General features: G+C 36.6%; 3 pseudogenes; 1 reads left to right on the top strand and 2 right to left on the bottom strand.

Moving 5' to 3' along the window:
• The first annotated feature begins 8,697 nt into the window (after positions 1 to 8,697).
• LOC120128187 lies at positions 8,698 to 9,437 on the top strand (annotated as a pseudogene).
• Positions 9,438 to 12,769: 3,332 nt separating this feature from the next.
• Positions 12,770 to 36,020, bottom strand: LOC120128189 (annotated as a pseudogene).
• A 2,131-nt stretch (positions 36,021 to 38,151) lies between these two features.
• On the bottom strand, positions 38,152 to 39,731 carry LOC120128188 (annotated as a pseudogene).
• Positions 39,732 to 62,157: the final 22,426 nt, after the last annotated feature.

Genomic DNA, 62,157 nt, shown 5'->3' with positions numbered 1-62,157 from the left:
TCCGAACAAACATTGTACTATGTACGCATTAGATCTTTCCTTTGGTCATTCCAAAACAGTTAAATGTAATCAAGGTAGGGTGTATCTCCAATCACCTTATTAGTTACCGAGTATAAAATAATAAAGAAAGAACACTAACAACCCACAAAACAGTAGCAAGCTTAGAGCTTCAGCAAGATCAGTTAGCAAAGACAAATTGTTGTGTACCACGGTCCATATTTTGAAAAACAGCCTGACAAACTGTAACAAAGAATCTCTATTTGGAGGAAAATAATTACTTGGCAACAAAACCACAAAAATCAATAATAGAATGAGTGTCGTGAAAATATCACAATGCACAAAGAAGAAGACTCAACTCTAAGCCTAGAACTAAAAATAATATCAAAAAATCAAAGATTAATTAACTTATAAAAGTTTATGGTTGCACGTGTCCATTATGTACTTCCTATGGGAGCTGTTTTTGCTTTATTTACAGGATTCACTATGGGGTGGGTGAATCTTTGGTTAGAGAATGGAAATCACTAGTTATTTTGCTTTTCCTCGGATAACATTCATCAAAATGAAAAAAAAAAATGATAATGCATCAAAGACATTTCCTTCTCAGTTTTCCAGTAATAATGCAGCCAAAATAATGCTCAAGATGTGGAAACACAAATTTAAATTAGATGTAAATATCACAAAAAGAATAAAAGAATGAAACGAACCTGAAATTAACAGGTTATCTCTTACGCATCAGAAAACAAATAATTTGACTAAGCAAGATCTATAAGATATATCAGTTTAAAGTCAAAACCTCAGCCCGGATTAATTGGACATCCTTCACCAAATTCAGCAGCAGTGTTATGCTCTCTTCAAGGACAGAACATCATTGGCCAGAACCTCCTCAAAGTTTAGGCCACCAAGGCTGTTAAATCGATATCCCCATCAGGAAGATAGGTCTTCAAGGGCACAGACCCAAATGGAAATACCTGTAATAAATACAAGATAAATGATTAATTCCATCCAGCTGATCAAAAATAAAATGAATGCTTTTACGCACGTTATCACAATTGATAGCTATAAAAATTATATAATATGGCACCACAGATATTACTGAAATAAAACATACATTACACCGTCATTAACTGCCAGCTCTACCATATCTTTTGTTTCATTTCCTCTGGAACAATCAAATAAGTTTTTATCATGGGCGTTCTACCAGAAATTCGATGTGTATTCCGAATAGTCTCATTTTTCAATTATTCTAGCATTTCTTTTACGAAGTTCAACGTTAGCCAGATAAGTCAACATTTATAAGTTTCAAGAAAAAAACAACAATATGTTATTTGGAACAAGAAGTTGTTGGTCGTTGATTCGCCATAGTACTCATGAAATGGATTGGATTGCTATTAGTCTGTATACAAGAAAATTATTTTTATCAGGTCTAATGTACTTATTTGATCTAATATATCTTGTATCAGAATTCAGAAATTCTGTAGCTCAAATCTTAAGTATTCTCTTCTTATTACCCGTGTTTACCATTTAGGTAGAATACTGTCACCCATTCTCGATATGTCACTACTAACTACTGAATAAAACGTATATTACACGTCATGAACATCCAGGTTTGTTTCAGCTGCAACATTAAATGACAAATTTCCAAACTGATTTAACTGCTAGGGTAAATGTGTTGAAGTGCTTTGCTAATTGAAGCTTTAGACATCCATCGATCACCTAAGGCAAACGATTGGAGTTTGATCAATCACAAATGTCGAATACACAAAGGAAGCCATGAATAGCGCCAATATCATATCTAATTACCAACAGATGAGACATTAACTACACATGGCATTCTACAAATATAATATTGATTATATTGACATGGCGAAGCCTCATCCGTATGATAGAGAGTTTGCAATTTACACTCGGGTCGATTCTACAACAATTAGTAGTCGTTGTCAACAGCTTTCTCTTAGGAATGACAGAGGTTTAACAATAACAAACACCACACCTTCTACGTGCTAAAGTAATGATACCATTGAGCTTCAGTGTGCCAAACCACACTTTAAACTGAATTAGGCATTCTTGAAGGAAGAAAATCAACATCAAACCACCATCATTCTTAACCTTAATTTTATCAACAAAAACTAATCATTTTTCTCTTAGGTAACTCCAAACTACACAATAATTAAGTTTAAGCTATACTCCATTCTAAAAATCGTGTACTAATAATATATCAAATACAGTAGTAATCTCCGCCTAGATTACTGATTTTTCAATGTTAGCATTCTATTGACAGAAAAAAAAAAATGATGAAATATTAGCATAATATTAAACTAATTAAAAGCTTAATTAGTGTTCAATACCTGACCTCGCAACCAAGATAATTTCTAATTAATCTCTGAACGTAATCAATAACCGCTTTCTTCTCTCTTCTGAACAACAGTGGGCTGGACACGGGCTATGATCCCCTGCGTCGTTTCCTCGGCCTTTCTCCAATACTCCGTGGTAATCCCCGTTGGATTTAACGATGAAGACCTGTCTCGTGATGAGACGCCGTTTGGTTCAGGCGACCAATCTCGGAGATCGCCCGTCAAAAACATCGAAAGGAACCGTCCGATCACGCTATTCGAGTCGCCGCCGCCTAACCAACGGCCCCTTCTGATCTAAAAACACGTGTTTATTTTACTACTATTAATTATTTTGGCACGATCAGGGTTTTCGGGAGGAATAAAACAACAGGGGAGATGATGACAAAACGACGGTGAAAACTGCGGATTCTATTTTTTGAAGGGGAAATTTTGATGGTTAAAATGGTAGAATATCATGGGTTGTTTTAAATTATTTTGAAATTTTAATATGAATTTATTTATTATATTGGTGTAAGTTTTTCTCTTAATTTGTTATTCGGTGTTTTAAATATTTGAAATAAAAATATTATTAGTTTTTTTATAGTAAATAAATTAATTTTCTCTTAAATTTATTATAACGATGTAAAATAATACATCAAAAATAAGAAAAACGAACAAATATTAATTCTATAAATAAAATTATGGGAAAAAATCATCAATGAAGTAAGAAAATAACTTAAATCTATTAAAAAAAAAACACATGGATCCCTTAATGAAAGATGGAAAAAATAGATTTAAAATGAAGTTTACTATTATTAAGTTAAAAAACTTAGTTAAAACCATTAATCTTCGTAAAACAGACTAAAAATGAAGGAAAAACTATTTTCAAAATCTAATACTGACATGATCAAGGACAGGTCGAAGGGTACCCTTGCAAATTATTTTTAAAAATATTTTATTTGTATTTTCAATTGATAATATAATTCGTCTTCCTAAAATTTCATAAGTCATCATTTCTTAAAATTGTAGAAGTTCATCACTCTAACATAAAATTATACCTCCGTCACTCAATAAAACCACTATTGAAAGTTGTTGATCGAGAAAGATTAATAATTTAGGACATTAATGAGGATAAGAACATAAAAAGATGATGATGGTGAGATAAGATAATACGAGAGTTGAAAGAAAAGATAAAATAATTTGTTGAAAAACAATTAGGTGTGTTATTTTACGAAATAAATTATGAAAATAAATCTTTTCCATGCGATTTTGATTGTCAAGAGAATAAATGAATATCATGATGAAAACCACCACAGGTTCTTTGATTCTGAACACGAATGGTTCAGTTAAAGTTCCTTCAAGTATGATAATTGTCGGCCATCTTCTACGTATTGCAACAGAGCATGTATAAGGATTTTATGTTGAAGATTGAGAGAACATACAATTTAAGAATCAAATTGTGTGATATCTTACATTATTTATGGTTACCAAAGACAAAGATGAACTGATTTTGATTTATCAAATAGGAATTAAAAAAGTTTAATGAGTTTGATAAGAAAACTGTTAATGGAGTAAAATAACAGTCATGATTGAGCAAGCATCAGAATTATAATTATATAAATCATTTTTCAATCAAATCAATATTGTTTTTAATTATTTGTTAAAAGATCACTTGTTCTGCCCAATATTTATAGGGATATCAAGAACTCCCAGGAGCCTATTGGCTGTCATAGTCTGGGGTTTGTAATTTTCATGAGGTAAAATAATGTTGTGGTTTTCTGGGTTTTTTCTTATTTCCCCCCCCCCCCTGAAATTTAAAGTTTTGGGTTTAGCTCAAATTTAAAGTTTGGGATTTCTTACAAGGTTGTAGTCCGTAAGAATTGATGTTTTTTCATTAGTGTTGATTGTTAGCCTGAAGTAGTTCAAATGATTTCTTTCATGTTATGTCCTAGGAAGTATACAAGTAAATTGTGGTGTTGATTCCAATGATTTGATTTGTCTCGACTCTTGATTTCTTTCAAATTGATTTGTACTGATTTTAGCAATTTCTAATTTACCTTTTCTTAACTACCAACTGCAGATGGTGGAGTATTTTAATAACAAAGCTAATGTGTCTGGTAGTTTTCCACTTGGTAGTTTCAACTCTGCATTTAGCTTTACCGGTTCGACGAATATCAATGTCGCGGCCACGAAGATGCTCTCTGTGGATGGATTTTACATCCACTTGCCAAGTTGAACTTACATGTCCCAGTTGTTGCAGGAAAAGGTTAAACAGGCCGTCCCAACATCTTGGGATCCATTATCCTTGGCAAGGTATGCACTATTTGTTGATCAATGTAAAATTCTTACAATATAGGTTCAAGTCCTAATTTTGCTCAATTTTACAGTTTCATCTAAACTTTCGGGACACACGTCATTACTTCTGTAACTATTGGTGGTAAAGATGAGAAATACGTCAAACAACATCACTCTTCAACTTTATCTACCATGGAGATTAAAAACTATGTGCAGGATATTGGAAACCAGAGATTCTCTGACAATGAAATTCATAGAAGTTCAGGTCAAATCAAAAAAGGATAAGGCTAGTTCCACACTGTTGCTGTCATATTTTGTCACCCTTCATTGTCCGTTGCTGATTTGATATAATTTCTAGCCTTTACAGGGTGTTGATCCTGTATTATTCAACAGTCAAGGATATACCCTCAACCTTCCAACGCGCCACATCTTAACGGGAAAGAGGTATTTAGATGGCTTGTCGGTTTTATTAGTGAAAACTGGAAATCAACCTGCTTATGAATATTCGATATATTTGGGGTGCTACTCTGTTACAGTTTATTGTTGGATCAGATTAATGCAGCACACCATGCAGTGGAATTAAGCTTTGTTCTGTTTGGCGGTTGTTCTTGTCATTCTTCCTACTGTTCTCTTAGTTTTTTTTCCTGTATGGCAGAGGCTAAAATGCATAGTTTATTGCTTTTAGTTTCCAAAAGATATTCAACATGTCTTGCTTTAGGATTAGGTTTGTTGGTTCAATTTTGTATGGTTTGAAAGTGGATATGGCAGCTTGCCTCTGGTTGCCAACAGGCGTTATTTACATGATTTACCTGGAACTCGTTCTCTTAGTGTTATTTTTTGTATATCATTTACTCTTAGTCAATCCCAGATGTGTGACTAGATTTGTTGCAGGATGTTACGATCATTTTCCGGAGGAGGGGAGGATGATCTGGAACAAACCACTCTCAATGGGTAAAAAACTGTCCGTTCCTCTCCTGATGTCATTGGAATGACTTTCTATCCTATTGCTGCTCTGCTTGACGGTGTAGCTGGAAAGGAGCATCTGGCTCGTGCATGAGTCTTTATCTTGAATGTAATACAACCATTCTTTGTGGTTTATCAGATGCAACTTGTTCGTTCACATCGTTATGTTGCCAGTGATTCTTTTTGTACTAACCTAAATATTCGGCCTGATTCTCTGCAGACAAGCCTCCGATTGAAGAACTGAGATGTTTTTTGGAGTTCCAGATTCCTAGGATATGGGCTCCCGTAAAGGACAAGATTCCCGGCTTCACCACTTGCACGGTTGGACCTTGTTAACAAGCTCCTCTCCCACAACTCCAAGTACTACAGAGTGAAAGCCATGGATTGCCTGGTGGAGGTTGACGACGGTTTTCCATCTGGTTTACAATGATGCTAGTATTGTGTTCAAATCCCACATTTTTCGCGGGGTTCAAAACAGGACATCTTGCTGACCTCTCACCTACACAATTCAGGTTATAAACCACCTCTTACATGCATGCAAACCGATGGTTATTATATACCATCATCTTCTTCGAGTCATGACTCATGCACACACTCACATATATATAAATATGTGATGATGATGTGTTATAGGGTTGGCTGAAATCATATAATTGGAAACTTTAAACTCTTACATAATTTAGATATTTATTATATTTTGATTGATTATTTATTTTGTATTTTTTTTAATTACGTAACTTCTAAATTTTAAATAAATATTGTATATGAATTAAAATCATGCATCGTCCGTGATTTTGATGGCCGAGACCCCGACTACACTTGGACAAAAGCACACCAAGGGAAATGAATGGGATTTCCTACTTCGCCCAACAGCTTCTCACGCTTCATTAATCATTACCTAACTAATGCAAACCGTGCTTTTTATTAATCTATTATTTATATACTTTCGTTAGATTATGTATTGAAAAAAATATTAATCCTTCAATTATTATTTTGTTCTTAAAAAACCAATAATTTATTTTAATCTCTTTAATAGAATACTTTATGGATAAGTATTAGGTAAAATTATCTACAATCATCTTTCTTATACAAATTACTGCTAGTATGCAAATCTATACAACAATGAAAGAAAAATGGGAAAATTACACCTTTAATCACCGATTTATTATTTTACCTCCTTCATCGTCCGTCTTTTAATATAAATCATCGTTCTTTTAATATATAATAGAGAATTTGATGTATTAAGTAAAAATATCTTAAGACGATATGGGATAAGATATGTGCCCACAAATTTAATGGGACGTAAAAATATCTAGACATCCTTTTTACCCTATGAAGATAAGAAAGAGGTGATTGATTTTGACAAATTCTCCAGTGCGCACCCAACCCACATTCTAATCATAACAATACCACCCAAATTCATATGTCTCACTCCTTATATTAATATACAAGGTCTGTCAAAGACATTGCCAAATAAATATTATAAAAAAAATATTTTAATAAGCGATTATAATTGGAATAAGAAGAGATTTGAATATATCTATTCATGAACTGTTTTAACCTTTAATTTTTTAGAGATTATATAAAAAATTTCATGATTCGTTGCATCTACCTTTACAAGCAAAGATACTCGCGTGAGATTTTTCTGTTGTTGTTAAAGAAATCGTCTCGAAATGAGATAGTTTCGTACGTTCAACGAAGTTGCCTAGAATGAGTTGTAAAACATAACTAAATCGGAAGAAATAAACCATAACACGGAAATAACGAAACAAAATTCCAACATACCATAACAAGTAAAGCCGTAACACGTCACTTTATAACGCTCTAGAGTGACAAATGTTATATCGTTTTGCACATTTTCGGAAAGTCCAAAATCACACCCGAATGCCCAAAAATACATAAATAATAAACAGGGCTTCACCGCTTATCAACGGTGTAAAAAATAAAATATGATATATTAAATCTCGAACCCCAACCTAAGGACTCATCCTATGATAGTTACAAGTTGTAAGAGAAAGAGGGTATAAATGAACATATAGATTCATCTCTCTTTTCAACTCTTAATTTCTATCCACCTTAGAAAGAGTAACTGCAAGTGTAAATCTTTAATCTATAAACATTATATTTATTACAATAACTACTACACTACTCGTTATATATCAATAAATATATATTATGATATCTGATAAAATAATTCCTACTCAATTAGCAGAGTGGTGGAACAAATTAGGCCAAGTTGGAATATATTACATATTTAATGTTTTTGGATATTTCGGGGTGTAGTATAGTGTCCAAGTTGCAGATTGTTTTGATGAAATTTCGCCTACATTAACGAAAAGGATAAATATCAGTTCACTTGATTATTAATTATTATAAAGTTTAAAAGGGCAGGAGATATATATATTACACAAGGGGGTGAATGTGCGAATGATAATAGTTATGTTGTTATGATGATGTCAAAAGTGAGATGTAGAACGGAATGAAAACATGCCAGCCAAGGTTCCACTACCTGCAGCAATACAAACAGCTGTTTTGCTCCCAAGATTCTCTTTAAGGTTTTCCCACTGCATGATTTGGTAGGCAAACTAAACCATCACTCTTGATCTTACCTTTTTCAAGATTTTTAATATCTGATATTGGAATTAATTAAGGTGAAACCCTAGAAGCAGTTTCATATAAATAAAGCTTTCCATGTCCCTTCTTTCCTGCATTTCACAACTAGGGTTTAGGCTTTAGAAGTATGAGTAGGAGAATTTCGAGAGACTCGGGTAAGATTTCCAACATCTTTGTTTTAAAATCTAGATAACTCTTTCGCTTTAATTCTTGGTATTCGGACACGTTGCTGTGAATATTGGGGAATCCAAACGGTCCCCGGTTCGGATACTAGGCCACCACCTGTAGGCTATAGGCTATAGGCTATAGGCTATAGGCTATAGGCCATAGTCCATAGGCCATAGGCCATAGGCAGTTCTGTGTTTTTGCCTTATCCTAGAGACAAAGGAGATGCTTTTTCTATGTCCCTGTCTAGTTGGAATCTTCTACCCAAACTCCTTTGTGTTACAAAACATGAACACCAAACCATTCCTTTAGGGCTTTGACAACACTTTTGTTTTGATTTTTTGTCTCAAAGTTTCAAGTGGTACGCTTCAGCTATGTCTATGTTACCATCAACTGTGAATATGAATTACCGGCGGATGCTTGAGACACAAGTTAGCTCGGCAGTGGCACCAGCAAGTGGGAACAAAACTCACGATGATTCTCACATTCGCGACATGAATCTCGACAAAAACCAGGTGGTTATAATGGCAGCTCTTTTATGTGTCGTGATGTGTACCTTAGGGTTGAACACGATGGTCCGATGCCTGCTACGTTGCAGTCGCGGGGAGAGTCCGGAACAAGCGGCGGCTCGGCTGGCGACGACTGGACTCAAAAAAGGCGATTTGCAAGGAATCCAGTGGCTGTTTACGGAACAGACGGAAGCTTTACGTCCACTGAATGCCCCATTTGCCTTGAAGAGTTCGTTGATGGGGAAAAGGTACGAGTACTGCCAAAATGTAACCATCGGTTCCATGTGAGGTGCATAGACAAATGGCTGCTGTCACACTCGTCGTGCCCCAATTGTCGCCATTCGTTACTCCAACATAAGACACCAAATAAGGATGTCACTCCCCGGCCACCACCAACGGACATTGGCAACGTTGTTGTACTTGTTCAAGAGGTATGCTGATGTATACAATGGGGATTTGGGGTGCTTGTTGTTAGACTTTGAGAGCTTTAGGGACCAAATTGCAAATGCTGGATGTTCTCTTTTTTTTTTCTTTCTTCCTTTGTAAGTTTCACAAGTTTGAACTTATTACATGAAAGTAAAAGTGTTCAAGCAATTGCAATTTTCAACTATTTTAATACTTGGTGTAATCTCCTAGTAAAAGTGTGGTCCATTTGCAACTTGCAATCTTTCAAGTCTTGGTTTAATAATTAATTTCTTTATGTATGGCTATTGTTGGGAACTTAGAATGCGTAATTAGCGGCGATGGGAAAAAGTATACCCTATGCTGCTCATATTTTTAATATTATATTATATTATGTTCGGTTTAATTATTAATATGGATCTAACTGATTAATTCATATTGAATATTATAAATATTATTACGAAGATGACATTTTCAATCATTCTACTTTCATTCACAACTTTAAAATTCGAACCTAATTTTATTTTAAAAGTATAATACCTCTTCTTATCGGATTTTACTCCATTCATCATAACTTTCGTCATCGAAACTGATTCTTTCCCTATGATCATCCAAAAAGTGATGGAGAAAATCGGCTTCATACATTTCATGGATCCTTTCTATTGCCACATACAATCAATTTTGAGGTAAAATTATACTAATTTCATCATTCTACTTGACTATATTCTTAATTTTAGTCATTCAACTTTAATATTTTTAATTTAGTCATTTAACTTTCGAATTATTATTTTTCATCCAGTGTTAAATCATAAACAACATGGTGATGTGTTCTACTGTTTTTTGCTTACATGAAATTCATGTGTTTTTTACCTCGTTTTTCTTTTCATAATCTTCCAACAATTTTAAACTCTTTGATTTTATTTCCATGTCACACTACTGTTGAAAACGTCGTTCTTTAACATCATCTTCGATCACTCTAGACATCGTAAATTTGTCTCGTTATTTTTTACCATTCTATCAATTTAGATTTTAACAAAATCTCTTTAAAATTTGCAAACTTTAAATCAAAATTTGAAGGAAAATAACTCCAATCTACAATCTCACCATCTTATCATCATAAAATTATGATATATTTTTCATCTCTTCCTTCTCTACTTTCTCATTATTGAAATTTGAAAGAATATCCTTCAACGTAAAAAAATCAAAGAGAATCCAAAATGATAAGTTAAAAAATTTATGAAGAAAAATTTTAGGAATATTTTTCACAAGTTTAAAATAAAATTTTAAGAACTTTTCATAATTTTAAAAGATATATGTCATGTTATTACGATGTTAAATAATGAACGGTGAACAAAAACCGGAGCAATGACAAAATTGAGTGACCAAAGTGATAATATTTAATTTAGTGACCAAAAAGAAATATAATCAAAGATGAGTGATTAAATATATACTTGACCAAAAATGAAAACAAAGAACAGATCTTGATTCCCCAAAATACACGAAGGCTATTTTGTGATGATAGCTGGTTCAAAAAGCACATACTACCAACAGCTCTGAGTTTTCTTTCACTGAGATGGATACATTCTGGAACTAAAATGCAACATTCCTGGAAATTAAACATTCAAGCCAGAACCAAGATCTTCAATTTCAAGGTCAAAGCAACCAAAATCTTAACCACCGGTTCTCCCTCCTCCTCAGGCTCCACAACTTCATCCTCAAACTCCAGCTCAAGTCAGGCTCAACAGTTTCAATTTCCACTCATCAAAAGAGGACCTTCAAATCCACATTATTCAGCCTCCTCGACAAACTCCGACTTCGCCGTGCAAACAAAACGTTTACAATCCAAAACCCAGATCTTAAATCTCTTCTGAATCCCTTCGCCAACAAGGTCTTGGTAATTTTCGCTTCATCCTTTTTTTTTAGTTGAAACAGCTTTGATCTTCGTTTTTTGTTGTTGTTGTAGGAATCAAACAGTGGCGGCTCTTGGTGGCTGCCATTATCGCTTTGCTGCTGCAATCAACCTTCAAGGAAGATCGTCAGGGAATTATAACTCTTATTTCCCTGATTTTGTTGTACTGGATGCTGTATTTCGAGAAACATTTAAGGGGGAAAACAAGAAGCTTTTGGATGGTTTTGATTGCTGGAACAGCTGGTTCTTGGGTTGCTTTCAATTTAGGCAAAGATTACGTTTCGAACTATGCTTGGAATTGGATTGAGTGGAGCTATGGATATACTGTTTTTTCTGGGTTTTGGTATGTAGCTTGGAAGGTGATCTTCGCTATCGTCAAAACCATCTTCTATTTTCCAAAGCTCAGACGAAAATATTGGCTTAGATTTGTAGATTTTTTTATATAAATATTGAACTTGATTGATGTAACTCAACATTATTGTGTTCATTTAAAAGTATCCAAATTTATGGAGGTTCAACAATTAATTATATATTTTAGAGAGTAAAGATTATTTAAAAATATTGATTTTAGATTTGTAGACTTCTTTTTATATATTAACTTGAAATTCGATTTGATTTGGAACAAATTAAATAAAATTTGAATCTTAAAATAGAATCCATAAATTTATCTAACTTAATTATTTGGATTTAATTAACGTTATTCCAATAAATCCAGCGTATAAAGAAATAACAAGTTGCAATTATCCCAGGCATATAGTAGGCAAGGATGGACACAGTCCATTGTTCATAAGGAGCATAACCCGACAGCATTGCCTGAGCCCCGAGTTCAGGCACTGCAAGGCAGGCAGCGACAGGACTTGTACATTAGCCAAATTTCGATGCTGCATCCTTTATGTTGTTGCAATTACTACTAACTGGCCGGAAAAACCTTAACAAGCGTCCCAGGGAAGAGAGGAACCTAGTGAAGTGGAGCGATTATTCCTAGCCGGTGATTGTAGATTATTGCTCATCATGGATCCCAAATCCTAATCTCAAAGGTCGCTTTCCCATGAAAGATGCTCGTTCTGTTGCCGACATCACACAAAGATGTCTCCATCCGAAAGGCCGCCATGAGAACCATAGTCGAGAATCTTAAAATCATCCAGGACATGAAATATTCGTGCCTGCTTCCTATACAAGAACCAGCGGCGGTTTCTGGAAAACAGATATTAAGATCGCCTAATAACCGGATGGTTACTTCAGCACACAGGTTAAGTTTCGACCGTCACTGCCACCAAGAAACCAGCTATCAGTTTCCGATGAGACCACCTGCTTTGGCATTGACTCTTCCACCCCAAGCTTGTTCCTCTACCCTCTCATTACACCAACTTTAAATGAAATATGCTCGGAAATCATCATCGGCAAGCCTTAGAAGGACTAGTCAGGAAGGATTTGATTGTTTATAAAAAGTATTCGTTTATTCATCTGTATATAAAGAGTGCAAATCTGATCTGAAAATGGATTATTATTTTCTTCTAATCCATATTGCTTATAGTAAATAATAGATATTTGGTTCCGGATTTGGGTTTTATGAATAGAAAAACAATGTTTGGAGAAATAATAACACATATAATTATCGAACACCGACTAAAGTTTCATTGGTTTGATTTAGTCTAAAGAGGAACTGGAATGTCATTAAGGATCATTCTCATTTTCACCGTTTTCTTCATCCCCGGTGTCATGTTCTTTTGTGGCAGAAGGGGAAGATCTATCGTCTTGTGGCTCACCTGCAATAAGATCTGTGGTGGAACATGTGATGTTGAGATTGCTTACCGATCAGATACCAAGCTTGTAAGGCCATTCTCCTTGAGGTAAGTTTCCAACCGGAGGCCTGCAACTCGAAGAAGATTCGCCATGCTCTTGCGGGTGGAATCTAATTGCCAATTGTCATCACGACCGTTCAAGTCTATCTGTCCGGTGTTGGCTTCAACCAATTTGGGGACTAGGTTGTTGCTCTGGCTCTTGGATTCTAACTCACTAACTGACATTGCTTCATTCTCAGAAGGATGGCGGAATGGCGATACATGTTTAGAGCTGCTGCCGACTCAGCTTCTTCTCTGGGATCACATGCTTGTTGATTCCTTAGAGCAATCTCGCTTCACGCTCCGACTGCCGCTTCTTCTTGCGCATCATGAGGGTTTTAAAACGACGTTTTTACCGTCATGCACACAGTACATGTGCATGTTGGCTTGTGTTTTCCTTCCCACTTGGAGGCTGGATGCACACAATGCAAGAGCAACCAGGACGATGCCTCGGGTGTTTAGTTGTGGTCGCCACCGACGTAGTGCCGGAATCAGCTACATTATCTCCAAGGATTGCAGCATGGCTGAAGTGTTCAGACCAAGTGATGACTCATTCTCCTGGGTTTGCTTATGAATGCTACTATTCTCCTTTTCTTGAAATCTATATATAAAATATAGCTTAAATGTAGCTGAATAAGAAATTTAATCAAGTAAATCAATAACAAATTCACTGAAAATATGTAGCTTGTAACATTTTGGTTATGGAATAAGCATGTGAAATATCAAGATATAAATTTACATGTATAGTCTTGAAGAAATCAATATGCACAAGCACTGTGTTACATATATAGTCTTCAAGTTAAAATATTCTGAGAATGTACCTCTGTTCAATCTAAGAAGATTTTCTAGCTCCCTTGGGGTCAGTTCATCTGGTGCAGAACATGAAGACCTGACAAAAAATTGCAGAGAAAATGAAAAGATTTCTTTCGATACTCGTTAAAGATAACAATAGGATTACAAGGGAACAACGATTCTGAAAATGCTGACCTGCTTTGATCCCATTTGTTGTCTGCACATGCCCACTTAGGTGGAAGAAGAGCATCAACAGGCAGCCTTCTCCATTTAGAACAACTATCACACTGGGCCCATTGCTCGTGTCCCCTGAAGATCATTCTTATAATTCAAGACAAGATAGATATACACCACCGTAAACTTGAGATATAAATTGATCCTTTCAAGCACAGAAACAGAACAAAAATGAAAACATAAATGCATATGCTCACCCTGTTGAACGGACGACAAAGATGCTCCTCTTCCCGAAAACTGGAGGTTCCTGTGTTCATAAAATCCTACATAAGCACATGCCCACCTTATGTCTATCACACGGTGAGATTAAAAAGATCAGTTAATGGCACATTGATGACTGCATTCTTCCAGGAGAAACATTGTGTTAATAAATATATGCTACAATAAACATGCACCTGTCTTATTCTATCACATAGCAAGAATGAAAAGATCAGTTAATGTCACATGAATGAATGCATTCCCTTCCTACCCCATAGAAGACAATAAATCCCTTTTTTCTTTAAATTTTAACAAAATCTACCAAAAAATTGAAACTATATCTTACTTGTCGTAACCGTTTTTCGCCCAGAAGGGAAAGACCGATGCCGATGGGGTTTCTCTTTGAAAATCGTTTCAAAAGGTGAGGAGTCGCCACCATCATTTAAGGTGAGATTGGAACACCAAAAACCGGGTGATTTTAATAAAATATTTTATTTTAAAAATACCGAGTTTTTTAGGTCTGCAAAATCCAGAAATCAGGTTCGGGAGTCGGTTACGCGTGGGGAAGGATTAGCACCCCCACAAGCGCCCAGAAATTGGTACCTAGTTGATTACCCTATATTTAAAATTGGAAATTTGAGTTCGATCTTTATTTATTTAAAAATCATTAAGGATGTAGAGTTTGAAAAGGGTATTCGTTTATTGAGACCGATAGCATTCGCCCCCGAGCGTAAATGCGGGAGATCAGCTATTCTGTCTAATAACCGAACATTGCCTCATTTTTAGAAAACATGATGTGGTTTAAAAAGGATGTTGACTTATTTGGGGAGTTACCAGTAGTCACCCCCTGAGCACAATCGCGGAGGATATACTATTAATTCCTTAATAAGTGAACAGTACCTTAGATTTGTAAAAACAACGCAATCAAACAAAATTTTATTTGTCCTAATTAAACTAAAAGTAAATTAAGGATTTTTATAACTTAAAGTGTCAAATTATGAAAATTAAGGAACATAGGGGCTCAAATCTAAAATGTAAGTTCTAGTATTAATACTTAATGTTATATATTAAAATAGATTAAATATTCACGTATTAGAAAGTTTCTTTCTATAATTATAAAATGATCGAATATTACTCTTAGTCAATTTATTTCAATTCAAGTCAAGTAATGCTCATGAGGATATCATGCAAAATTAATTAAAAGATGCCCTACACCTAATTTATATATCAAAATGAATGCAACTATATATGTAATTTATAAACAATCAAAAACTAATAATAACTAAATATTGCTAAATATGTATACACATTCTAATAATAACATACAAAGGAACTAAACATTAAATATATACATGCATAGATAGAATATAATATATACATAAGGAACATATAATACATATATATATTATAAATGGCGTGGGTTCAAATCCCACATTCACTACCATAATTAATGTGTGCATATATATATATATACCATATGCTAAATAAAATAATATATATCCTTATAAATGATCAAAGCAATTACATGGTCAAAGTAATTAAATATTCAAGATGCTACTCCAACACATAATCCTCCAAAATTAAGGCGAAAACAATGAGAACGTTAAATTAGCACTAATAGATGAAAGCTAGAAATAATAAATTAATTTACATACAAACCAAACGAATTTTAAGAGTAAATTAATCAAATATTGAATAATAAAATGCATGAATCTAAAAGGACACATACACAAAGTCGGTAAATTATAGTAACAGTCCCTAAATGGACTAAAATGCAAAATACACAAAAAAAAAATAAACATAAAAATAAAAATAAGACTAAAACACAAATTATCAAACCATCATATCTAAATTAAAACAAAAATAAAATATGCAAGTGACTAAAATAAGCATGTTTAATATCTAAGACTAAAACCATAAATAAAAAAAAATCATAAAACACTAATGAGTGCCTCCCACGTGGGTTGATTAACCCACCAATTTTAACACTAAAATACTAAACAATATTGTCATATTACTATACCCAATTAAAACCTCTTTTAATTTTTATTGTTCTTGGTTCCCTTCTCTGTTGCTCTCAACCCGAACGGCGATTGTACACCAAAATCCAACTTGTTCATCGCTCGGTCGGCCTCTACGTTGTGGTGACCACACTCCTCTCCGACTACCCCATGGTAATATTTACTTCCTCCTTTTACTTCTTTATATTCTATTTTGTTTCAAAACTTATGCTAAAAAATAAATATGATTTATTACCTTAAAAATGCTTTGCTTTGTGCTGTCGGGTTGTTGATAAAGATGGGAATGATAAGTTACTTGTATTGCTTATGCGAAAAATCAAAGGAAGAAAGTTGGTATTTTATTGATTTCGAATCAAAATCCCAGGAGACCCTTTTGTGCTAATGACCCCCCTTACAAATTGTTTTCGAAAGATCCCCTTTCTATTGAAGAACTGAACCTTACAATCTGTTTTCCCTCTGTTTTGCTTGCCTCTGGTGGTTCGAATCTGCCTCACGTGGGTTTTCTACGCTGGATATATAATTGCACGCATGTGGGAGCAGGTTGGATCCAGGATTTTTCCAGATTTTGGTATTATTCTAATATTTAGTGGATTTCAGTGGAGTTAATTTGGTCTGATTTTTTTTTATGTTTTTGGGTGGTATTTGCCGTAAGGAATGACGATGGTTACTTTGGTGATCAGCAATGTGCTCAGCAGCGTGCTTGGCAGTGACCTCGGGTATGGATCTAGCACGGGTCAGGTTACTGGGCCAGTTCGGGTCTCCTTGTATTGCTGTTGGGTCAGGTCTGATCCAGCTTACTATGGGTCGGTTCTTGGAGTCTCGGGTCTGGAACTTGGGTTGAAATTGTAGTGGACTGTTGTTTTATTTTGTAATTTGGGCTGCACATTAAGCCTGCCAAATATGTAAAATAATATTAATAATAATACATATAATAATAATAAGAACGAGATGAAAAATCGGGTGTCGACAGTTGCCCCTCTTTGTCCATTCTTATGTTAAAAAGAATAGGGCAAAGATGAAGAGACAATGCATTTTTCATCCATTTAACTTCAATATTTGAGATATGATGAGGAATTTGTTCCGCTGTCACTCAGGGAACATCAGATCTGGGGATGTTGATCCATTCCACTGTTCTTCAGGGAAGATTGAATCAGGGTAGACTTGTTCCGCTGTCACAGGGAATACCAAACCTTGGAAAAAAGAGATATGTTCCGCTTCTTCTGAAGGGAATATCAAATCATGGAAAAAGAGACCTGTTCCACTTACTCTGAAGGGAATGTCAGATCTGGTAGACTTGTTCCACTTACTCTGAAGGGAATATCAAATCTTGGAGAAGAGAGACATGTTTCGCTTACTCTGAAGGAAATATCAGATCTTGGAGAAGATAGATTTGTTCCACTTACTCTGAAGGGAATATCAAATCTTTGAGAAAAGAGACCTGTTCCGCTTACTCTGAAGGGAATATCAGATCTGGCAGACTTGTTCCACTTACTCTAAAGGGAATATCAAATCTTGGAGAAGAGAGACCTGTTCCACTTACTCTGAAGGAAATATCAGATCTTGGAGAAGATAGATTTGTTCCACTTACTCTGAAGGGAATATCAAATCTTTGAGAAGAGAGACTTGTTCCGCTTACTCTGAAGGGAATATCAAATCTTTGAGAAGAGAGACCTGTTCCGCTTACTCTGAAGGGAATATCAGATCTGGCAGACTTGTTCCACTTACTCTAAAGGAAATATCAATCTTGGAGAAGAGAGACCTGTTCCACTTACTCTGAAGGGAATATCAGATCTGAAAATCTTGGGAAGATAAGTTTGGAAGAAATTTCTCTTGCGGAAGCTTGTATTGCCACGACCAAACATGGAAATTCTAATTGGTTATTTCTTTGTTGGGTCTTTACATCTTTGCCATTTCTTTTAGGAGAATCTGCAAGCACTCATTATTATGCATTTTATGTCATGATCATGTTTATGCCTAAAATGTGTGCAATGATGCAATTATTTTGAGGGTATTTTCTTTTCAAACGAGAATTTTCTTTTGTTAATGGCCTTGTACTTCAGACTGATTTGGGCACGAAAAATCAACAGCAGTTTATCTCAAACGAAAACCCTGATTGGGCACTCTTTGGTTGAGCCTGACTCTAATTCTCTTTACTCTTTGAACCCATGTGCTTCTCATGACCCACTATTTAATTAGTGACAAAACCTCTTGGGTTATCCTCAATTGTTAAGCATTCGCGTATATCCCAAGGCTTTAACTTCTTATGGTCTAACATTGCATAAGCCTTATGCTAAAACCATTTTCGGCTTCAGAATATCTGTATTTTCCAAAACTTTTTGTACAATAATGCACAATGATCTCATGTTTCCCGAGCTAATCTATATGTTTTTATTTTTAATCAGGATGCTTACAATGCGGTTAAAAACATCTTTTTATTTATAAATAAAGAGTTTTTTTGAGTGAATACATGACAAACTTTTAAAAGGAATAATCAAAAGAAAATACAGTAGGCGTCATCAGACATCAATAGTATGAATGCTTTTGAACTGGCACGCCGTAAGAGGACCCGAGTGTAGCTTCTGTCAAGGAGATCTTGAGGATTATGGTAATGCGTAAGGGTGTGAAGTTCCCCCAATACTGCCAAATTCCCGACTGTTGAATGCCATAAGCCAGTGTTTGAATCCCATTTACTTTCTGGTTACCCAACTAATTCAGCTCCACCATGCACAAATTCTGAATTTACACAATTCTCAAGCCGCCCTTTACGGGTTTTCAACCTGAGACCTTCTCTGATTACAAGACGTCCTTTACGGGTTTTCATCTTGAACCATCCTTTTATTTTTTTTTCTTTCTTTTTCTTTCATTTTTCATTTTTTGTCTTTTTCCTTTTTTCTCAAGCGAAATACTTCTTGACTACATCAGCATTCACAGGGTTAGGTAACTCTGGTCCATCCATCTCGGTGAGGATCAAAGCTCCTCCAGAAAAGGCCCTCTTTACGACATAAGGTCCTTCCCAATTTGGCATCCATTTTCCTCGAAAGTCTTTCTGAATTGACAAAATCTTTTTTAGCACCAAGTCTCCTTCTTGAAACTCTCGTGGACGAACCTTTTTATTATGTGCCCTTATCATACGTTTCTGGTACATTTGCCCATAACAGATAGCTTTTAATCTTTTTTCCTCAATCAGGTTCAACTGATCATACCTAGCTTGCACCCATTCTGCTTCATCTAACTTAACCTCTGACAGCACTCGTAGTGACGGAATCTCGACCTCAATGGGTAACACAGCCTCCATGCCATAAACTAAAGAAAACGGAGTTGCCCCAGTGGACGTCCTTACTGAAGTTCGATAAGCAAACAGAGCGAATGGTAGCTTCTCATGCCAGTCTCTATAAGTCTCAGTCATTTTCTGTATGAGCCTCTTGATGTTCTTATTAGCTGCCTCTACCGCTCCATTCATCTTTGGGCGATAAGTGGTGGAATTATGATGTTTAATCTGGAACTGTTTACATACTGACTCCATCATCTTATTGTTTAAATTCAAGGCATTATCGGTGATGATCCTTTCTGGTAGCCCATACCGACAAATAATTTCTCTCTTCAGGAACTTGCAAACTGTTGACTGAGTGACATTTGCATAGGAGGCCGCTTCTACCCACTTAGTGAAGTAGTCTATTGCCACGAATATAAAACGATGGCCATTAGAAGCTTTGGGTAAAATTTGCCCAATGACATCCATGCCCCACATAGAGAATGGCCATGGAGCAGTCATTACGTGCAATGGATGAGGAGGGGTGTGGAGCTTATCTCCATAAATCTGGCATTTGTGACATTTTCTGGAGAAATTGATACAATCAGTTTCCAGGGTTGACCAATAATATCCAAATCTCATTATTTGTTTAGCCATTGCGTGTCCATTAGCATGAGTACCACATACTCCTTCATGCACTTCTTCAATAATCGTTCTGGCTTCTTTGGCATCCACACATCGCAACAAGACCTGATCATGACTCTTCTTGTACAAGATATCACCATCAAGCACATACCCTACCGCCATTCTTCGAATAGTTCTTTTGTCATTCTCAGTGGCATGCTTAGGGTAGCTTTGATTTTTAATATATTGCAGGATATCATAATACCAGGGATTTCCATCCTCTTCCTCTTCTATGCTATAGCAATGGGCTGGATACCCGTAAGCTTCCATCGTAATAGGCATCATGCTTGAATATTCATTGACTTTGTAGGCTGCTGCCAAAGTGGCCAGAGCATCCGCCATTTGATTCTCTTCTCTGGGAAGGTAATGGAATGTCACTCTCTTGAATTCTTTAATGAGCTCTAGGACCAACTTACGGTATTCCACCAACTTCGTATCCTTTGTTTCCCATTCACCTCTGAGTTGATAAATTACCAGTGCTGAATCCCCGTATACTTTGAGTGTTTTCACTTTACGCTCAATGGCTGCTCTAAGACCCAGAATACATGCTTCATACTCGGCCATGTTATTTGTGCAATCAAAATTCAATCGGCTGGTGAAAGGATAGTGTTTTCCACCAGGTGAGACGAGAATTGCCCCAATCCCGTGCCCCAAGGCATTCGAGGCACCATCGAAATTCATCTTCCATTGTTCATTATTATAGGAAAATGCCTCCTCAGTTGAAATAACCATTAAATCTTCGTCTGGAAAATCAAAGTTCAGTGGTTCATACTCTTCAGAAGCCCTACTTGCAATGAAATCGGCCACAACACTTCCTTTAACTGCTTTTTGACTTACATATTGGATGTCAAATTCAGACAATAAGATTTGCCAACGAGCCAATCTTCCAGATAAAGCAGGTACACCCATTAGATATTTCAGAGGATCAAGTTTAGATATCAGCCAAGTAGTGTGATACAACATATACTGCCTGAGCCTTCGGGTAGTCCAAACTAAAGCACAACACAACTTTTCTATTGGCAAGTACCTTGCCTCACAATCAGTGAACTTTTTGCTGAGATAATAAATTGCTCTTTCTCTTTTTTCAGTTTGATCATGTTGCCCTAATACACACCCCATTGAATTCTCAAAGATTGACAAGTAGAGGATTAATGGTTTGCCTGATATTGGTGGCATTAAGACTGGAGCATTCGATAAATATCCTTTTATTGCTTCAAAAGCTCCTTGGCAATCATCATTCCATACTCCTGGGTTATTTTTACAGAGAAGGCGAAAAATAGGGTCACACTTCTCGGTTAATTGCGAAATAAATCGGGCAATATAGTTTAATCTTCCCAGGAATCCTCGAACTTCTTTTTGTGTTTGTGGGGGTGGTAAATTCTGAATAGCTTTGACCTTGTCAGGATCCACTTCAATCCCTTTTTTGCTTACTACAAACCCCAAGAGTTTTCCCGATGTTACCCCGAAGGTACACTTGCTTGGATTGAGTTTTAACTGGCATTTCCTTAATCTTTGGAAGAGTTTCCTCAGATTCTTGATGTGTTCTTCCTCCGTTTTAGCTTTAACAATCATATCATCAACGTAGACCTCTATTTCCTTATGCATCATGTCATGGAATAGTGTTACCATGGCCCTTTGATAGGTTGCCCCTGCATTCTTCAGCCCAAACGGCATCACCTTGTAACAGAACGTGCCCCACATGGTGATAAATGTAGTCTTTTCCATATCATCTGGATGCATCTTTATTTGATTGTAACCTGAAAACCCATCCATAAATGAAAATAGAAAATTTCCAGCCGTATTATCCACCAGGGTGTCTATGTGTGGCAAAGGGAAATTATCTTTCGGACTGGCTCGATTAAGATCTCTGTAGTCGACACACATACGAACTTTTCCATCTTTTTTTGGTACTAGAACAACATTCGCTACCCATTCCGGATACTTGGCTACTTTTAGGAACCCAGCATCGAATTGCTTCTTTACTTCTTCTTTAATTTTAAGCAGCATTTCAGGTCGCATCCTTCTGAGCTTTTGTTGTACCGGTTTACATTCAGGCTTTATTGGTAATTTATGTACCACTAACTCAGTGTCTAAACCTGGCATGTCCTCATACGACCAAGCAAACACATCTTTGTAGTCTTGGAGCAGCATAATCAGACTTTTTCGTCCCTCAGTAGATATGATGGTGCCAATTTTTATCTCCTTTTTATCTTCCTCTGATCCCAGATTCAAGATCTCAATGGGCTCTTCATGAGGCAGAATTTGTTTATCTTCTTTCTCTACCATTTTTAGTAGTTCAGAAGGTAAGTCACTTCCCTCATCACTATCATAACCTTCAACTTCCCCTTGACATATGGGCAGCTCGAAATCTATCTTCGGGTCAAAGTCATCAGCATTCATACTATTGATACCGGAGGTCCTGAAAGAATAACGAACGAGATATATATACATATACAAATACGGGAGGATCTAACCCATATCAAAATAGAATGAAATAATAATATATAATAAAGAAATAAAAAAAATGCAATAGATGATGTTTGCCATTTCGTGAATTAACAGGAATGCATCATTTATTAAAAAACAGATAGATTAACCCCTTACAGAAGATCATATATTGTCTCAAGGTTTAGACAATAGGGAAAGTTTTTGTGCATTACTCTGAAATAGTTTTGTAAACTACAGGTAATTCTTCTGCAGTCCAATTGTTTAGCACAAAGCCTGGTGGTGCAGGGTAAATGTCCATAGCCACTCCATCTTCGATTCCTTCCTCTGATATCACATTTATACCCAAATCCCTCAGGGCATTTTCAATAATAGGCTCTTTAGATGATCGGTCCCCCTGAAACATGTGGCCCCTGATATGAAGGTGTCACACAGCGATGGGAAAATCATAGGCTCCCACTTAATATCCTCTCTGGCTAACCTGGCTCTCCTCTTTTCCTGGCTCTTTTGAACATTTTTCAATTTTTCCTTTAAGGTCGGGTGATATCCTAGACCAAAACGATCTAGCTTAAAACCGGGAAAAACTGGACTAATATTCCCCTGTAAGCGACTCCCTAGCCCTCTTCCAACCTTGGCTCCTCTTCCCAGGGTCATTTTCAGTCCCATTTTGGTATAATTTGATAGCCTAGGCTTTGGAATTTTCTTTCTTTCAGCAACAAATGTGGCATTAATAAATTCCAGGGCTCTGAAAGAGCACTCGACTGCATCTTCATCTACTTCAACATATGGAGCGGTAGTAGATATGGAAGCAATGATATCTTCCTCGGCATTAAGGCATACCAATCTCCCCTCAATTACAAATTTGAGTTTCTGATGCAGAGTAGATGGAACGACTCCTGCCTGGTGGATCCAAGGCCTTCCTAACAAGCAGTTATAGGAGGGCATTATATCCATTACAAGGAATTCAACCTCGTATGTTGATGGGCCTATGGTTAAAGGAATATCAATCTTCCCCAGCACCTCCTTCTTTGTTCCGTCGAAAGCTCGAACGATGCTTTGGCAATTTCTCATGTGTGTACTATCGACTGGTAATTTCTTCAAGGTTACTAATGGCATCACATTCAGGGCAGAGCCATTGTCAATTAGTACTCGCGATAACACATGTCCCTTGCATTGGATGGTAATGTGCAGGGCTTTGGGATTGCCCATCATTCCGAACGGGATCTCGTCATCAGAGAAAGAGATGAAGTTATCCGCCTGAATATTTGCAACCAGTCGGTCTATTTTTTCCACTGGTACATCTTTCGGTACGAAGGTCTGATTCAAGATTTTCAACAAGGCGTTTCGATGTGCCTCAGAGCTTAATAGTAAAGCTAGGATTGAGATACGAGCTGGCAATTTGTGTAATTGTTCAACAATGCTATATTCGCTATGTTTCAAGAATTTTAAAAACTCTACAGCATCATTCTCGGTTACAGGCTCATTAATTGTTGGCTCATCATTTTTCAATAATATCTCAACCCTTTTTCCTTTATCAACGATCGTTCTTTTCTCGGGTTCACTGGTCTGGTTGGGAGAATAACATCTCCCACTTCTGGTGAAATGACCTACCTCGTCCACTTCTTCCTTAGCAGCCTCTGAACTCTCAACATTCTTTAATTGGCATCCATACCTCCAAGGGACCTGCTTGTTGTCCTTATAAGGAAAGGACGACGGAGGCGTGATCACTATTTTAGGGATTAACCTTTCCATAGTCTGGGCTTTCGGTGTGATGACTAAAGGGCAGTTGGTATTGTAAACTCCCTTAGATGTGTCTTCGGAAGCGCAAATCTCAATCTCTTTCTCTTTCTTAGCTTTATGGTAAAATTCCATATCTTTACTATCCATCAGCCTTTGAACCAAAGCCTTAAACTCATCACAACTTTGAATGACATGATCCTCGCAACGGTGGTAGGGGCAAGCATGCTTATTTTCGTTAACATTAAAGGTCAACCAGCCTATTTTGACCATTTGCCCCCATACCCAATGCATGGGTGACTTCACTTCTTTGACTTTGGTAATGATTTCGTTCCCTTTTTCTTCAATAACAGCATTAACCCCTGTCCCTGCATGGTTCGGCAGTGGGTTCTGAGCCACATTGGGCTGCTCGCTGTCACCAAAATTGATGACATTTCTTTGTCTTAATCTCTGCACCAACTTTTTAAAGGCCAGACAGTTTTCAATTGAATGCCCCGATGCCCCTGCATGATACTCACATTGAGCATTGATGTCAAACCATTTTGGGTAAGGAGGCTGTATTGGAGAAGTGTGGTAAGGTGACACCACATGTTTGTCATACAGGATCTGGAATAGTTCTTTATAAGTCATGGGGATAGGGTCAAATTGAACCCTTTCCCTTTCCTGTCTTGGTTCTTTCGCCCCTTGCTGGACAGGATTTAGTGCTGACGATACAGTGGCTTGTGGTCGAGATACTGTAATGTTATTAGAATCATATTTCTTCACATTACTGACCTCATTATCCTTCCTTCTTGCTGGAGGCTTTCGGCTAGATTCTCCCCCGTCTAGCTTCCCGCTTTTGATCGCCATCTCAATCATTTCTCCTGCATTAACTATATCAGCAAAATTCTTGGACGAATTTCCAATAAGATGTCCAAAGAAAGGGGCCCTCAGAGTATTTACAAAGAACATATTAGTTTCTTCCTCCTCTAATGGTGGATAAACTTGCACAGCCACATCTCTCCACCTTTGGGCATACTGCCTGAAGCTCTCGTTGGATCTTTTTTCCATACTCTGTAACAGAATTCGGTTTGGCCTCACATCTTTTACATGCTTATATTGCTCTAGAAAAGCCTTAGCCAAATCCTTCCAGGATTTAATATTAGCCCGACTTAGCTGATTGTACCAACGAATTGCTGATCCTGCCAGGCTTTCTTGAAAACAATGAATTAATAACTGATCGTTTCCCACATAGCCTGTCATTTTTCTGCAAAACATGGTAACGTGTGCAGAAGGACAAATGGTGCCATCAAATTTCTCGAAATCTGGAACTTTGAACTTCGGCGGCAACACTAAATCAGGGACCAGACTTAGCTCTCTGGCGTCAATTCCATATAGGCTAGCATCTTCTTTCATAGCTCGGAATTCATGCTTCATTTGTTCCCATTCTTTCTTAATCTCCTTATCCTGTTCTTTTTTGTCTTCTTCATCCAGATCAGGGACATCTTCAATTGGTTGCGGGTTTGTAGAAGAGCCAGGTAGGTTTACTTGTATTTTTTTTTGGTTGGATGGTTGTGGTTTGTTGTGCGTGGAAATGCGGTGGTGTGAAACCAGGGGGATATAATGGTTCTTCGGCAGTATGACGGATAACTGGAGTCTCTTCTCGGATTATACTATTTCCTTGTAGCAAACTAATCAACTTTGCCATCATGTCGTCTTGAGCCTTCATCATCTGTTCGCGCATATCCTCTTGCGCTTTCTTTAAATTCTCTTGCATTTCAGCTTGAGTTTTTTCAATTTGTGCAATCTTGTCATCCATTTTCTTGGTTGATTGACGAGTACCGTATGGGTGTGAGGTGTATGCCAGAATAACTACAAATGATTGGAAATTGTATTTTATTATTTGGTGAATTTTAATGAATGAATTGTTATAATGTAATCATTAAGATTTTAAAAATTTAGGAAAAAATCATATGAAAATGATAATGCAAATGCAACCCGATATTGATTCCAAAATAACTTAGTTTATATAAAAAGTACTCAACAACACACAACGTCTAAGCACTTAGGCAAAGAGATTATATCGAAATGAATACTAAATATAGAATCTTGCCATATTCCCTAATCTCTCAAGTTCTATCATTAATCCCATGATGCGGCGTTCTTCCTCTGATTCTAGAATCACGAAAACTCTTAAAGCTGCCGCTTCTTCAGATAATTCATAAACTTGGCGAGCTACATCGCGAGCCTGATCCACTGCTCTCTCCATTGCTTCATGTTGCATTTGAATGGTGTCCTGAGCCTGTCGTAGAGCAATTCCAAGCTCTGGATTAGTTAATGGTCGGCTCTCTTCTAGCTGTTGGATTCGCTGATGACATCTATGCACTATGACTTCTAACTCAGTAATCTTAGCTTTTAAGGCCTCGTTTTCTTGCATTGTTACCTCTTGTGCGGATGAGTGGATTAACCTTGCTCTTTCTAGCTCAACTATCTTCTTCTTTAACATCTCATTTTCTTTTTGAAGACTGTTGTAAGGGTTCCGAAAAGTCTCATCGATGCTAAGCAGCTGTGCATCGAGTTGTTCAATCTGTGCTCGCCTTTGTGCTAATTCTTTGTTAGTCTCATCTCTTTGCTCTCTCAGTTTCCGAGCGTGTTGTATGGATCGTTTCTTTTCTTCTTGGCCTCTTCTTGCGCTTCTTTCTACCCTATCGAGTTTTATCTTTAGGGTCTTGGCAGTATGATGTAGATCTTGGGCTCTCATATTCCTCTCTAAGGCCCGAAAATCTTGGTTTAGCGCATCAAAATTCTCCTGGACCTTTTCTTTCTCTTTGGCCAATTGTTTTATCACCCCGTCCTTTTTAATCATTTCAAGTTCCCATATTGTTTTCTCCTCCGAAAAGCTTCTCTGTTCTTTTTCTCTCTCCAAATTCATCAGTCGCATTTCCTCTTTTAACAACTCTGTTTCTGTTGGGAGCCTCCTCAATTGCTCCTCCATAGTCAACTGGTCCTCTAAATTTGGCTTAGGTGTGTTGTTGTTAATTCTCTGCGACCTCCAAACCTCATAGGCCGGCGTGAATACAGGCTCTATCATCTTGAAGCTCATGCATTGAGGCTTCTGCCAAGCCGCGTAGATCTTTGAAATCCGCTCTCGGTAACCCGGAGTAGAGAAAGAAAACTCTGCCTCTTTCAGGCCATGGGTAGCTGGTACGAACTGTCGGGTACCAAACTGTCTAAGTACAATTAACGGAGTATACCCGATAGCTCCCCATAATCCGTGTAGCATTATAAAACTATCATTACCGCACCTAAAAAGTATGTCCTCTTTAGGTAACCAATAAGCCTTCCATACTATCTCAGTATCTTTCATGTTACGGAGAGCTTCAACCCAGTCTTTCCTCTTGCGATGCTCTGGGATTTGGCATTTGTCGAGGAAATCCACTAGAGGTGAAAAATTTGATTGATGTCTCCGAGCCCAGCCTTTCTCGACTATCCAGGAGTGGCTCCACCACCAAACTAGTAATAGTGAAACACATCCGATGAATTGACCTCCCCCTAATCGTCTACACTGGTTCAGTGACAAGAATGTTTCTGCAAGGATGGCTGGTGCAGGATTCTTTCTAGCGACAGCTTCGACGAAATCGATTAAGGTGATGTCGAAGTGATCCTCATTCCTGGGGAAAATTACCAAACCATATACTGCAAGTGCGAAGTGATCTCTTCTTCTTTTCGACGGAGTTTGCTCGTAAATTAAACTCTTCAGCTGAGCCCAGGAGATCCCTTCATCACGAATGTACTCTTCAACCCACTCCTTGGTCTTTCCCGTCAACGTGATCATCTTGGCTATGAACCCTTTAGGTCGAATTGCCTTGGTGTAAATGGAATGTCTTCTAACATTCGGAATGTTCAGCAAAGTCGTATACTCCTCTAAGGTAGGGGTCATGTCTACTTTACCGAAAGTAAAACATCTGTAAGCTGGATTCCAACATTCGGCAAGGGCTCGAATCACCACTGAATCTATTGGTACTCTCAGCAGCTCTACGATGTCGCCGTATATCCCTCTGAACAATGTCTTCTCATTATCATCCCAGGTGGACCAAATTCTGAATAACTCAACCCAATGTGCCTGCCTGACTCGAATGATTACCTTTTCTGGAAAAACTGTATCTTCGGTAGTGGCAAGACTGTCCCCGAACCGTGTTTGTCTGTATTCAGACCAGGTCTGAACACTGATTGCATTCTCAATCCCATCGGAAGACATTGTTGCCTTAAGCTTTTTTTATAATAACTAGGTAATCTGGGAATCAATACCGTTTATTAAATGATGTGATATGATAATGATACATGCAATCAAGAAACAAAGCAATAAGTTAGTGATATTAGAATAATTAAAAAAAAATCAAAGAATAATTAGTAAAAATTTAAAGTATCGAATGCAAAATAATCAAAGAAAATAAAAAATCCTAACATCATGCGATCTAATTCTTCTAAGTTATCTGCATGGCTTTAACGAGGTAGGCTTACTAAATTCTTTATATGAGGTTGGGTTCTAATAAAAGGTTCCTAAGCCATCTTTACAACCTGCTAAGGTTGACCCCGATTCTGGCCCATTACAGACTTGCGAATCGGGTTCAGCTCAGGGGATCACACCACTAAAAGCGTACCTCGGAACTGATATCCGGATAGGCAACTTAGGGTGCTTTCCAGAGATACTTTGTCAGACCCACACAAGAAAGCCCAATGCTCCTCATGAGGTGTGACGTTTCTCTCTACTTAAGTATACTAGGATTGAGCTCAGGTTTAGAGCTATGATATGCAACAATTCTAAATATTTCACATAAATGTAAGCATTAATCAGAGAGAAAATCTTTTTTTTTTTGTTTTTTTTTTTGAAATAACATAATGAATCGTAAATTAAACAAGATTGAACTCATAATTTCCAAATAATAAATATAGGGTAACCAACTCGTGGCTCGACTCTTAATTTGTTTAAAAAAACAAAATTCCCCAGCAGAGTCGCCAAGCTGTCGTAACCGTTTTTCGCCCAGAAGGGGAAAGACCGATGCCGATGGGGTTTCTCTTTGAAAATCGTTTCAAAAGGTGAGGAGTCGCCACCAATCATTTAAGGTGAGATTGGAACACCATAAAAACCGGGTGATTTTAATAAAATATTTTTATTTTAATAAAATACCGAGTTTTTTAGGTCTGCAAAATCCAGAAATCAGGTTCGGGAGTCGGTTACGCGTGGGGAAGGATTAGCACCCCCACAAGCGCCCAGAAATTGGTACCTAGTTGATTACCCTATATTTAAAATTGGAAATTTTGAGTTCGATCTTTATTTAATTTAAAAATCATTAAGGATGTAGAGTTTGAAAAGGGTATTCGTTTATTGAGACCGATAGCATTCGCCCCCCGAGCGTAAATGCGGGAGATCAGCTATTCTGTCTAATAACCGAACATTGCCTCATTTTTAGAAAACATGATGTGGTTTAAAAAGGATGTTGACTTATTTGGGGAGTTACCAGTAGTCACCCCCTGAGCACAATCGCGGAGGATATACTATTAATTCCTTAATAAGTGAACAGTACCTTAGATTTGTAAAAACAACGCAATCAAACAAAATTTTATTTGTCCTAATTAAACTAAAAGTAAATTAAGGATTTTTATAACTTAAAGTGTCAAATTATGAAAATTAAGGAACATAGGGGCTCAAATCTAAAATGTAAGTTCTAGTATTAATACTTAATGTTATATATTAAAATAGATTAAATATTCACGTATTAGAAAGTTTCTTTCTATAATTATAAAATGATCGAATATTACTCTTAGTCAATTTATTTCAATTCAAGTCAAGTAATGCTCATGAGGATATCATGCAAAATTAATTAAAAGATGCCCTACACCTAATTTATATATCAAAATGAATGCAACTATATATGTAATTTATAAACAATCAAAAACTAATAATAACTAAATATTGCTAAATATGTATACACATTCTAATAATAACATACAAAGGAACTAAACATTAAATATATACATGCATAGATAGAATATAATATATACATAAGGAACATATAATACATATATATATTATAAATGGCGTGGGTTCAAATCCCACATTCACTACCATAATTAATGTGTGCATATATATATATATATACCATATGCTAAATAAAATAATATATATCCTTATAAATGATCAAAGCAATTACATGGTCAAAGTAATTAAATATTCAAGATGCTACTCCAACACATAATCCTCCAAAATTAAGGCGAAAACAATGAGAACGTTAAATTAGCACTAATAGATGAAAGCTAGAAATAATAAATTAATTTTCATACAAACCAAACGAATTTTAAGAGTAAATTAATCAAATATTGAATAATAAAATGCATGAATCTAAAAGGACACATACACAAAGTCGGTAAATTATAGTAACAGTCCCTAAATGGACTAAAATGCAAAATACACAAAAAAAATAAACATAAAAATAAAAATAAGACTAAAACACAAATTATCAAACCATCATATCTAAATTAAAACAAAAATAAAATATGCAAGTGACTAAAATAAGCATGTTTAATATCTAAGACTAAAACCATAAATAAAAAAAAATCATAAAACACTAATGAGTGGCCTCCCACGTGGGTTGATTAACCCACCAATTTTAACACTAAAATACTAAACAATTATTGTCATATTACTATACCCAATTAAAACCTCTTTTAATTTTTTATTGTTCTTGGTTCCCTTCTCTGTTGCTCTCAACCCGAACGGCGATTGTACACCAAAATCCACAACTTGTTCATCGCTCGGTCGGCCTCTACGTTGTGGTGACCACACTCCTCTCCGACTACCCCATGGTAATATTTACTTCCTCCTTTTACTTCTTCTTTATATTCTATTTTGTTTCAAAACTTATGCTAAAAAATAAATATGATTTATTACCTTAAAAATGCTTTGCTTTGTGCTGTCGGGTTGTTGATAAAGATGGGAATGATAAGTTACTTGTATTGCTTATGCGAAAAATCAAAGGAAGAAAGTTGGTATTTTATTGATTTCGAATCAAAATCCCAGGAGACCCTTTTGTGCTAATGACCCCCCTTACAAATTGTTTTCGAAAGATCCCCTCTTTCTATTGAAGAACTGAACCTTACAATCTGTTTTCCCTCTGTTTTGCTTGCCTCTGGTGGTTCGAATCTGCCTCTCACGTGGGTTTTCTACGCTGGATATATAATTGCACGCATGTGGGAGCAGGTTGGATCCAGGATTTTTCCAGATTTTTGGTATTATTCTAATATTTAGTGGATTTCAGTGGAGTTAATTTGGTCTGATTTTTTTTTATGTTTTTGGGTGGTATTTGCCGTAAGGAATGACGATGGTTACTTTGGTGATCAGCAATGTGCTCAGCAGCGTGCTTGGCAGTGACCTCGGGTATGGATCTAGCACCGGGTCAGGTTACTGGGCCAGTTCGGGTCTCCTTGTATTGCTGTTGGGTCAGGTCTGATCCAGCTTACTATGGGTCGGTTCTTGGAGTCTCGGGTCTGGAACTTGGGTTGAAATCTTGTAGTGGACTGTTGTGTTTTATTTTGTAATTTGGGCTGCACATTAAGCCTGCCAAATATGTAAAATAATATTAATAATAATACATATAATAATAATAAGAACGAGATGAAAAATCGGGTGTCGACATTACTCGTAATTAATCTTGGTTTTTTCAATGCATGAGATAGACTGGAATCACAAAAGCAAACTGGTATTTCAACAATCATCAGATGTCGGAAGTTAAATTGATAGAAGGTGCCAAGTGTACTTAAACAGCCCAAATACAAGCATTAGTAAACCCAAGTATTCCAGGAAACGTACTCGCATCATATTCTTCAAAATCATGATCCTCAATCGTGACAATACTTGGCTTGACACTTGGGGGTGGGCGGAGCAAATCCTGAGACTCTTCCCAAGTAAGTTTCAGCTCCAAAGCATCCTGACCATCAATTAGCAACCTCTTGCTTTTGGACCCAATGTTCCGAGTTCTTTTTCTCTCAGGAGTTAACATCGGGGATAGTAATAAGTCCTCCCTTGTCCTATCCTCATTACTGCCAGCTGAACTCAAATGTTTGGACAGTCCATTAAGGCGGGGATCTGTGCTTCCCTTCAATGACTGAAGAAGGCCAGAGTAACCTCTAATTATGGGCAGGTTCTCAAAAACACCCGAAACGAAACTTTCACTTGATAGAGTGCCATTAGGAATGACAGACGGTAAGCTTTCCTGTTTATTTGACAGTATATATATCAATATTGATTGATCAAATTTGCTAAAATGGAAAGTGACTGTTACTTTACCTGAGCTGCTGCAGTGTTTGTTGCTTTACGAAACCCCATAACAAGCTTCCCTTCTGGATCCTTACGGCTAAATGTTACTGTGTAAGAGAACCATAAGTGAAGTTACTGAATGAGAGCTAAAAACAAAATATTTGGATTGTTCCATGATAAGGTTCAGAGTGGTATGGTACCAGTATCTCCAGCTTGCAACTGCAAGGACTGTATGCAAGGAGTCACACCCTCCAAAACATACATCCTGCTGTTATTATTAGGCCAGAATCTGAACTGAAACACCCATTCCTTTCCCTTCACATCTTGAATTCTGAGGGAAAGACCCTCTGGTTGAGATATGGGGGGGAAATAAGCCTGCAAATTCATTCTTTGTTATACACAACAGGGCATCTCAACCATAAGGTAAATAGATATGAATTGCAAGTGTAGCATTATAGAAGAGAAACTAACTTCAGCACATGCTTTTGGCAGTACCAAACGCCCGATCCGTCCAGCATCACTTGCACTCAAAACCTTTTCAAACAGTGGAACAATGGTGGAATTTGAACTGGAAAATTACATGGTTAAGGATTTCACTGCCCAGATCAATAGATAGACATGGGAAATTTTTTTGTAGTCTAGCATTCTAACACATGGTTGGGCACAAAATTAAACCAATAATGACCAAGTGGAGGATACTCTCCAGAAATTTGTTGCAATTCTTGGTCCGTTATCCTGGGCCAATAACGAGGAAGCAATTGATTTCGTCCACGTCCCTCGGCTGGGGGCCTAGCCACTCGTATCTGGGGTACCATTCCTGCATTCAACTTCAAACCTGTTGCAAGGACCGACATTGGAGGCTTGGGCAGAAGATGGCGAGATTTGTATGCCTGTTGCAAGACTGAAGACATCTTACCCCTTTCATCTACAACTAAACTAGGAAAGGCATTTTGGTTCCCAAATGAGCCACCCAAAGAAATACTCAAGTTCGTTTGGGGTAGTGACTCATAAATATTAATTCTACTAGTGGTAGGCTTCACAGCTTGAACCCATCCGTCAGATCCTTGATCAATATTTGACAAGCATGTGCTTCCACTTTCTCTAGCAGGAGGCAAAAATTTCTCTTGTTTCATTTGCCCAAAAGACCGACCTGAGTCATCATTGTGAATCTGAGGCAACCGTCTCAGCACTGTGCTTTCTGCATTGTTGCTCAACTGCATAAGCTGTAGGGTTTCAGTGCTTGCACCACTTAATTGGTTGTCTGCAGAGGTTGAGTGCAATTGACCAGCATCACCCTTCACTATACCAAATCCATTAGACTTTTCATCTTCGATCATCTGTATACATATGCTTCAAAAGCATTATAAATATTTGAACTTTTACATGTAAAGGCCTAAAAGATCAAGTATCAATTAGCAATAATCAAACAGAAAGAGACTGAACCATAGAACTAATATAACAAAGACGTCGTTAGAATATAATGACAAGTATAGTGATTGCACAATAAAAGAGAGACCAAGATTTTACTTGGAAAACCTTTTCGGGAAAAACCATGGGCAGAAGATGAGAAAATTCATTAATGTCGAAAGAAGAAGAATACAAGAGGAATCTCTAGGGATAACCTGTGAGAAGACCAATTCTAAACTCTAATTTGATCTTGGAATGAACACATAGCCTGTTTCTTTAGAAGGGGAAGGAAAGAGAAAACAAAACTTGAAAAAAATATTGTAACCAAAAAGGACTGCATCCCATGGCGATAACCAAAAAGAATAGAGATGGGGGTAATATGAGTATTTCAGGGGTATGCATATCCCCATAAAAATGTTCCTCATTATCCTAAACCCTAAAGCATAATTTTTTTCATAGTATTTTGCATGAGATTATAATGCAGGGCTATAATCTGACATTCTAAAAATGGAAAAGAATGAATAAGTTGATCTTACATGGTTAAATCCTGATTTTGTAGCACAGCTTATGCAGTTGATACCTCCACTATCAAGAAGCTCAAGCAAACACCTTGAAGCAATACATCCACAATGGAGACGCTGCCAACAAACAAAAAGGATTGAGATTAAAGTACCATAGTGTTGACAGGGACAAGGCAAGAAACTAAAAATTTGGGGTCGCCCACCTTGCCACATGAAGTGCACTCCCTCCACCCAGAATCCTTTGAGTGGAACACATCACAGAATATCGATTGTTCATATGAAGACCTACAGCGAGTAAAAAACATAAATGAATTGTTTCAAACAATGGCGGTCTTAAAATAGCACCAGCTGGGCAAAAACCTTTGCCTTGTTTGGATTCCTCTGTTGTATTTAACTACTTTTAACCATTGAAGAAACAAAAATCATGAAAATCAATAGTTTCAATAACTGTTCCATTGCTCTTTATCATGGTTTCAAATCGCGGTCGCGGTCGCGTTTTCGGTTATTTCGGATTTACCGTGATTGCGGCCTTCGCGGACGCTATTGCGGCCGTCGCGGGTAACTCGGATAGCGGCGAAACCGCTATATCGTGGCCGAAATCGCGGTCGCGGACCGTTTTTTTAAAACCCTGCAGTCTTTATCACCCATGAAAGAAAATCAATTCCCAGGGAAATTATATTCCAATCCAGTATAAAACAATTTATTATAAGACTCACCAACAAGAACAAAACATTTTAACCATTGATAAAGAAAGTAAAACAAATTTTCAATTGCTCTGAGTTCTGTCCAAGACTCATGAACTGAAGCTTAGCTGCCATTAAGCTTACGTCTAATACGAATAACAGATTATAATTTTCGTAATTACCCGCACTTATCGCAGAGATTAGCAAAATCTCCAGATCGCAGAGTCCAGCCTTTTCTCCACTCAATCGACGTGGACGCGCCGCAGAGTACATTCATGCAGCTCTTTGAAGCCATACTCCAAACTTAATTCCTAGAAAATTTTCATAATATAATCTATGTTTATATATATCTCAAAAACAGAGAAAATATCCTATAAAGAAAATCATCAGTAAGCTAAAAGCAAAACAGAACAGATTCAAAATTGGTCAAACAAGGATACTGTTATACTAATCAATTTAAAATGAAACTGAAAGAAAATTATAACCTGTTGAAGAAGATAAGAGAGATCTGCTGCTTCGCCGACGTTAAATAATGTTGCGAAAGGCAAACATGCTAAATTCCCTTTTGTTTTACTCTTGCGTCTCTAAGACTTCGAGATGATGATGCTTGAAAATATATATTCGGAGAGAATCGAGAAAACGAGGAGTTTCTTCCGACGACGGAATAGTTAATTCGGCGATGATAAGAGATCAGATAACAGCAAACGAATCATGTGCATGCAAAAGCAAAAGAGAGAAGATGAAAAGAAATCAAAAGAGAGAGAGAAGAGTTTGGTACTTTGCAAAAATAAGAATGCATGCACGATGATACTTCAAGACTCGGCCAACTCCCCACTCTTTTCATTTCTTTTATTTTTCTTTAGGGTTTAAAATATTATATTTGATCCTCGTGTTTACATGAATTTCAATTATGCACCTCTTTATCCTTAATTTCTGTAATATGATAATTAATAATTTTTTTAATTCAATATATGATCATTACGACGAGTCTCAATTATATTTAAAATTAAATCGAATCAAATTATTTCTAATCTATTACTTTTATTTAGCTATAAATATTTATAAGTTGAATCCAATCATGATTCATATATTTTTTATTATATTGTAATTTTAGCTAATTGAACCTGATTTAAAGATTGAATTTGATATTCATCAAGTGCGAACCTACTTTCTAAATTTTATTCAATAATTAAGTTACGTAAATCCTTGAGTAAATTTTTTTTTTTATTTACAATTTAAAATGAATATGTAAAAGAAATGATTAATTGAGAGTGTTAACCAACATTATATATCATTAATTAATACAGTATTATTAAATTAAGTATCGATATTGTGGTAAGGTATATTACATTATCAAAAAGAGAGAATTAAATTTAAATCTTAAAAGTAATATTAAAAAATAGTTATAAATTTTAAATATAAATTATAAAACAAACTTAAATTTCAAACAATAATTTAAAAGTAACTCTTTCGTTTTATAAAATATAAAATCAAATCGATTTATATTACGATCGAAGAACGTAATTTCCTTATCCGCGAAGCGTATAAAAGTATACGGCGTGTGGACACCACCGTCAAGTGCGCCACTTCTCATGAAAATGGTATCAAACTCAAAAATCCTGGTGTAGCCTTGCCTATAACCCTTTATTACTGGTAAACCAACGAGTAATTATTGCTTTCTATTGGAGAAAATAGTCTTTTCGATCGTCCACGCCGTCCAACAGAATTCAGCGTGCACAGACCTCAACTGTCAAACGATCATTATACCGTTGAATCTCTTTTCACGTTTTATTTATGACGTCATGTTATTGACGTGCTGATGTTAGGTGACCCTGGATGCCCGGCTAACTACCGCGCGGAAAGAGAAAGGCCAACGCACGCGCTGACGAACTTGAAATCTCCCTTGCTCGATGCGTGACTTCACGCTTGTAGGTGCGCGTATAATAAAAATGAAACAGTAAATCGGTGGCTAGTAGCCTAAACATAAGGCAGGGAATGTCGGGCTAATGAGTATTGACGATGATAGATTATTAAGTTAAGGATAAATTACAAATCTCATCGCTTAATTTTCTTTTTAATCTTATTCTGGTCACTATAATTTAAAAAATTTTAAATTTACTTTCCTCTTTTAGTCATTCCACCATTAAATCTATTCTAAAATAGAAAATTTTATTTTAAGAATTATAAAATGTTCTCAAATTTTCTTTATTTTTTGGTGAAAATATCTTATTTTTAGTTTTCTTATAATTTCTCGATGATGATGTATCTTCTTCTAAATCTTAATGGTGGGGAGGTGAAAAACGAGGAAGCAAGTTGTATATCTCAAATTTAAACTAGCCAAGTGGTGGATATTATAAATTAGAGTGGTTCGAGATTTTATGTGTTTGGATTTGAGCTTGAGTTTTAAGTGATGTTGGGAGAATCTAAACTAATAGAGTGGTAGGTGACGATATGGAGAATTTGTCTGTATCTTGAGTGGTCAAAAAAGACGTTAGAGAATTATAATTGTAGTACCGACATGACACATAGATGAAATTATAAAAAATTTATCATTCGAGGAAAAAGATGCAAAAGAAAAGAAAAATAGATAAAATGACATGGATAATACATGAATTTCATATCAATAAAAAAACGTCTACGACAACACAATTGATTGTTATGTCCAATGGCGAATCCATTTATATTTTTTAGAGTGGACACATATATTAATAATATAAAATTTTCGTATGAAGTGAACACAAATAAAATTTCAGTGTGAGCACCAAATAAAATAGACAACACTCTTCCATGTATAATTTAATATTATACCTAAGTTACACAAATAAAAGTAAATTGAAAGTTAAAAGAGTAGATTGATTTTTATTTTTTATTTTTAGTCACCATCGTCTTCGTGGGTATCCTATGAGGGACTACCCCCCGCTTCAAAGCAGCACCGTAGACATTACAAGCACCCAATAACAATCCCTGTTGATTGAACTCCTTAATCAACATGTCATATGATGTTCTGCTGGGGATTTTACCATTTTCAGACATGGTAACTAACACCACCAATGCCTCACCAATCTTTTCCTCCATACACAGCGCTTGAATCACATTGTTGAACGTTATTGTCCTCGGAACGTATCCCATTCCGATCATTTCCACCAAATGGTACATAGCCTCCCCCGTTCTCCTTCCCACACAAAGTGTTCGGATCACAAAGCTATAACTAGTATGGTCAATGACAGAAACCCTTTCCCGCATTTTCTCAAACACTTGGTATGCATCTTGAACCAGGTCTTTTTCTTCCCATGACTCTATGCATAAACCTCTAAGCAAACTGCTCATCATCTTCCCTTCCACTTCAAAACCAATTTCCCCCATCTCCTTATAAACTTTCAGTGCTGCCCTTAATTTTCCCCATTTCAAAAGCCCATTCAAAAGGTGCTGTAACTAATGCTATCAGGCAAGCAATTTTTGTCCTTCATGAGCTTTAACACTCTAAAACCATGGTGTGGCCTTCCTTCTTTAGTGTAGCCAGTGAAAAGAGTGTTGAAAGTGACCGCATTTGGTTCTAACCCCAAAACCAGAGCCTTGTTGAGCAATTCCATTGCCTCGTCTGATCTACCCACTTTACAAAAACCATCCATAACTGCTGTGTATGAATAAATGTCAGGCCTTATTGATTCTTTTTTCTCCATGTTCATCAACATTTCATGAGCCTGCTCGATTTTCCCAACGTAACACAATCCTTTCAGCAAGCAATTGTATGTTTGAACAGTTGGTCTGCACCCAATTTCATCCATCACTTCAAAAACTCGAAAAACATTCCCTAATTTGCCTCTTTTGCACAATGAATGAATGAGAATTGTAAATGTTGTAACATTTGGATTGTACCCATTTTCCATCATGTTGTGTAGAACTCGTTGAGCTTCGTCGACGTCGTTTTTCTTGCAGCAACATCTGATGATGATGGAAAATGTCGAACTATTTGGTGCTAAATCTAAACCAGACAATGATGATACGTTAGAGAAAAGTTCCATGGCTAGATCGGGCTCGTTTTCTGTAAACAACGCCATTAACAGGCCATTGAAATCTGATAAGGTCCAATTGCTCGCATCTTTCTCCATCACGCTGAGAATTTCACTCGTGTCTTTAAAGGGAATTGCTTTGATTTTGTCCAGGAAATTTACAGCTCGAGTTCCGGCGGCTCCCTCGTCTAGGTGCAAGGCCGATGATTCTATAACGGTTGGAGTTTTGGAAGGAGCGAAAACCATGGCAAGATCCTGGAGCTTGCAACGATGATTTTTTTTGGGATTGCTGAAAACGGAAGGATTATGAAACAGAGGAGAATGGATTTTAAATGAACAAGACATGTCGGGGTATAATTACAGAGAACAAGAGGAGATATTGAGGATAAAATCACTTGAGTGGCAGGAAGCGAGCAAAACAACGCTCCCTATCCAAATTAATCCTTAATGTTACGACATAAAAAGCTGCTTTGCCTACAGGTAACTTAAAATGGTAGTTCCTGGGTCTAATTCTTCTTCCAGTCCCTGTATTCTTCATTTTTAAAAGAAATATACTGTGGTTCGGTTCTATGTTAATTGAAAATGATTAAATAGTCCACAACAATGGAGTATGATGTGAATCCTGAAATGATTGACCAAACAAACATGGTAAAAGATTGGGATAACACTTGGCACTGTGCAAATGAGACATAGCAATATTCTTTACTTTGGGGGAGAAGCCAATGCTTTCATCGCCACCATCATAAACTGTTGACGAAAACGGGTAAAGAAAATGAAAGAACACGAGAATTTTACGAGGTTCGGCAATGTGCTTACGTCCTCGGTGCCTAGGCGGCGCTAGAAGTTTTATTCAATGATGTTTTAGGTCTAGGTTACATCTCTATTTATAATAGAAAACCCTGGTACATAATTACAAAATCAACCCTGTACCGTACCGCGGGGGCTGCGCCCCCACACCCCCAACCCACATAATTTGTAACCCCACAACGAGACTTTCTTTGTAAGTTTACTGGTATATTTATGAGCCATACCTAACAAATCTCCACCTTGGCGAATATCCTGCCCCTTGGAAACTTCAATGTGGGTTGGGTTACCTTGCTTCTTTAACAACTCGAAACATTCAACAAGTCCAAGCAATGCTTGAACTTGTCTGTCGTAACTGGCTTGGTGAACATATCAGCGGCATTCTCATCAGTATGTACCTTCTGAAACAAAACCTCTCCAGATGCAACCAACTCTCTGATCTTGTGGAACCTTACATCAATATGTTTAGTTCTAGCACGATACACCTGATTCTTAGCCAAGTGAATAGCACTTTGATTATCACAAAGCAACTGAACTCCACCTTGTTGAACACCCAACTCCTTCACTAAACCAGTAAGCCATAAAGCTTCTTTTGCAGCTTCAGCCGCTGCCATGTATTCAGCTTCAGTTGTAGATAGTGCCACGACAGATTGAACAGTAGACTTCCAGCAAATAGGCCCTCCACCAAGAGTAAACACATACCCTGTCGTAGATCTTCTATTATCCAAGTCACCTGCATAATCTGAATCCACATATCCTACAACCAAGGATTATCCCGCTGACTCCCAAAAACAATTCCATGTCCCACAGTACCCTTTAAGTACCCAAAGATCCACTTGACTGCATCCCAATGTTGCTTACCAGGTTTAGACATGTACTTACAAACTTGACTAACAGCATGAGCTAAATCAGGACGAGTACATACCATCGCATACATCAAGCAGCCAACAGCATTAGAATACGGAACCTTTGCCATATTTTCAGCTTCCTTATCTGTCTTAGGGCACTGTTCTGATGAGAGCTTAAAGTGATTCGCCAATGGAGTGCTAACTGGTTTCGCGCCGCTCATCGCAAACCTTTCTAGCATTTTCTCAACATAACCCCGTTGAGATAGCCGCAGTTTCCTTGAGTCTCTGTCCCTGCAAATTTCCATTCCAAGAATTTTCTTTGCAGCACCTAAATCTTTCATATCAAATTCCTGACTCAATAAAGTTTTCAAACTGATAACATCATCCATGTTCTTCGCAACAATCAACATATCATCAACATACAGTAATAGAAAAATAAAAGAACCATCATCAAGGCTCTTAACATAGACACAACAATCATACTCACATCGGTTGTAGCCAATCTTGATCATATAGGAGTCAAACCGTTTATACCACTGTCTCGGAGACTGTTTTAACCCGTACAAAGATTTCTTCAATCTGCAAACTAAATGCTCGTTTCCAGGTTGAGTGAAACCTTCAGGTTGCCGCATGTAGATCTGCTCCTCTAAATCACCATGCAAAAAGCAGTTTTAACATCCATCTGCTCTAAATGCAAATCCCAACTAGCCACCAATGCAAGTACTGCTCGGATTGAAGTGTGCCTGACCACAGGAGAAAAGATTTCATCATAATCAACTCCTTTCTGCTGTGAAAAACCCTTCGCTACCAAACGAGCCTTGAACTTCTCCCCCTCTTTTTCTGTTACTGCTGGTTTCTTCTTATACACCCATTTGCAACCAATCGGCTTCTTACCCTCAGGAAGGGGAACTAACTCCCATGTGCGATTGTGATTCAAAGACTCCATCTCCTCAACCATGGCTGCCATCCACTTGTCGTTTCCTGACTAGTAACGGCATCATGAAAAGTAACTGGATCATCACTGCTAACAGTAAGTGCAAAGATACCAAGTCTTCAAAACCCAATCTGTTCGGAGGCTTTATATTCGTCCGTCTCACCCTGTCTCTGGCGAGACTATAATCCTGCAAATCATCCGTAGTGGAACCACCAGAAGTCGGTTGAGAAGTTTCTGGTTTCTCAACTGGAAACTGCTCGAAATCTACCACTGTCGTGTCTTGCTTCTGCTGCAACATAGACTGTTCATCAAAAACGACATCTCTACTAATCACAACTTTCTTCGCAACTGGATCCCAGAACTTGAATCCTTTGACACCTTTCTTGTAACCCAGAAAAATGCACTCCTTCGATTTTGCATCAAGTTTGGATCTCTCATCAGCAGGTACATGCACATAAGCAGGACAACCAAAAATCCGTAAGTTATCAAAATTAACATCATGACCAGTCCATACCTCTTCTGCAACTTTCCCAGCCAGCGATGCCCTTGGTGATCTGTTGATAAGGTAACACGCCATGTTAACAGCCTCAGCCCAGAAGTGTTTGGAAAGCCCCGCATTCAACCGCAAACATTTGGCTCTTTCATTCAACGACCTGTTCATTCGTTCCGCAACACCATTCTGTTGTGGTGTCTTGCGCACTGTAAAATGCCTCTGAATCCCATGCTCCTTACAGAATTGTAGGAACTGTGAATCTGTGTACTCCGTACCATTATCAGACCGCAAACACTTGATTTTTCGTCCTGTTTGGTTTTCTACCTCAGCTTTCCACAACTTGAACTTCTCAAAAACTTCAGATTTCTGTTTCAAAAAATACACCCAACTTTCCGTGAAAAATCATCAATAAAAGTAACATAGTACCTAGATCCACCCAAAGACGATGTCGTGGAAGGCCCCCATACATCAGAATGCACATAATCAAGAATCCCTTGAGTTGTGTGCTTCGCAGTCTTGAAACGGACTTTAGTCTGTTTACCAAGAACACAATACTTGCAAAAATCGAGCTTACAGCTTTTGACACCATGCAACAAGTTTCTCTTGTGTAATTCTGCCATACCACGTTCACTAAGATGAGCAAGGCGCATATGCCACAATTTTGTCGTATCATCACAGGACTCAACAGAGTGAACTCCACCTGCAACGGTACTCCCTAACAATCTGTAGATATTCCCTGCAGTCATCTTGCCTTTCATCACAGTCAATGCTCCTTTAACAATCCGAATGGTTTCCCTATCCTCGTCAGCCTTAGGGATAAAACCATTCTTGTGCAAAGTGCCCAAGGAAATCAAATTCTTCTTCAAGTCTGGGATATGTCGAACACCACTCAACGTCCGAACGGAGCCATCGTGCATCTTAATTCTGACATCACCAATACCAACAATATTGCAACATCGATCATCACCCAAATAAACCGAACCAGAATTAACCGGCCTGTATGTCGAAAACCATTCCCTATTTGGCGTGATGTGATAAGAACATCCAGAATCAAGAATCCAAGCATCCGTCAATTGTGTCGTTGAAATAGAAAGCATATCACCCTCACTGCAATCAGAAGTATCATCCTCGACCACGTTCACAGACTTGGATGAGCCATCACGCTTCTCATCGGTCTGCTTTTTCAACTTCGGACAGTCTCGCTTCATATGTCCCGCCTCCTTGCACTTGTAACAGTGAATCGTCTTCTTATCATTGGATTTGGATCTGGAATTCCGCTTCCCGGACCCTGCCTTCTCTGGCTTCCGTCCACGATCTCGATTACCCTTGACATATAAGCTATCGGCTTGAGAGCTTTCCCCTGCATTCTGCTTCCGCTGGTTGTGAGCCAACAAGGCTGCAGTAATCTCCTCAACGTTGATAGTCTCTTTCCCATATGTAAGAGTAGTCACCATGTGTTCGTAAGAGGAAGGCAACGAACACAACAGAATCATCGCTCTATCTTCATCTTCAATTTTCACATCAAGCCGAGCCAGATCAGAAACGATTTGATTGAAGACATTCACGTGTTGCGCCAAATCGTGATCGTCCTGCATCTTCAGCCCATACAGCCGCTGCTTCAGATACAGTTTTGTCGTTAAGGATTTGGACATAAACTGACTTTCCAACTTCCTCCAAATTTCGTCTGGAGACGATAGATGCATGACGTGATACATGACCTCGTCCGCCAAGCATAATCGTATGGTTCCTGCCGCTCGCTGCTGCAATTCTTCCCAATCTTCCTCATCCATCGACGCCAGCTTTGTAGGTCGCAAAGCCTTCAAGATCCCTTGCTGCGCCAATAGATCCTTCACCCTCGTTTGCCATAATCCGAAGTTACCCTGACCATCGAATTTCGCGACTTCGAATTTTGCTCCTGACATCTGATACCAATTGTTGACGAAAACGGGTAAAGAAAATGAAAGAACACGAGAATTTTACGAGGTTCGGCAATGTGCTTACGTCCTCGGTGCCTAGGCGGCGCTAGAAGTTTTATTCAATGATGTTTTAGGTCTAGGTTACATCTCTATTTATAATAGAAAACCCTGGTACATAATTACAAAATCAACCCTGTACCGTACCGCGGGGGCTGCGCCCCCACACCCCCAACCCACATAATTTGTAACCCCACAACGAGACTTTCTTTGTAAGTTTACTGGTATATTTATGAGCCATACCTAACATAAACAATCTTAAAAAATTCTGTTCAGGTATTGGATCAAACGACACTAAAAATATATCTCCGACAAGCAATATAAGGTCTTCATATTTGATTCGACTATTAAATTCAATTATAAAGAACTCATATGAACTAACATTCTCTGCTAGATTCAACTCTTAAAAGACATACAATCTACCTCTTTGAAATCGCACTCCAAAGTTTAATGTTTGCACCAGTACATGTAGTGTGAGTTCAACATAAGGACTCACGTATGAAGCAATGAGGAAGTGAATGTTATTGGCGTAAATGTCAAAAGGGGTTGCAATGGCTTCCCAAATGCTTTTATATATCACTTTTGCTAATAATGATGCACTCAAATCAAGTTTTAGTCCCGAAAACCTTTTCATCGTCTTTTTAATTGCCTTGTTTGATGAATTCTAATTTTTTATATTTTTAATTTATTTTAATTAAATTATATTCACAATCTTTTCAGCTTAATTATCATTTAAGATGACGTATTCTAAAATCTTTTTAATATATCAAACAATCCTTAATATTAATATATTAGTTGATTAATCTTAGATTGAATATTGCAAACACTTACTATGAAAGTGATATTTTCAATTCAATTTAATTTATTCACAATGTCTGAATTTGTTGAAAACCAAAGTTGTTTTCGGTTAAAGTTGGAAAAAATCCCACCAAATGGATGGAAATTGTCAAAAAAGTGAGCTTGATTTTGTTGAATTTATGTAATGGGTAAATGTCAAATTTAGTCATTACAATTTAGGGTATTAAGATTAGTCTTAAGCTTCAACTATAAATACCCTAGCTCATTTAGCTTCAAAACCATCCCAAATCATTTTAGCTTTCTCTTAATACTAGAGAATTTAGAGAGTTTCTTTAGAGTTGTTTTCTCCTTTTTATCAAGAGAGAATTGTTATTGTTTTCTCATTGGTAGATAGAGAGATGTTGTAATTCCTATTTTCTCATAGTGAAATTCTTCTACCGTTGCTCGTGTTTTTTACCTTATATTATTTAGGAGTTTTTCACGTAAATTTTGTGTCTCTTTTATCTTCATTTTTATTTTCTCAAATTATCAGTTGCGATTTTGCTCTATCCGATAGCCGTCTTCCGCAACAATTGGTATCCGAGCCAGATTTGAGTGTGTAATATCTGCTTATTGTCTTTGTGGTTGGCACCAAAAGGTGGATCATCCAACATAAGAAAGTAAGAAGGCATTACTCATTCTTTGAAGGTTACAGAGAACTATTCACGATAGTGAATAGTGGGAGCTATCTGTAATAGAAGCTATAGCAACAAATTTTGATATTGAAAAATTCAATGGGAGAAATTTCTCATAATGGAAATTGAAGATGAATGCTATCATGAGGAAAGACGGTTGTCTAGCAGCTATTAGTGGAAGGCCGGTGGATTTCACAGATGACAACAAATGGATCAAAATGGACGGGAATGCTATGGAAAACTTTTATCTAGCATTAGCAGATGAAGTATTGTCAAGCATCGAGGAGGAGAAGACAGCTAAAGAGATATGGGATCATCTCACCAAATTGTACGAGGCCACATCGTTGCACAATAAATTTTCCTTAAGAGGAAATTATACACTCTCTGGATGCCAGAATCTACTTCAGTGACGGAGCACTTAAACACACTAAACACTTATTTTCTCAGCTTACATCCTTAAGCTGTAAAATAGGAGAACAAGAACATGATGAACTTCTACTTCAAAGTCTATCGGATTCGTATGATCAACTCATCATCAACTTGACAAACAGTAATGTCACCAGTCTAGCCTTCGATGATGTTGCAGCTGTTGTTCTACAAGAAGAAAATCGGCGCAAAAACAAGGATGACAAACAAGTAAATCTGTAACAAGCAGAAGCATTGAAAAAGATGAGATGAAGATCAACAGAACGTGACCAAAGCAGCAGTCACAAACATGGTAGATCGAAGACGAGAAGCAAGAAGAATTTAAAGTGCTACAACTGTGGAAAGAAGGGTCACTTGAAGAAGAATTGTTGGAGTCTAAATAAAAACTCCAATCCACAAGGCAATACCGCAAACACTTCAGATGATTGAGATGATTTATGATGTGAAGCGTCAACCACCGTTGAGATGATTTATGATGTGAAGCGTCAACCACCGTGGAAGGCATAATTTTTTTACAGATATATGGCTCATTGATTCGGGAGCAACATATCACATGACCTCAAGAAGAAAATGATTTCATCATTATGAACCTGTCTCAGAAGGATCTGTGTATAGTTGCAATGATCATGCCTTATAGATCGTTAATGTGGAAACCAACAAATTGAAGATGTATCATGGAACAATTAAAGTTATTCGAGATGTGCGTCACGTGAAAAGCCTGAAGAAAAATTTATTATCCTACGGATTGTTGGATAATAATGCGAGCAAGATTGAAACACGGAAAGGAATCATGAAGGTGTTTCGTGGAGCGCTTGTGGTGATGAAAGGCGAAAAGATAGCTGTAAACTTGTACATACTGAAGGGAGAGACTTTGCAAGAAGCAGAAGCCTATGTTGCCTCATGTAGTTCATGTTCTACAATGTTATGCCATCATAAACTTGGACACATGTCAGAACAAGGAATGAAAGTCCTTGTGGAGAAAAAATTACTTCCAGGCTTAACAAAGGTATCACCTACTTTGTGTAAGCATTGCATAACAAGTAAGCAGCACCGGTTGAAATTCAACACATCAAATTCTAGAGACAAAAGTGTTATAGAATTGGTTCACTCTAACGAATGGCAAGCACCAGTTACATCCCTAGGTGGAGCAAAATACTTTGTCTCATTTATTGATGACTACTCCAGGAGATGTTGTGTGTACCCTATTAAGAAGAAGTCAGACGTGTTTTCCACTTTCAAAAACTTCAAAGCGCGGGTGGAACTTGATTTTTGAAATAAGATCAATTGTTTCAGAACAGATAATGTTGAAAACATTTTGATATTTCGATATAACAAATTAAGTTAAATGAATTTTAAGATTTTCCAATATTATTTTCTAAGTATATTCGATATAATTATTCGAATATCAAAACATTACTCAAAATATTTCAAAAATCATTTTTAATCCTTACTTAAGTGTAAAATTAAGTTTTAATCTTAAAACAATTTCAAAATAATCTTTCAAAGTATTTCGAACCATTTCAAAGCCAAAATTTCCAGATTGCTCAAAGGGAACCGATTCCCCCCATAGGGGGTACCGATTCCCCCCTTAATGGTTTGGCTCCGAGATTTCCAGAATGCTCGGAGGGAACCGATTCCCCCATAGGGGGTACCAATTCCCCCTGTTCAACGGTCGAAATATTTGAATTTTACACTTATGGAACCGATTCCCTACGAGGGAGAACCGATTCCCCCCACACTCCAAGTTGTTTTATTAATTGTTTTCACACTAAAACGGCTATATTATCTTCATTAATTATCCCCAACGTTCAGAAGAGATTCAAGGTGTATTTAAACAAGTTTTGAAGCCCTTGATCAAAAAGAAAATATAGAGAAACAAGAGAGAAAGCATCAAACACAAAGTTTGTGCAATTCAAGCCAATTTTCATTCAATATTCATTTTGCTTTCAAAGAACACTTATTGTGCTCATTTGTAATTTTCTTTGAGTGTTCTTTTCTTGTTCTAGAATTGTGCAAACATCTTACCTTGTGAGGTTTTCTTGTAAGTTTGCAAATTTGTAATCTTCTCTTTGGGAAAAATAGTGTTCTCAAGAGTTGGGGTATACTCTTGAGGGAATTGTAAGGTTATCTCTTTGGCCTCAAAAGAAAGAACAAATTAGTGAATTTGTTGGAAAATCCTTAGTGTGGATAGCTAAGGTAGTGGACGTAGACTTTGTTTGAGAAAGTCGAACCACTGTAAATCGCTGTGCAATTACTTTCAATTTTCTACAAAAGCTTCCACAAAAATTTTAATTGCCAATTCACCCCCTCTTGGCCGATTCCGTCAATCGATTAACTCAACAATTGGTATCAGAGCCTAACTCATTTGAATGTTTAATCACCTCTTGAGTCGATTCAGGAAGAGTTATATCGATTATTAAAGTCATCAATGACCTCCGCTTCAAACTTCGACTCCGGTCTCGATTCGATGCCCGTCAACAAGCCTCCTTTCTTCAATGGAGCTAACTATGCCTATTGGAAGAATAGAATGATGTACTTCATTCAAGCAAGTGACATGGGAGCATGGAATGCTGTAGAAGAATGATACATCAAACCTCTCACTCATCCAAGGTTGTGGAGTGAAGGAGAGACAAGAATGTTCCAGCTCAACTCCAAAGCCATCCATATTATTTTTTGTGCTCTTGGACCAGATGAATACGGAAGAGTTTCATCGTGTACAACCTCCAAAGAAATATGGGACAAACTTCAAGTCACACATGAAGGTACAGATGAGGTAAAGAAATCAAAAATTAGTATTCTAACGCATTGCTATGAAAATTTCAGGATGAAACCAAATGAATACATCAAAGCTATGACGAATAGATTTTCAACGATTGTCAATGGTCTCAAATCATATGGAGAGATCATCTCAAATGAAAAGCTTGTGAGGAAGTTAGTCTACTCCCTCCCAAAATCATGGCAATCAAAGAAGACGGCAATCATCGAGTCTAAGGACCTATCGTCCTTAACTCTTGAAGAACTTATCGGTTCACTCCTCACTCATGAGATAATGCTTGAAGATGAGGTGGACCTTGATAAAGTTGAAGAGACACCAAAGGAAAAGGAGAAGAAGAAAATATTGGAGTTGCTCTCAAATCCACAAAGATGAGAGTGATTCTAATAATGATGATGATGATGAGGAAATGGCATTATTTGCCAAACGGTTCAGAAAAATGATGAGACCTTACCAAGGAAGAAAATTCAAACGAAACGAATGCCTAAAAAATGAACCAAAAGAGAAGGACCCAATCATTTGCTATGAATGCAAAAAGCCGGGGCATGTCAAATATGATTGTCCACAATTGAAGAAAAAGGGTCAATCAAAGAATAAGCACAAGGCTCATGTGGCTACATGGAGCGATGAAGAGGAACAAGAAGTAGCAAACTTGTGTTTGATGACTTTCGGGGAAGATTCTAAGGTAACCTCTAACTCATCCGATTTTGATGATTTATCTTATGATGAGTTATTTGAGGAGTACAATGGGTTGGCTTCGGATTATGAGAAATTGTTTTTAAAATATAAAAATGATGTTTCAAATTGAAAAATGAAAACAAACTCATATCCAAAACCAACAACGATCTTGAAAGTAAATCAAAGATTTGCAAATCAAACTAGAAGAGTTTGAAAAGAAAAATTTAGATTTGCAAAATTTACTTTCAAAGATCAATGATGATCATCAAAAGAAAATTGATGATCTTAAAACTTTTTGATAAAGTTGGAACAAAACATTTTGAAAGAGGTGGAAATTCAAAATCCAACTTGTTAGAAAAGTTTTAGAAACTACAATCATAGAGGTCCCCAAAGAACCTCTAATGGAAAAATCATTAGAAGTATGTGGGTTCCTAAAGAACTCATTACTACTAAAGATAAAATCCTACACAAATGGATACCTAAGGGGACTAGGATTTTGGAAACTAATGAATATGGACCCAAAGAATTTGGGTACCAAAATCAAAAATTAATCTATGTTTGTAGGGAAAGGAGCATTGCTACAAGGCACGGGAAACAAATTCAAATTCAAATTCATGGTACCTTGATAGTGGATGCTCAAGACATATGACCGGAGACAAAAGCCGGTTCATTGAGCTTAACGCCAAAATGGAGGAGAAGTGACTTTTGGAGACAATTCAAAAGGTCACATTGAAGGTATTGGTACAATAGATAATACCTCTTCCATACAAATTAAGAATGTTTTATATGTGAATGGATTAAAGCATAATCTATTGAGTATTAGTCAATTATGCGATAAAGGATTCAATGTCTTATTTGAAATTAATGGTTGTAAAGTCATTGACATTGCATCTAATCGGATTATGCTTGTTGGTCATAGAATAGGAAACATTTACATGGTGCATTTAGATTCTATTGATATGACTAATTTATGCCTAGTTGCTAAGGATGAGCATGATAGTTGGTTATGACATAGGAGACTAGGTCATGCTAGTATGAGTGTTTTGCAACGGTTAATTCAAGGAGACTTAGTAAGAGGGTTGCCTAAGCTTAAATTTGATAATGATAAAATGTGATGCTTGTGCTAAAGGAAACAAAAAACGAGTTTCTTTTAAATCTATTAATGATGTATCAACTAGTAGAGTATTACAATTGATCCATTTAGATCTTTTTGGGCCAACTAGAACTACTAGCTTGGGAGGAAAACAATATGCATTTGTCTTGGTAGATGACTATTCTAGATACACTTGGGTTCTATTCTTAAGTACTAAAGATGAAGCATTAGAAAATTTCATCACATTTTCAAAAATAATCCAAATGAAAAGGTTACTCTGTCACTAGTGTTAGAAGTGATCATGGAACTGAATTTGAAAATCTTGTATTTATTGAGTTTTGTAATTCTAATGGTATTAGCCATAATTTTTCAGCACCTAGAACCCCTCAACAAAATGGAGTTGTTGAGAGGAAAAATCGAACTTTAGAAGAAATGGCTAGAACCATGCTTTGTGAAAATAATTTGCCAAAATATTTTTGGGCGGAAGCCACAAATACCGCTTGTTATGTTGTAAATTGAGTAATGATTAGGCCAATTTTAAAGAAAACTCCATATGAAATTCTCAAAAATAAAAAGCCTAACATTAGCTATTTTCATCCTTTTGGATGTAAATATTTTGTTTTAAACAACGGTAAAGAAAATCTTGGCAAATTTGATGCTAAAAGTGATGAAGGAATTTTCTGGGTTATTCCTTAAATTCTAAAGCTTATTGCGTATTTAATAAAAGAACTTTAGTTGTAGAAGAGTCTATACATGTTGTTTTCGATGATAATCCCCTTCCGAGGAAGGATTCTTCTGTTAATGATGATGTAGGTATTGTACAAGCAAATGACGACATGACGTTGGAGAATCATCATCAAAGGAAGAAACAAAAGATGAGGAAACTCATGATCCCCTCGAGAATCCAACCATTGAAGAAAGGGAAGTATCTTTTCCAAGAGAGTACAACTATGTCAAGGATGGTGAAATTATAGGTGATCCATCAAAAGGGGTAACTACTCGATCTTCTCTTAGAAATATCTGTAATTATGTTGCATTTATTTCATGCATAGAGCCTAAGAACATCAAAGAAGCATTAAAGATGAACATTGGATTATGGCTATGCAAGAAGAATTAAATCAATTTGAGAGAAGTAAAGTATGGACATTAGTTGAAAGGCCTAGTAATAAATCTACTGTAGGTACTAGATGGGTTTTTAGAAATAAACTTGATGAAAGTGGTAATATAGTGAGGAACAAGGCTAGACTTATTGCTCAAGGCTATACTCAAGAAGAAGGCATAGACTATGATGAAACATACGCTCCCGTAGCTAGGATGGAAGCAATTAGAATGTTATTAGCATTTGCATGTTTCAATGAATTTAAATTATATCAAATGGATGTTAAAAGTGCATTTTTAAATGGTTTTATAAAAGAAGAAGTGTACGTGGATAACCTCCAGGTTTTGAAGATTTAAATTTTCCGGATCATGTTTTAAAATTGACAAAAGCTCTTTATGGTTTAAAACAAGCTCCTAGAGCTTGGTATGAAAGATTGTCAAATTTTTAATTGAAAAGGTTTTTAAAAGAAAGTTGACACTACATTGTTTTTAAAGAGAAAAGGTAAAGATTTATTAGTAGTTCAAATTTATGTTGATGATATAATATTTGGTTCTACTAATGATGTTCTTTGCCAAGAATTTTCTAAGCTAATGCAAAGTGAGTTTGAGATGAGCATGATGGGGGAGCTCTCATTTTTCTTGGGACTCCAAATCAAGCAAATAAAAGATGGCATCTTCATTAATCAAGCTAAGTACGTCAAACATATGCTCAAGAAGTTTGGACTGGAAAATGGGAAACCTCATAACACTCCAATGAGTTCTTCAACAAAGCTTGACTTAGATGAAGAGGTAAATGTGTAGATGTTAAATTATATAGGTCAATGATTGGCTCTTTGCTTTATCTAACCGCAAGTAGACCGGATATTATGTTTAGTGTTTGCTTGTGTGCTAGGTTTCAATCATGTCCTAAAGAATCACATTTACTAGCTGTTAGAGAATCTTTAGATACCTTAAGGACACTCCTAGTTTAGGACTTTGGTATCCTAGAGACTCTAGCTTTAGCTTGCATGCTTTTTCTGATGCGGATTATGGAGGATGCAAATTAGATAGGAAAAGCACCTCTGGTACTTGCCAATTCCTTGGAAATATGTTGATTTCTTGGTTTTCAAAGAAACAAAATTGGTTGCATTATCTACCACTGAAGCCGAATACATTTCAGCTGGTAGTTGTTGTGCACAAGTTTATGGATGAAACAACAACTTTTTGATTATGGAATTGAAGTAGGTACTATTCCTATCAAGTGTGACAATACTAGTGCTATTTGTCTCACTAAAAATCCCATCCAACACTCTAGAACTAAACACATTGAAATAAGACATCACTTCATTATAGACCATGTCACTAAGGAAGATGTAGTTCTAGAATTGTTGATACTTTGCACCAATTAGCGGATATCTTTACAAAACCCTTAGATAAGGAAAGATTTTGGACACTTAGGAGAGAATTAGGTTTAACTGACCTATCTTCACTTAGTGTTTAAAATAATTTTAGCATTTTTAATAAATCTTGAAAAATGCTTATATAATAATTTTGATTGCATTCTTGCTATTAGTTAGGGGAGTTTATAATTCTTAGTGAAAATTAATTTTATGTTCAAAAATCGATTAAAGATTAATTTAATTGTTTGAACATAATTATTTTTCAATATATGGGTTGCCAATACCACTAAAGAAGATTAATTTAGCATTTGGATGTTTAAAATCGAATTTTAGCATTTTTGTGCGAGGGAATCGATCCCCCCATGAGGGAACCGATTCCCCCTTTGAAGGGGAACCGATTCCCCCCACATGGGAATCGATACCCCCCTGGGGTTCTGTTAAATCGGGCAGAACACCCCCAAAAACCCCAAAACCCTCATTTTTCTTATTCTTCCGCCGTTCTTCACCTCTAAATCTCTCAAATCTCCATTTTTGCCTCAAATCAACGATATTAATCGGAATTCATCTTCTAAACCTGTTGGAATCATTAAAAACGTGCAAACAACATCTAAATCTCCTCAATCTTCATCTTTCAAGGTAAATTTTTCTAAACTCTCTATTTCATTTTTTTGAACTAGGATTAGTTTTAATTAGTTCTAGGTGAAATAGTGATCGGGCATTGATTATTTAGTGATTAGAAACTAGATGTTACAACTAATTTCATCAAAAATACAAGAATTTTTCAATTTTTTTTAAATTTTCGAAATAAAAAAAATGTGTTAATTTTCAAATTATTGTGTTTTGATTAAATTATGTTGTTGTTATGAAAACTATACATATATTGTTTCTCAAAACCATATTTTTCAAAAGTTTTTCAAAAACTTTGCCCATTAGGATTGATTTAGAGAACCTTGAAATTGATGACTCAATTGAGTTTTGGGATTAATTGAATTGCATACATTTGTTTTTAAAATTGCAGGTCATCAATTCTATTCTGATTTCCTAAACCATGTCCAATCCTAAACGTGCTAGGTCTCATCTAGTCGTTCTAGTCGTCAACCAAATCCTCCTCCTATTCCTCAAAATCCTATTCCAAATCTTGATCCTAACTTGACAATCCAAAATTCTTGTTTCAATCAACCGGGTCCTAAAGATTATCGTTATTGGTTTTACTAATATTTTGACTCGTATAAGATTAGGGAAGAACGTATCCCATCTCTTCAAACTATGGTTGATATTAACTTTAAATATCTCCCTATCTTGCACGAATGGAAATTTGATAAACTTTTAGAACTTGAACCCATTGTCTATCATCAACTTGTTCGTATCTTCTACTGTAATGCCGTTTGTATCAAAAATCGTGACAAAACCAAAACCATAGGAGTGCGTTCCTACCTCCTAGGTCAATATTTCCATCTTGATCCGGATTACATAGCCAATGCCTTAGGCTTGGATAATGAAGGTTTATCAAACGAAAACAAGTTTTAGGCTCACGATATAAACGGAATGATAGTGCAAGTGTTTTAGATCTCCATGAGCGTTTTCTTCATCTTATGATCACTTGGTGGTTTCGACCATCAGGGGGTCGTTATTCTACTCTTAGCTTTAGACCTTGGTGGTTGCATTGTTTTGAAAACAATATAAAAATAAACCTTTCCGAGATTATCTTTGCTGAGATCGTTGAAACCGTTAACTTATGCCAAATAAGAAACTCTGTTCTTCACTAGTTTACGGTTGTATCCTAGTAATCTCTTTTCTAAAGCCGAGCTTCGAGTTGGTCTAGATGTCGCTTTCCTCTTTTCTAAAGCCAAATAAGGAAACCGGTGCATGGTTCAATCTTCTGCAAATACTCCGAGAGCAAGTTCTTCACAAGCTCCAACCGAAGCTGACGAAGATCCCGAGTTTGAACAATTAATGAGGGATATTGATGAAGCTGAGAAGAACCTGAACAACCCGAGGAGCACGCACAACATCGACTCAAATGCCTCCATATTTTCAATCCTTTATGGAGACATTTGATTTCCGTTATGCGACAATGGATTCGCGCTTTTCCTCTATAGAGTCTCATTTATCCACAATGTGAGCTCAACAATTACAGATTCTTCAGGAGATGCGTGCAAAAATGAAGCAACCAATGCTCATATTAATGAACTAACTCATGAAATGGCTGCTATGCGAGCCCGTTTTCCTCCTACCGATCCGGATGCTTGATTTTGTGTTAGCTTTAAAACTTTGAACAAAATGAATATTGTTTCAACATTTTGAATTGTTTTGATTTTGTGGATTGTTGGATTTTGGATTTATGGATGGTGTGAACTTATATGTTTGGTGTGTTTTATTCGTTATTGCATCATTTACATCATTATTAGCAATATGACCAATTTGCCATATCACATTATTTATGAATATTGATTACGGAACTAATGGCTAACGTTTCTCTTAATTGTGATCTTAGCAGCTTATGCATACATATACCTAATCAAATGGCTTAATATTTTTCACGTTTATTTGAATCTTTTTGATTTAACAAAAGGGGGAGAAGTGTGTTTTAAGTGTGTGTTTTTAAAATGATAAATATGGAGAAGTGTTAAAGTAAGGGGGAGTAATTTCAAAACTTGATTTCAAAATCTTAAAATTACTAAAATGTTTTGTTATATCAAAAAGGGGGAGATTGTTGAAAACATTTTGATATTTCGATATAACAAATTAAGTTAAATGAATTTTAAGATTTTCCAATATGATTTTCTAAGTATATTCGATATAATTATTCGAATATCAAAACATTACTCAAATATTTCAAAAATCATTTTTAATCCTTACTTAAGTGTAAATTAAGTTTAATCTTAAAACAATTTCAAAATAATCTTTCAAGTATTTTGAACCATTTCAAAGCCAAAATTTCCAGATTGCTCAGAGGGAACCGATTCCCCCCCATAGGGGTACCGATTCCCCCTTAATGGTTTGGCTCCGAGATTTCCAGAATGCTCGGAGGGAACCGATTCCCCCATAGGGGGTACCGATTCCCCCTGTTCAACGGTCGAAATATTTGAATTTTACACTTAGGGAACCGATTCCCTACGAGGGGGAACCGATTCCCCCCACGCTCCAAGCTGTTTTTTAATTGTTTTCACACTAAAACGGCTATATTATCTTCATTAATTATCCCCAACGTTCAGAAGAGATTCAAGGTGTATTTAAACAAGTTCTGAAGCCCTTGATCAAAAAGAAAATATAGAGAAACAAGAGAGAAAGCATCAAACACAAAGTTTGTGCAATTCAAGCCAATTTTCATTCAATTTCATTTTGCTTTCAAAGAACACTTATTGTGCTCATTTGTAATTTTCTTTGAGTGTTCTTTTCTTGTTCTAGAATTGTGCAAACATCTTACCTTGTGAGGTTTTCTTGCAAGTTTGCAAATTTGTAATCTTCTCTTTGGGAAAAATAGTGTTCTCAGAGTTGGGTATACTCTTGAGGGAATTGTAAGGTTATCTCTTTGGCCTCAAAAGAAAGAACAAATTAGTGAATTTGTTGGAAAATCCTTAGTGTGGATAGCTAAGGTAGTGGACATAGACTTTGTTTGAGAAAGTCGAACCACTGTAAATCGCTGTGCAATTACTTTCAATTTTCTGCAAAGCTTCCACAAAAATTTTAATTGCCAATTCACCCCCCTCTTGGCCGATTCCGTCAATCGATTAACTCAACAGATAATGAAGGAGAATACACAAGTGAAGAATTTGAAGATTTTTGCAAGAAAGAAGGCATCAAAAGACAGTTCACATTGGCGAACACTCCTCAACAAAATGGAGTGGCAAAGTGGATGAACAGAACCTTGTTAGAAAGAACAAGAGCAATGTTGAGGGATGTACGTCTAGAAAATTCATTCTGGGCAGAAGCAGTCAATACCGCCTGTTATTTGGTGAATCGAGCTCCATCAACTGCAATAGAACTGAAGACACCAATGGAGATGTGGACTGGTAAACCACCTGATTATTCAAACCTCCATGTATTTGGAAGTATTGTGTACGTGATATACAACTCCCAAGAAATTTGAAAGCTTGATCTAAAATCCAGGAAATACAATTATTAGGTATGTTGATGGTGTAAAGGGGCATCGCTTGTGGGATCTCACTGTCCGTAAAGTGATCATCAGCAGGGATGTTATCTTTGTAGAAGATAAACTACAAAGAAAAGAATACGATGATAGTGCTGAAAATTCAGAGACTGCACAAATATATTTGGAAAAGGAGGTTGAACAAGGAAATTCTTTTGAAGCAGAACCAAACATGATGAACAGAACCAGAGAGTTCTGAAGCTCCAACAACTCTTCAATCAGATCGTGTGAGAAGACGTCTCATTGGCACTCAGATTATGTTATAGAAGAAAATATTGCATACTGCCTTTTAACAGGGGACGGTGAGCCATCAACATACCAGGAGGCAATAAACAACTCAGATGCTTCACTGTGGATGACGGTGATGCAAGAAGAAATTAAAGCACTTCATAAAAATAATATGGGACCTTGTGCCACTACCACAAGGAAGGAAGCCAATTGGTAACAAATGGGTCTTCAAAATCAAGCGAAATGGTGACGATCAAGTGGAGAGGTATCGTGCAAGACTGGTGGTCAAAGGATATGTTCAAAAAGAATGTATTGATTTCAATGAAATCTTTTCTCCTGTGGTTCGACTAACAACAGTTTGAGTAGTTTTGACAATATGTGCTACATTGAACTTACATCTAGAGAAGCTAGATGTTAAAACAACTTTTCTTCATGTAAATCTTGAAGAAGAGATTTATGCTCCAATCTGAAGGTTTTGAAGAAGACGAAAAAAAGAACTTGGTTTGCAGGTTGAACAAATCTCTGTACGATCTAAAGCATGCGCCAAGGTGTTGGTATAAAAGATTTGATTCCTTCATTATGTGCCTTGGATACACAGACTTAATGTAGACCCTTGTGCTTATTTCAAGAGGTTTGGTGATAACGATTTTGTTATATTACTGTTGTATGTGGATGACATGTTGGTTGCAGGACCCAACAAAGATCATATTGAAGAATTGAAGGCACAACTGGCTAGGGAATTTGAAATGAAGGACTTGGGATCAGCAAACAAGATTCTAGGGATGCAAATTCACCGAGACAGAAGTAATAGGAAGATTTGGCTTTCACAAAAGAATTACTTGAAGAATATCTTGTCAATACTCAACATGCAAGATTGTAAGCCAATTTCTACCCCTCTTCCTATTAACTTCAAATTATCCTCCAGTATGAGTCCTAGCAGTGAAGAAGAGAGGATGAAGATGTCTCGAGTACCGTATGCATCATATGGGAAGTTTGATGTTCGCTATGATATGCACAAGACCGGACATTGCACAAGCGTGGAGTGGTTAGTCGGTACATGCGAATCCAGACAAAGAGCATTGTAATACAGTAAAGATCCTGAGATACATCAAAGGACCTCAAATTTGCATTATGTTACGGAGGATCAACTTACTAATCAATGGATATGTAGATTCTGACTATGCAGGGGATTTGGATAAAAGCAAATCTACTACAGTATATGTGTTCAAAGTTGCTGGTGGAGCTGTAAGTTGGGTTTCAAATTACAGTAAGTTGTGGCTACATCCACAACAGAGGCAGAATATGTAGCAGCTACAAGCCAGTAAATAAGCAATTTGATTGAATATGCTATTAGAGGAGCTTGGGCACAATCAAGAGTATGTCTCTCTGTTTTGTGACAATCAAGCGCCTTGCATCTAGCAAGGAATCAACATTTCATTCAAGGATAAAGCACATACGAGTTCAGTACCATTCATTCGTGAAAAGGTAGAAGAAGGAACGGTATATGCAAAAGATCCATACAAAAGACAACATAACATATTTCATGACGAAGGCGATCAATACTGATAAATTTACTTGGTGTCGATCCTTTGTGGCCTGTCAAACGTAAGCAACATGATGGTATAAGGTAGAAAGAATGGTGTGAAGATATGATTGTTCCAATCAAATCTTCAAGTGGGAGATTGTTTGAAAACCAAGTTGCTTTCTGTGCATGCACCGAAAAGTTGGAAAAAAAAATCCCACCAAATTAATGGAAATTGTCAAAAAGTGAGCTTGATTTGTTGAATTTATGTAAAGGGTAAATGGCAAATTTAGTAATTGCAATTTAGGGTATTTATAAGATTAGTCCTTAAGCTTCAACTATAATACCCTAACTCATTTAGATTTATAATCATCCTAAATCATTCTAGCTTTCTTCCAATACTAGATAATTTAGAGAGTTTCTTGAGAGTTTTCTTATTTTTATCAAAGAGAATTGTTATTGTTTTCTCATTGGTAGATAGAGAGAGATTGTATTCCTATTTTCTCATAGTGAAATCATTCTACTGTTGCCCGTGGGTTTACCCTATTATTTAAGGGTTTTCACGTAAATTTTGTGTCTCTTCTATCTTCATTTTATTTTCTCAAATTATCAATTGCGATTTTGCTCTATCCGATAGCCGTCATCCGCAACAGAATTTACGTATCTAATTTTATTTAAACGATCTATAAAAATGAAAATGAAACAATATGGATAGAGTTTAAGTTTTGACTGTCCAATCTGAACATGAAACTTAAAGAGTATTCACTCAACCCAACTTAACCTCAATTTCAGCATAATTTAATTTAATTCGATATAATAAGGTAATTCACCGTCAAAATTATAACAAAAAAATTTGACTTTACCATAAAAATTATAAAAAAACACAAGTTTATACATAACAAAAATTATATTATAAAAATAAGAAAATTATGTTTTAATAAATTAATCTCGATCGAATTTTCAAAAATTATATTATCGTTAAAATAATAATTTGTGGGCTGTTAATTTTTTATGGGGATGTGTTTATTCAAGGAAGCTCCTCGCGGGAATCTCATCTCCGCCCGCTAAACAACTTTCTTTTTGGCCAATTTCCAGATCTTATCTTCGAAACAAACAAAAGGAAAAGTTATCATTGCTGCTGTTTTGTAGGGTGAGGATATAAATGCAATTACGGCATCGATTTTATTGTTTTTAATGGTCTCCGATTCTTCCAATGCAGCTCTTCGTCGTTTCTCGAAGCGTCGTACTTAACTGATGAATCTCCATCAGAGAACGACACCATTGCTGCTGCTGCGGCGCAGCCGTAAATTTCTCTTTCATTCTACCAACCTATCTCTATCATTTGTTATTTTATTAACTGTTTTTGTTCTTTTTAATTCGTCAGAAGATTACAAAAAACATATATTGTTGGGATTTCAGAGCTCTCCGTTGCCGATTCTTTTAAAGGGTCCGGGCGACCAGAAATTGAATCTAAAAAGGGATAATTCGACGAATGGATCCGAATTCGTCCCAAAAGAACGGATTCCATGACGCAACATCCAGTTGACAAGAAAAGATCTGAAACCATTGGTAAACCGGAGAAGGTGAATCCATCTACTCAAAAGGAAATAGCTAGTGGAAACAATTCAACTTTAATCCGAAGGATGATAAAACAATAGAGGGAAATGAGGAGAAAAAAAGAATGTAGATAGTGGAAAGAATCCAATAGTACGAACACTGAGAAGGGAGGTTATACAAAGGAGGATAAGGAAATGAAGAAGAAGAAGAAGAAGAAGAGAAGCCGACGATGACAAATGCAGATGAAAATGATTCAAAGTCAGTGATTCCTAAACCGTGTGACGGCATTGTTACTAGATGTGAAGACCAAAGCTCAATGACTGCATGCTTAAGGGTTTTGGAACTGGTAATTAATATTGCTCTTTGTTATTTTTCTTTGGATTGGTTGTTAGGATGCTTGTGTGGAATTTGAATGAATAAAAATTCACTACTTCGATAGAGCTTTAAATGAACTAATGGTTGGTGTTGTTTGCCATAATGACATGGTTATAGAAGTGGGAATGAGAGAATGCATTGAATGCCTAGTTGAGTAATCACGTGAAGTGAATTCTCAATCTTTTATCCTTTTTTCTTTCAATTGGAGCTATAATATTTCCAGGCTTGTTGCATTGTTTTAAATGTTTAAAAAGTAGAGTTATGAACTTTAAGTAACAACTGGAAAAAGAAAACTGTTTGGTAATCTGTTATCCAGGGAAATATTATTAAATCTGTATATGGCTAGGCCATGCATGCACAAATTGTTGAATCTGATCCTGAAGTGCTGCTATCCCATGTCTCTTAAGTTAGGATTGATCAGTTTGAACTTGTAGTCAATTGAGTGAATGCTTAGTCTTAAGTCAGAATATACATAGAATCACAACTGAAGTAATTATAATTTTTGGCCCAAGTCTATAGTAATTATTTGAAGTGTTAAAATCAATTACTAATTCTGATGAAACAACAACCGACTGAGAGATCCCTTGTTCTGTAACTTCTGTTACTAAGGCCAACTGTAGTTTTCCCTAAGTAACAAAGTCTGAGTAGGCCTTGTAGTTCTAGCTAAGTGATAGTAGCTTAGGATTGAAATATTTCTATATGTTCTTTTAGTTTCTACCTTTTTGTATTGGATTTAAAATAGAAGTAGCTAGCATCAAAGATGATAATGTCTTTTGCAAAGCATGGATAAAAGATATTTTCATTCATTTGTAAAAGCATAGCAATATATAGGAGGAAATTTTGGAGGCTAAAACTTACACTCAATAAGAAAAATTGGTGAGAAAATTAATTTCTTTCAATGGTGCAAGATTAAGGTATGATGAGGAAGATCAATACCAGGAACAGCTTTATGGATTGCAACTTCCTTTAAGGAGTTATTGCTTCACGAGGAAATAAAAATAATTGGAATATTATTGTTTATGCAGATTAAATTCTTTGGAATGTAAGGTTAT

The sequence above is a fragment of the Hibiscus syriacus genome, unplaced genomic scaffold (assembly GCF_006381635.1).
Source record: "Hibiscus syriacus cultivar Baekdansim isolate YM2019G1 unplaced genomic scaffold, ASM638163v2 tig00110475_pilon, whole genome shotgun sequence".
In the NCBI taxonomy this organism is placed as follows: Eukaryota; Viridiplantae; Streptophyta; class Magnoliopsida; order Malvales; family Malvaceae; genus Hibiscus; species Hibiscus syriacus.
This window is presented reverse-complemented; position numbering and strand designations above follow the sequence as displayed.